The following is a 71,842-nucleotide window of genomic DNA, read 5'->3' on the forward strand; positions in this document are numbered from 1 at the left end:
CTTATTCATTTTGTCAGGATATAGAGCATCAGTCATACTGAGAGGTCTAGGGGCGGTTGTTTTTTTTTCTTCGGAGTTGTGTTTGCGTGTTAGGTACATGCAAACATGTTAGGTTTGCATGGTTTTTTTTCTCCTCTAGAAGTGGTGTTTCTTCACAAAAGGACTAATCTGCAGTGTTCTGCCTGTGCTGAGAGCATGATCTTTCTGAGTATAGGCATATGTTTACAGTGAGTTTTCAAAGACTGATTTCTTGGAGAGGGTTGAGCTTTCTTGAAACCTACTGAATGGGTTTTGCTAGCTGGTAGTGAGCAAATGAGGATTTGCTGTTCACATTGGCACATGTATTTTAACATGGCTGCTGATGCATGCAAATATAACCATCTATATACAGTTCTTCTATCATTATGTGGCTAAAAGATGAAAGGCCTGCCTCAGGGCACTGACAAATAACCTCTGGCAAATTGTGCGTGTGGCTTAAAGAAGTTACGTCCCAAAGGCTCGTGCTCCCTTAAGGAGTCAGCAGACAGAAGGATGGACTAATGCTTCAGATATGTGAGTGTGGAAGCCACTCTTTTACTTTAAACTGCCATAAAAGATACCTCTTAAATTTGGGGGGGCAGGGGGAAACCTGACCTTTCCAGTGAGGTGTTTGATGGTTGGGATTTTTTTGCGCCAAATCTGCTGTTGCAGTGCTAGCTTATGGATGAGGGTAGTGACCAAAGCAATAAGATTCATGAGGGATCATTTGTTTATGCCCAGAGGCAAACTCTCTGTGTTGGTCACGTAGCAGAACCACGTTACATGGGATTGTATTTAAACATGCAAATACCAAGGCATGTTTTTAACATGTTTCCATCAGAGCAAACAGCATGGCAAGTAACTTATTAAATCACTGCAGCAATTTACTGTTGTTCGTCTAATAAACATGCAAAGACTGGGGTTCCTGCCAATTTAACAGCCGGCTGCTGAATCCTGTCCTCTCCATTGCACGGGCTCTCGTGCGCCTTGGAGCTCTGACTGAACTATTTCAATTTACTAACACATCAGAAAACTTATTTTTTTGGAGAACTACTGTTTTGGTTTTCTGCCTGATGAGTGTGCTGAGATAGCTTTGCAAAAGGTCAGATGAGTGTTAGAGGGGGCGAAAGGGAGAAGTTGAGAGCCACAGTTAGGTTGGCTTAGACCGCCATGGACCCGCTGCCTAAATAACTTACACCTTGTAATTTCCCTAATTTGCTGGTAAAAACCTCATTGTCTGTCTGTCCCATTGAATGCTCTATAACATACATGCCATACAATGTTTACCTAAAATCTGGCTATGTCTGAATTTTTTTCTCTGTAGAACAAAAGATTGTAGATAGTTTTCTCCCTAAAGGCCTACAACACTCTGATAGCCTCTCAGATGGAGGATCCAGAACAGAACACATGATACAAGGTGAAAATTATATTGTGGACTTATAAAACTATGTTATAATTATTAATATTGTTAAAACACTGATGATGAGGTGGGGGGAAAGAAGGGATGAGCATGTTGAAAGGCATATGTGCCTGCAATAGAAACTGCTTAATGGACAGTTGCTCCAAAGCAATAAATTCTTAAGGTGCCTCCAGAATACATCCAGACAGTCGATCTTAAAAACACTTAAACACCCACTGTATACACTTTTACTGATGGTGAACAAGGACTATTTTGATTCCACGATCAAAGGACAGTGTTTTCTTTCCTCATTCTTGACTCCTGTATTGTTTCCTTCTTTTCTCACTCTTCTTTTTGTTTATTTTAAACTTATTTTTTCTCTTTAGATCTTTTTAAAGACATGGTTGTCTTATTTTCTCTGTGTATTTGACCTCAGTGGCTCTCTTGTTTGGCTTGAGGGGAAGGGAATTGCTTTATACAGTTGCATCATCTCTGCTTTCTTTTGCTCTTTGATTTCAACAGCAGATTTTGTTCTCAGATCTGAGCTTCAGTAGGGGATGTTCTGTATTGTCACATTTGCCAAGAATACGTACGTAGATGCCACAGAAGCACTAATACTAAACTGCATGACCAACTTCCATATCCAATAAGAGTACGAGAAAGTATTTTTTTCCGGCTATCAAAAAGAGCAGCTAGGCTTCTGTGAATGAGATGTGCTTTTATCTCAGACTCCGTGTTGGAGTACCTACCTACACTCTAGTAAGTCCCTCCCTTCCCAGTAACGCAAACTGCATACCAGTTGCCATTGTTATATTTGGCTAATGACTGCCTCATCGCAATGCTTCACTCGCAATGATTAAATACAGGCAATTCTCTATAATAATTTGTCATCAACATCTGTCTCTTTAAAACGATTCCTTATATCGCTGTAAGATACAAGCTGTTCTCCAGTCACTTCTGCTCAGTTCCGCCGTGCTTACGCGGCTCTTTGGCAGCGCTCTGCCGCTTCGCTCCCACCAGGGGCCCTGCAAGTTCCCGTCGCGGCCGTACCCTCCTCCTCGGCCGGGGGCGGCTGCCGGGAGGCCGGCGCCAGGGGCGGCAAAGCGCCCGCCGCAGCCACCTCCCGCCTTTGCTGCTGCTCCTCTGCCTCGGTGCCCGGGCGGCCCCGGGCCCGGCCGGCGGCGGCGCCCCCGCCCCGCGGCGGCAACTACATCTCCCAGCGGGCCGCGGGCCCGCCCGGCACCGTGCCCTGTCCCGGTGCGGCGGCGGCCCCGCGGCGGGTGGCGGCGGTGCCCCGCTCTGCCCTTCCCTCGGGGGCAGCAGGTGAGGCGGGGCCGCCCCCGAGGGGCGCCGGCGGGGAGGGCTCCCTCCGCGGGAGCTGTAACCGGGGCAGCGCAGGAGGCGGCGGCCGGGGTCGCTCCGCGCGGCCGAGGGGCGAGGCGGGGCGGGGCTGCGCCGCGCGGCCGTTGCCCGGCGGCCTTTGGCCGCCGCGCGGCCGTTGCCCGGCGGCCGTTAGCTGCCTGCGGAGGCGGGGGGGGGAAGGGGGGAGGGAGCGGCCCCCGGAGCGCCCAGCGCTTCGGCGCTGAGGGCGGCGACCGAGCAGTGGTTTTAAACTTGCGCGGCCGCGGGGGGAAGCTCGGCGGCGCGGCCATCCAAGTGTAACGCGGGGAGGAGAGGAGAGGGAGCGAAGCGAGCTCGGTTGCCCTGAGCCTTCCGTTACGAGAAGAGCAGGTGCTGCCTGTGGTGTCCGGCTGCTCCGGGGAGGGGTGCGGGGCTGCTCCCGGCTGTCCCGCAGCAGAGCCGGCAGAAAGCAGAGGCGGGGAGGGGAGCGTTGAAAGTGGGCTGCCTGCCTCTCTCAAATACCGCTATTTATTCCCCTCTGCCAGCTAGCAGGGTCAAGGTTTTTATTAACAATGGGTGTTTTTAGAGCCTGAATAATAGCAGCGGGTCGGGGGGGGGGGGTGGGCGCTGCTCTGGGAGGCGCGAACAGGAGTTTCCCGACCGGCTTTTCTAGGGGGCGGTAGCTGGGACGTTCCCAAAGAGCTTGCTCTAGCCGCGCTTGTCTGTCCGGCTCAAGGTTCCCGATAAGCTGTCCTGCTGCTGACGGTGCGGATTGAAAACAGCAATTTTAGTTGGTGATCGTTTGGAATCTGGCCAGGGTTCTTAGTCTAGTCAGAATAAATGGCTTTACTCATTGGCAGATAAGTGATTGTCGGCTTTTTTGTTTGTTTGTTCAGTTGTGGTTTTTTTTAAAACTCTTCTCTAAAGGGGGATTTGAAATTCAACTTTTTTGTCTTATGGGTCATTTGCCAAACCTGAAAATTGTTTGAATGGGAACCGTATATGTAGTGCCCTTTGCTGAACGAGCACTTTAGGGATGAGAGAAGAAACCCTTTTAAGTCTAATAACCATATTTTGTTGCATAACTGAGCAGTCTGCACAGGCTAAGAGCAAATGACGCACTCAGTCCTGAAGTTTGGCTCAGTTTGTCAGAAATTGGTTTGAATTTTGACTTTGCTGTTGCCCTGCAATTAAAACACATCCTAATCAAGTGTGTTGCCTAACTTTCCAGTTCCACTGAAATAAGCTCTTCTTTCCTCCCTTATTTTCATAGTGTGGCTTTTTCTAAAATAAGAAAACCTAGTTGTTGTAGTTGAACCTGTGAGATAGGATCAGTCTTAGAAGCCACTGTCCAAAATTTGTTTATATGGCAGAAGTTTGGCATTAATATTTTGACTGTCAATATTCTTTTTGAGATGCCGTGCTTCCCCTCTGAAACAGATATTGCTCCTATCTGAAGTAAGCTAAAACCGAGACTTGAGTGCCCAGATTGCAAATGCTTACTGAAAATCGATGGAAGATAGGCACCAAAAGCAATTAGGCAGCTTTGAAAATCAATCCACGGTAGGTGAGGTTGTCCAAGGACAAGGGTTAGATCTTTGTCAGAGCAGAGCTCTACGTGGGGAAGAGCCTGGCACAATGTGAGGCTCGTGACTCTTTATTCTACGCTTTTCCAGTCTGAAGTTGTATATGAAAACCTGTGTGTATGCATTTGCTTAAACCATTTGCATAAACAGAGGCAACTGTGATGTTGAAGTAAATCATTGAAAATTGTCAGAGCACAGCTGCTAAGCTACAATTCCACATGCAATTTATTTGTAAGAAGCACCCAAAATAAATTTTGGATTATTAGATTTTTTAAAGGCTTTTTTTTTTCCTGTGATCTACTACATTTCTTTTACTTGGTCATTCTGTAGGGTAATATCTTTTCAGTCTGTTTGTATATCTAGTAAGTATTTCAGCAAAGCTTTCAGACACATCTAGTATTTTTAGACATAGTACCGCAATGTTTTGGTATGGTAAGCACTCTGAAACAAATTCAGACTTCTCAGTAAAATATACATGGCCAATTTGTTCTAATTAGTTACAACGGGTAAATAAAAAGGTTTGGGGTAATAATTCCCAAATGGTAGTACTCCCAGAAAATCTTGTTTCTTCGGTAATTGTTTGTCAAATAATTTGTAGGTGAAGTAGCAAAGCAGGAAATGGGGGTGGGAGGTGAAGTATAGCTTACAGCTGTAGGCAACATGAATTGATTGTCTTGCATATTCCCATACACTTTTCTTGTATTATAGTTGGAATATTCAAATTCGGTGGCCAGACGTGTAGAGGTAAAGCCTTACTTTTGTGGTAGAGTACGCACTGGTGTGTTGAGCCTGCAAGAGTATTTTGGTCACACACCACAGAAGTCCAGAACAAGGGCGGTCTTTTTTAACATGCAAGTTCCAGATGTGGCGAATAGAGCTCTAGTTACTGTATGAGTCCCTAAAGAAAAGTCATTTGGAAAATAGAGCATCTTTTTTCTCTCTGAAGAGCTTTGGTCTGCTTATAATTAATGCTGAGAATACTTTTTCCCTTCTGAATAATACTACTGAAAAAGTCCTGGATTCTTCCTCTGAACACATTATCTTTAATTAAAAGCATCCTTGTATGTATAAATGGGTATTTATGTAACTAGTGATGCAGTAAATTAACAAAAATCTACTTTCTAAAATAGCATTTGCTTTAATGTCTTGGCCATGCTAGACATGGCAGGATGGCTAGCTAACAGTAAGATGTGAATAGTTTTTACTTTTTTTTTAGTGCAGCCTTATCAGTGTATCTCTATTCAAGCACATTGTTCAGTTATTGATTGAATGCCCCCTGACTGGTAGGGCAGGGAGTATTTTTGTGGGAATCGTTCTAGCCAAGCTTTGCTAGCTGCTCTTTGCAGTAGTGTATGATGCTGTCTTGTAACATGTTTGTCAGGATGAGGAGATACTCTGTGATCATGTTTATTGAGGGATCCTACTGGGGTAAATGACGGGTGCCGATAGTTATCGGGAAGTGTCGAGATCGATCCCTGCCGATAGCCGTTGATACCACTCGCTCTCGACAGGCATCTGTGGCTTTTGCTCTCGGGCCGATTTTGCTCTTGGGAGCCATGGAAGGGGATCAACATCGATCGCTCTCAATCTCGAGCGGCACTGATGCCTGTGCAATTCCAGACCTATTGATAGCCATCGATATTGAAGCCTCTCGATAGGCCCCAAAACCGCTTGTTCTCCGCAGGCATGCACTGCATTCTGCATTTCTTTTCAGAAAAGTTAACGGTCCTCCAACATTCCTGTTTTGAAGCATCTCTATTGGAGATGATTAGTTTTAACACATCAAACAACACAAGAGAAGCATAGGCTTAGCAAACTTGGGGGGGGGGGTTGTTCCCCCCCCCCCCATTCTTTCTCTAACTCAAGCAATTCTTCTCATATTTCTTGCACCTAGCAGCAGATCTTTTATTTCCCTTTGAATTTTGCAATGAAGACACAACTCTCTCTTTATCAGTTTGTTCTGTATATCCTGGCTGTCCATCACATCTGTACCCTGGATATGCTTTGCAGTCTAATAGAAGATGAATCTTTCTCTCAGTTTAAATGGTTACATATTAGGAATCATTATCAAAATAAAGCTCTGTTTGAGAACATAGTTCTCTTGCCTGCTGCATCTTTAGTGTTAATTGCTCTAATGTGGTGGATACAGGTAGCACACTTCTAGACTTCTTTAAATCCAAACAGAACTTAAGTATTTAGTTGTTATTAAGAGAAAGATGAAATAGCAAGAATTGTTCTTGTTACATGTTTACTCTGGCACATCCTTTTGGTGTTGCAGTATTTGACAGAAAATGATGACTACCATCTGTTCCCCTCCTCTCTCATCATCTAAAGTTCCTTTTCTTGTTGAGAACGAAGTCTTCATAGGAAGATAACAAGTTTCTATTTCATTCCCATAGTCACAATTATTTTTAAAAAACGCTCTTTTTTTTCTTTTAATCTCAGATACACATTTTTGTTCATGCTGCCCTTACTACTTGGAATCATGATCTTAATTTAAATTTACAGTGTGCACATCATCTTGCTGCGCTGCAAGCTGCCAGAAAGTTCTTCTGGAAATTTTTATATTCAGCATTTTCATCTACATATCTTCCTTTAACTGAAAGATTGTCGTGTGCTTTGTTTTTATGTACCTCAAAGTGCAAGGTTTCAAACTGTGTTTGCACTTTTTTTTTTCTTTTTTTTTTGCTGTGCAAAGTACTGGGTCACTATCGATTCTGCATACGTTAATAATTAAATGTTATGATGGCACAGTTTTCTCACACTGATAATACAAAAAGCCTATAAAACTTCTGGTTAAAGAAGATCTTTCCCTCTCTGATTTGATGGAAGACTCTTAAAAGAATTAGATTAAAGGAAAAACGCACTGTAAACAGAAGTATGCGTGCTCTGTCATGTACCACCATCGAGTATGGGATGAGATCAGACTGAGCAAGACATTGGCAATAATACTATCACAGGGGAGGAAGGCAACCTGGTAGCAATTAGTGCTGGAGAATTTGGTGAAGCTGAAAATAGAACCTCCATTTCCTTACGGTCGGTGGAACAATTACCTCAATCTCATTTTCTTATCTGTAATATTGAACTCTTGGTTCTTCGGCACTTTTTTTTTCCCCCTACCCATAAAATGCAGATATTGACATAGGATAAGGAGATTAAACTCATTATTGCTAGAAACTCTGGAAGGCAAAACAGAACAATGCACTAGTCATAATTTCTTTCCAGGCATTAGAAATTAAATGTTGAAGTAAAGCTCAAGATGTTTTTTGGAGCCTATTTTACTTCTTTAGTTGTGTCACTTAGTTGGCTGGACAGTGGATATGTAGCATTTTTAAAACTTTGTACTGGCATATTATCCTTGTCTCTTTTAACTGTAACTTTTGATTTGAGAGACTTCTGTCTAGGAGACCCAGCTTTCAGCCGCGTTCACTCCAAAGCTGTATGCAAGACTTCTGCCGCTTCTCTGCATGTGTGCAAAAAACTTTTCTTTTTTTTCTTGTTGGAATCTGAGGATCATAAGATAATGGCTGCTAAAATCTCTGTGTGATCCTACCCTGATGTTGTGAGCTATCAAATACATTATTATAAAAGAGTCAACAGTTCTTTCATCCTTAATTATTGTGACTGAGCTTTGCTAATTTAAGAATCCTACCATAGCTTTTCTGTCTGTAGAGTCTTAAGCAGAAATTATCGCAGATGAAGAGAGATAAATCTCCTTTCATTTGAATCATGCAAATCATTCAGTCATTAGGTCACAGTGATGTGCCACAGAGATCTTAGCTCGGATTCTGCCCTTCTGCATTTATGCACACTCTTTGAAGGAAGTGGGTTTGTGCAAGCATAATAGAGGCAAAGTAAGGAAAACGGAGGAAAATAAGACATGTTTTTAACCAGCACATAAGAATGTGTTGGGCATGGATTTGGAACAGCAAGTAATGTTGCTTAAATTTGCATTATTTTAAGTTGAGTAACTTCCTCTGTAAAAGTGTGGCATGCAATATTTTAGTTTGATTGTGAGATGTGCAGCCACTGGTTGGTCAAAGCTTAAATACGCACTCTCTGAGTGAGGCAAAATGGGTAACAGTGAACTTAGTCCCATGATACTTTTCATTTATGCTTAGCGCAGCTTGGGTCTAACTGCCTGTGAGATTTCAGTCTAGTACTGAAAAAATCACTCTACTTGAATACCATAGAAAAACTTAGATGAGAGTATATGGTGCAGGGTACTCAAATACTCCCCTGAAATAACCTGCATCAGGGATTAACTGGCATGAGCAAAACTTCTGGGTGCACCCAGAGTCTTAAATCAACAATCTGTTGATTGTTCCTGTTGTCAAGGGGGCAAAGCGGATTTATACCTGCAAGGAAGCAGTGCTTTGCTGCCCTCGGCGTTGGGCGCTCCCCAGTGCAGCCTTTGGAGTCGCATCCCAAGCCTCTCCCAGGCCTGCAGCGCTCCCTGCTACTGTGAGAGGCCCGGCCATCCCCCTGGGAGGCAGAGCTGGGTTTCTCGCTCTTCTGAGCGCTGACTGCTTTCGTTGGTTATGGTCTTTGATTTTAGGTTCCTGCTGTGCGGGCTAACTCCTGATAGTGAACAATCTAGAACAAGATCATGGAGCAGAATGATATTATCTCTTCCTCCTACTTTGGAGGTACCATTGTGTACCACCTCCCTCTGGCAGTAAAAACATAAATGGTATGTTTCTTATCGGGACAAGCCAGAAACTCTCTTGGATTTGTGTTTCCTGTCTTTGATTTACTTCCCTGTGTAGGAAGCTTTATTTTATCTGATGCCCAACTCTCCTTCTTTCCTAAAATGTTAATGGGTCATTTTGTGCACGCCTGGGAGATGTTATTTGCTGTATACAAAGCAATTTTTGCATTGCTGTGCTGTTCTGAAGCCTGTCATAATGTTCCATAAACTTTGCAAACAGGAAGCTTTTCATACACAAGTATCTTGACCTCATGGTTTTTCATGTGTTTCTCGTGTTACATAATGACAAAACATGATGCCCAGAGATGGCAGGACATAGAATGAGGTGCAGCTTCTGGGACTGTGCCGTGTCTTAGTCCCCTTTAGAGTGTCTGTTCTAAGGGACCCTGTTACAGGCGCCACGAGGTTTTGAAGACCTTCAGTGGGTTGTTTTTCCTTTCAGAGCTGTTGGGAAGAGTAACCTGCAATTGCTGCTCTCCAGACAAACCGGATCTGGAAACAAAGACACTGCAGCAGAAAGGTGCATTTCCAGTAAAACCTAATCAGAGAGTTTATGTAACAGAACAAAAATAAACTGCAACATCACTTCTAAATCGAGCCATTATTTCTCCTACAAGGTAATTATTAATCAATAAACCTCATATCTGACAGCATCAGAGTACTCTAAGTGCTCTGAGCTACCTTGCGATCTGCTAGTAAACCAACCTTAGAAAAAAAATGGTATTAACTCTAAACCATGATAATCTCTGGCATGCGTCTGAAAGCAGCATGGTCTGTTAGAGCTTCTGTTTCATCCATACACTAGCTGTTTTTCACTGATGTGGTTTAATAGCACCACTTGGAGTTGTGGGTGCTGTATATCATTTAAGCCATAGTACCTGGGTTGTATATGGTTTGAGACGTAAGAATGAGATTTCTAAATATTAGGTTGAAAGTCTTTTCACTTGCTTATTTGTCCCATAATATATTTTAAAAGGATTCTCGTGTTGCAGGGCACAGGTGAACAATCGCTAGTAGAATGAGATGGGAATTCTTCCGTTAGGTTATTTCATAGATAATTGCTCTGAAAAATACGTAGCACTGTTCTCTGGAGCATCTGTTACTGGATACTAAAGGAGACACAGCATGAGACGGGACAGGGCTTTGATGTTAATAACAGTTGCTCTGTTCCTGTGGAGCTATTCAGTCCACTGTTAATGCACAAACGGAGGAAAGCACAAATCAAAATGCCAAAAATGCTGAAATGTAAGACCACCTTTAACATGGAGTGGTAAGATACTGTAAGAAAGTTTTGAGTTTCTTGGGTTTGGGGGCTTTTCTTCTAAACAACGAACATTTCTTGAAAAGCGCTTTGCCTCCTTCAAGAGGAGCTAATTTTGGGGTACTTTATTGGGTCCATCACATTTCAACATTTTTCTTTTAAAATATGCTTTTAAAGTAGCAAAATGAAAACATTCTTCCTTGGACTATTTAGGAGAGAAGTACTGTCTATGGTATTTAATGCCTGTCTGCAAACAATATCCACCCTGGGGAACAGCAAAGTCCTGGAGCCTTATGTACTTGACCAGGGGATAAATTGAAAATTTCCTTCTAAGGTCTTGCCTTTGGTCACTTAAACAAACAATCTCGCTTTGAAGTTGTGATTTTAAAGGCAACATGCCTGCAATATTGCATCAAGAGACCTTAGAGAATAAAAACACCACTTTATTGTTTATATCTCTGAAAACTGCATGTACAGAAAATTTTTATTGCATCTGTTCCTTCTTCCACTTCTGTGATGCTATATTGCTGTACTGGGAGACATGGAACAAGTGTAAGGGGCTAATGACTTTGCTCTCATGACAGCTCTCTGTAGTGATTAGAGGAGGAGATTGTGGTGCAGATGCACAGCCACTGAGGTTGCTTTATGGTGTTCAAGTAACACTCGGCAGTTTTAAAGAATGGCCTTGAATAGCAAACATGGGAAGTCGAGTGAGTTTGCTTTAAGTGATCTCCTCCCAACAGAGGCTGGAGAGGTTGGTAGGAGCATGCTGTGCTCCAGTAGCTCATCACTAGTGAAACTGGCTCTTTGAGTTTGCTATGAACCGGTGCAAACTGAAATACAAAGTGCTGAGGCACTTTGCCCTTGCTCTTCACCCAGTGCGCTGAGCAGAAAATCTGGCATCGCTGGAGTTCTGTGCCTCTGTGGTCTTCCGTACGGAAGTAACTAGGAGTTACGCAGGCACTTACAAGGGAACTGGGGAATGCTGAATATAGAGTGCAACTTGGGATCTCTGTCTGTTAGCAGAAATAATCCAATGAATACCAGAAGCAGCTTTTTTCAAAGCAAAAATGACATTTCAGGCAAATTGATTTGTCACTGGTCCTAGTTCTCTGCAGTAGGAGATAGAACTTTTGTGAGACCTGAAGTTAATTTTAGTTAATTATCATTAACTCATCCTACAATGCATTTGGAATTAATTACAAAAATGTATATCTTTGCCTGTTTTTCATGTAATGAGTTCTTTGCACACACACTCTTGGGCAAATGCAAAATATGCCTGTTTGCACACAATCTCTCTCATGTTCTGCTCCAAAAATTCTAATTTCTCCGTCTCACCGAGCTCAGGTGGGGGAAGGAGAAATCTTTTTGTAGCTCTGGGTACTCCAGTGACTTAGGACAGTTGAGTTTCTAGCTAGACTGAAATGGGATTCTGCTCCTGGGTAAAGCAGTGCTGCGTTAGATGTCTTACCTCTGTCACCATATTGGCAGATACCGCGGTGCTGATACAGCATAGGCCGTGAGAGAGACGTCTTCTGTTTTTCTAGGTACCGCAGCCATCCTTCCTGGCCGATGGGGGCTAGCACTGACAGAAGCTTTCTTTGCTCTTGGCACAGCTGGTTGTACTGCGCCTTTGTTAACGTACTGAAGTTGGCCAAGAATTTGAATTTTTCTTATGTAGTGTTAAGATAGGTATGCTGGCAAACCTTTGTAGTCTACATGTGGCTTGAGTTGTGCTGGGATTTCAGAGAAGTTGCTGCTGCTTCTCTGTGACTCGGTAATAAAAATGCTATCTATTAAATACCATGGTAGGTATTATTTTTACATAATGTGCTTTGAGGTTTCTAAAACCTCATCCAGTTCTGCTTTGCAGTGAAATTTAAATGTGTTTTGGAGGCTCCTAGACTGCATTGGTTTATGTGCTGAGGCAAGCTGAAACTGAACAAACTCTTTTTAATTCTGGGGTAACTCTTGGCTTGAGTATGGTGGGGGTGAGAAGAGATTGTTGTTTTGTGCTCCAAAGATAGGGCTGAGAAAAACTAGCACTTCCTCAAATGGCAGCGATAATTATGGAAAGACCAGTGAAACTAATAAATGGATACAGTTCTTCCAGTATCTCTTATTCCCATTCTCTATTCTGTGATGATTAACGAATTTCAAGTTGCTTTGCCAGGCTGCAGCACTTGCATGTGTAAGCAATGTATTTGTGTAGCTTGCAGTCTTATCTCAATAGTGTCTGACTTCTCTACAAATATTTTGGTAGGTGCTTATTTAGTGGTGGGGGTTTTTTTGTTTTGTTTTTGGATGCCAGCCTTCTGAAAATTAACTGAAGAGGCTGACTAAAATATGTCTTGTCAAATAAATCATACAAGACATGGGTCAGTTTTACTCCTGTTATAACTATGTGAACTCCCATTAACTTGTGTTAGAATTCTTGCTTTGATCCGGGAATGAATTTGGTCCATCCTCTTCACTGAATATTTTATTTAGTCCTTGGAGCAATTTCAGAGCATCAGATTACTCTGCAGCAGAAAAAAACAACAAAACCTTCCAGCTCTGGAGAAAACGAAGACTGTTCTGTGTCATAAACAATGCTTGCACTACAGAAAAGTGTAGAAATACTTAATGTTTTATCAATTCCCCTAGTATATGGGTCTTGGAAATATGACATTCTTTAAAATTATGTATTGAAAAGATGACAACACTTTTTCACGAACCACCTTGCAAACATTTCTCATACTTAAAGGGATTCTTGAAAACATTAATTATTAAAGAGAATCTGAATTTTTTCTACTTGCAGCATGAACCAGTTCAAAAATACTCAAAATGGATTTATTTCTTTAGTTTTTTCTTTTTTCTTTTTCTTTTTTTTTTTTTCCTTAAGATGTCACTAAAGCACAGCAGCCCTGTGGTCAGGTTATGCTGATACACTGTGAAATCAGGTTGTTCTTCTACTCTGGCAGAATTTTGTTGCTTGAGGAAGGGCATTTAGAACCAGGAGGGCATGCATGCGGTCTTCTGTTTCCTTTTTAAAAGGGTTCAGAGGGAGAAGGAAAGGGAAGGTCTTCTTACCCTTTGCACTGCTGTTCAACATTGTGCAAACATTCCCTCCCTGCCCCACCTTCCCCAGGCTGATTGGGAGACTGGCCATGTCTGCCCTCACGCTCTTCACTTAGGTAGTGCACCAGAAGAAACTGGGCCTCTGCGAGACTTGCAGCCTTGGTATTCCTGCTGTTCACACCATGGGGAAATTGGAAGGTTGAAGAACTAACTCTGTGGATGTGGGTTTTTTCCCCCCAGATTCAATACTGACCAAATGTTGTAGCAATCTGATACCTCTAGATGCTTGTAAGATGTCCGTTTATGGCATAGGCAACAAAATGCCACCAACAACATGGGGCATGCAGCATCTGGTGATGCAAAAATATGCAATATATATCAATATTTTGCTAACACAACCTATTCTTCTAAGGTCTTATTCTGTATAAATGCCTTATTTTTTCTGCCTCCAAATCTTCTGTTATTTATTTTCTGGTAGTGTACCTAGGCTTTGCCTGGATAATAATAGATATGTGAGCCTTATTGAAAAGATGCCGTTTCAGAATTTTTAGGAAAACTAGAACTAAGGAGGAAGAAAAAGCATTAAACTAGTTCCATTCAAAGTCACCTCCTCTGCTTTTGAAGTTCAGGAGCAACCAAGGGCCACTGAGTCAGCCAACATCACCAGCAAATCAGAGACCTGTTTAATTTTCAAGCCATATGATCTCTTTACTTGCTCCAAGTTCTGTTTTTAATAAATCTGTCTCTTATGTAACACACAACCTCCCCACAGTTGAGTTGTGTAGGTTAAAATGTCCTATTTTGAATATTTTACTGAAGTATTGATGTCCTGAGAGTGATCAGTGAAACTTAAACATGTAGATCAAATCCTATCTTAAAAAGTGAGTAAACCCTTTTATTTTTTGAAGTATGTCACATGCCTCTGAACTATCTGATTAGGCTCACCAGAGTTTTGTTCTTCTCTTGCAGGCATTATGTTGCTTGACATACTCGTGACATTGATTTTGGGGACAGTCATCTACTACTTCCTTTCCAGGAAGAAAGAAGAGACATTACCCTTTAAAGAAGGATGGTGGGGCAAGGGACAAAAGCCTGACACTGAAGAAGATACAACTATTCGTCCATTTAAGGTGGAAACTACAGAGGAAGAGCTGAGCGTAAGCAAATTGCTATACTGGGGAGAGAGAAGCATGAAATGGCCAAATAAATGCAGACCTTGTTTGCAAGTAGTTTTTAAACTGAACCAATAACTACATTTGTAAAAACGAGGGATGACCAGTGTGCAGGACTTGTGGGAAGGGATTTTTCATTAGTTCAGGAGATAAGTATGAACAGGTAAATTTCACATCGTGCTGTATATCTTTGCTCTCAGTTGTTTGTCACAGGACTGCTAGTAAATAAACCTACTCTGTAAAACTTAATGGACAGGAAAACTGTATTCCAGCTTATTCAGCTCTGTGCTCCTGTTTGTGCCCCTTGCTCAGACTGGTTGTATAGACCAGAATAAGAATAGTGTCTTTATTTTATTTCTTTCAAAGGCAATTACAAATATTTTGTTTACTTGAGTGCCTTTTGTTTGCAGCTGAAGAACGTTGCAGCTCTTAAATGCTTGAATGGTAATTCTTCTCTAATTGATTATATGGTTTGGTCAACGCTAATACCATGGTAGTAAATAGGGTAAAAATACATAGGTTGCAGAATTTGTTAGATAGCAAAACTGTTGGTTGTGCATGTTTAATTCAGGGTTTGTGCAATTTGCTAGATCTGTATGGAGTAATGATTTAAACAGTACTCATGGGATTGCCCATGTTGTTCATTTATAATAGATTACTTTCTCTGTAAAGCCTGGTTTTTGTTTAATGCTTCATTTGTCCTGCTTAGTAATATAAATGGACATTGTAATAAATATGATTTCGCCTTACACTGCGGACACAAAGATAGATACTAATCTACAGCTTTTTTAAAATGCACAATACTATACTGTAGTATTGTAACATTATTGAATCATAATCCATCAGTAGTAAACTCTGTTACTAAATAAATTCTTACATAAACTAGGGATTAAAGTTATGCTAGCATACATCAAATAAAACCTTTTTTTGTTTTTAAAGATGCTGAGCATGGACAAAACAGCATGTATGTAATGACATGTTAAAAGCTTTATTTAAAACCCAGGCTTTCTGTACACACTAGTTTAACCACATTAGCAAGTGTTAAAGATAGCATGCCTTTCTTGTGTTAAATGCCAAGAAAGGTTAGCTCACGTACTAACATCTTACCTAGATTGAGACTGCCTGTGAAGTGTGAGGCACGAGCCAATGCATACACCTAACTCATCTTAGTCAGAGTAGGAGCTGTCCTTATGGCTATATTAGAAAATGCTGCTCAGGTTTAAACCCCACAGAGGTTTGAGCAGGGGGAGTTGGATCTCCAGAAGTGCCTTCCACCCCCAACTGTTCTGTGATTCTGTTTGCAGTAGGAAGGGACTCTTGGCTGTCCTTCCCTGCTGAGTGATTTTGGACTGAACTTGCAGTATCTATCTTCAGCATCACCCATAAACTGTTGAAGTGCAGTACCACGGTCACTTTAATAGCTATTCTAGAGTTGGAAACTTTCACTCCCAGTCTGATTTCACCAACTTTGGCTATGTGAAATCTATCAGTGTGTTTACCAGTGAAGACACCCAACCTGTTGGTTTGGGAAGGAAAGCAAAAGGTCTGAGCCAGATTCATGCCTTGATGGTGAGACTGGGCTCTCAGGTAGCCTGGAGAACAAAGTATCATGGAAAGGTAAAGAAACTTATGCTTTGAAGCCACTTAAGCACTTTTGGTAATCGCTCTGCAAGGTGCCATATCCTCTGTTTAGCTGGCAAGAGAAGAGTAACAATGCGATATGGAGACAAGTATCATAAACAAGCTTCTTTATAGCTGCCTGTTGGTTTTTGGGTGCTGTTAGAAGGGGATATTATCTCTGTGGTTATCAGCCTTGCAAACAGATCAGCGCTGCTGAGCAAAGACAGTGAGAGTGTTGAAGACAACTGTGAATGGAAGAGTAAGGAGGGCATCTAGAGGAGAACAAGAATTGGAATGGGTGATGGTGCATCAGCAAAATGTACAAGCATCTTTAGAGAGTGGTTTTTTTTTTTTTTCCATTGCAGTTCTTGTTTCACTTGGGAATAACTAGAAAGCATGCACAGTAAATAAAGCACAAGCTGGCAGACACAAATGCTTGTAATATCTCTTTCCTTCTTTGTTTTTCCCTTTAGGACTTATTTAGGAGACTTGACCAGGCTCGATTCACTGAGCCACTGGAGAACAGTTGCTTCCTTTATGGGACTAATTCAGTTTACCTCAGGAAGGTTATCTCCTACTGGAAAAATCAGTTCAATTGGAAGAAACAAGTCGAAGTTCTCAATAACTACCCACAATTCAAAACTAAGATTCAAGGTGTGTGGCTTTTTCTCTTAAAAATAAGCGAACAGTAATACATAATCTTGTCTACAAGAAGTCTCAGTGGTATGCATGCTGCAGCAGTGGTGAGAAACTCCCTTGTCATAACTGAAATATTTAGGAAAAGGAAGGACACTTGGAATACCCTTGTGCATGGATGGGTCATCAGCTGACATTAACAGGAGCCAAATACAGGCATTTGGAAGCAGAACTGGATCTTAAGATGTATACGTGTTCCCTGACTTGTATGTTGTCATGCAAAAATACCCACAGATGCCTCCTCTTTTCCTGTTGCTCCATGTAGTTCACCAGCTGCTGCTGTCACGGTGATGCTGCCTGTCTGGCAGCCGTGTCAGCTGGGGTGTGCTGGCTGCCTCTCTGCAGGGCCAAGGAGCTCTGCTGCGCCATTTCAAGCTCTCGTAGGCCTGGAGACAGAGTGCCTTTCACTGGAGATTGATGTGCTGCCAGGTGTGACTGGCCTGCCTTTTCATTCAAAACACCGAGAGACCTTCTGAAAGAGGTCGTTCAGCTAAGATCTGCCAGTGTTGGTGCTTGGTCAAACTGTCACCAAAATCGGGAGTAAAAAAACCTCCTTAACACCAATGTAGCATTAAGAAGCAGGCATTCTCTTTATTACAGCACCGGATGCATGGGGGATCGCTCCACCCAGCGTGCATGCCGTGTGTTGTATCAGCCAAAGTTTATATTGCTCTGTTACATACATATGCATTAAAATTCCTGGAATGATTATACATATTCATTCTATTCCCTGGAGCTAATTATCATATTTGCATAGTCATTACGCATGCAGTCTGAGTCTCCAAGGGGCTTCTGTGGGGGTCTCTGGTGGTCCCTAGTGGTTGCTGAAGAGGTGCCTCTTAGTGTCTTTCCATGAACTCTGAGCTCCTTTTCCATATATGGTCTCGGCTTGGCTCATCTCTTTGTTTGAGAAAGCTGTCTTGTTCCTTATCTTGGTTTCGACTGGTTTCTGCTGGTTTATCTGTACTCCTTCAGGATGTACCAGTCACAGTTGCGAGAATTATGTCCTTGGGTATATTCTTGTCTGAGGCCCCTGGTAACCATTCCCCCCCATCTGAGACTTCTTATCTGAGGCCTCTGGTAACCGTTCCCCCCTTTGAGACTTCTAAAGTAAGACCTCTTTGGGAGTCTCACCTAGACTGCATAATTCTGATAATACTTTAGACTTTCAGGTACACACAATTGGGTACAACATAGCGTAATTAAAGGTAAACATTGGATCATAATACAGCACAATATGCATACCACAACTATGGCTATAATTATTACAAACAATTCTTTTAACCAGGTTAGGTTTGGTAGCCATGAAGTTAACCAATTCCACCATGAGGAAGAGAACTCCTTTTGTTTTTCCCACTCCTCTACTGCTTTTTCAATTGAGTTTATCCCTTTCTGTTGGGTCTCAAATTCATCATCTATGTATGTACAGCATTCTTGTCCTATGAGAGCACATGTTCCTCCCTGACTAGCTAACAGATAATCTAGGGCCATACGATTTTGTAGAGTCACCATCCTATCTTGAGCCATTTCATACTGTTCAACACTTTGATAGTCTCGTTAGCCACCTCTTCTAGTAAATTGCTAAGTTGATTTATTTTGGTTCCATAGGACGCAACTGCACACATAGGACAGAGCATAAAGAAAAACCTTTGTCCTTCTGGTATGGCAGGTTTATTTTTTAATTTTAATTTTATCTCTCTTTTCCAATGTGGTCGTCCTGATGAAACTTGTTGTACAACTCTAAATGGGGGCATTAACAGACCTAGATAACAAGATCCGTACCATCCTCCAGGTAGCCAACGGTATGCTTTTTTTTCCCACAGATCCAATACGTACCATTAAAGTGGTCTTCCCAGATGGTTGATTTATTTGCAGTTGCCTCTGAGGTTTGATTTGAATGCCACCAGGTGACATTACCTACCACCGTACCATTTGGGTGCTGTAAGGGAAGAGTGGCATTGCGGGAAGGGGTTAGGTAATATTTGCACTTACTTTCTCCTGCCTTGAACCCATCCACTTTGTTCATTTTGTTCATCTTGTAACAAAGAAACCCGTCCTCCACATAACCTAATTTTATAGCTTCAGGTTTAGGTTTATTTTCACTATTTATCAGTAGAGATGGTTGTTTCGGCCACTTAGCCAACACCATGCTATTGTTAGTTTCAGCAGTACAGTTGGCGGCTAGGGAGTCCGCATAGGTATGGTTTGTTGCTTTTAATCATGTCTGATTATTCCAGTCATGTAAAACACAATATTCTGACCATCCTAGAGGGGTGGGTTTAAAAGGAAACCCTGTTCCCCCCAACGTTATCTGCGAACATATCCAGCAGTTTGACATGTTTAATTTCTCTGCCAATCATATCTTTGCCTCCTCGTAAAGATTTTCATGGTTCGTTCCCTGATTGACTGAGCAGTCAGTTAACATCATGGCTACCCCAATTAAAATACTAATAATCTGTTGATTAGTTCTCCTGTTTGATTAATTAATCGACTTCTAATTTTCTGATTTCTAAAAAGCAAAAAAATCTACAAATAATTCAGCAACACTCCCAGGTTACGGGTTTCAAATTATTTTCTGCATTCTTATTTGAATTTTACTTAGCTGTTGGACTATATCTGCCACAAAATGCAGGCTCCGATCAGAGGACATTCCTATCAGTACCCCGAATCTTGGTATTATTTCTTTGAGCAATATTTTAGTTACTTCCCTAGCTTTGTTGGTGCGACAGGGAAAAGCTTCCAGCCATCCCAAGAAGGTGTCAGCTAATACCAGGAGATATCTATAGCTGTTTTGTCTTGGTAATTCAGAAAAATCAATTCCCCCAATAATCTCCGGGGGAACTTCCTTGCTTAGTGGTCCCCGGGGGCAGTCTTTTCCTGTTCATAGGATTAATTTTTAAACAAACAGGGCACTTTTTGCCATTACAGACTTTACTGTTCCAGTCATTCCTACACATATAATCAAATTTTGAAGAGTAGAAATCATAGCCTCACTACCCCAGTGTGTTTCTTCGTGTTTCTTCTTTACAATTTTGGTCATTATCTGTTGTGGAACAATGACCTGTTTTGTAGGAGTTATTAACCAACCCTCTCCGTTTGGGGTTGCTTTTAGCAGTGATGCTAATTGTTGATCTGCCTCACTGTAATTAGGTTTCAGAATTGGGAGCTTCATCTGTTTTGCTGGTACCAATACAAGGATGCCTTGTTTGGCCACCTCTCTAGCGGTTTTATCAGCTAATCGATTACCCGCATTTACTGTGGTTTGTCCAAATTGATGTGCCTTGCAATGCATTATTGCCACTTCCTCAGGTTTTTGAATATTCTGTAGAAGTTGGAGAATTTCTTCCTTGTATTTAATAGGTGATCCTTGAGCTGTCAGCAATCCTCTCTCCTTCCAGATAGCCCCATGTGCATGGACTGTCCCAAATGCATGCTTTGAGTCAGTCCATATATTTACCTTTTTCCCTTCAGCTATCTTCAGGGCTTGTCTCAACGCTATCAATTCCGCCTTCTGGGCTGACGTGTTAATGGGTAGGGCCCCAGCCTCTATTACCCGTGTAGTTGTGACCACTGCGTATCCGGCCATCCGTTTCCCATCTCGTACAAAGCTGCTACCATCTGTAAACAACTCCAAATCAGGATTAGTTAACGGTTCATCTCTTAGATCCTGTCTGCTTGAATATACGTGTTCAATGGTTTGCAGGCAATCATGGTGCAAGGGTTCGGGGTCCCTTACTTCTGAGTTCAAAAACATCGCTGGGTTGATTGCTGCGGTGGTTTTGAGTTCCACATCAACCTGTTCCAACAAGATAACTTGGTATTTGAGCATACGGCTTGGAGACAGCCAATGTCCCCCCTTTTGTTCTAAGACAGAAATCACCATATGCGGAACATACACTATGATTCTTTGTCCTATTGTTAATTTTCTAGCTTCTTGGATTAAAAGAACAGTTGCAGCTACAGCACGCAAACACCCTGGCCATCCTTTACTCACGCTGTCCAATTGTTTGGAGAAATATCCCACAGCTCTTCTCCATGTTCCCAGTTTCTGAGTCAGCACGCCCAGGGCGAGATGTTGTCGTTCATGTATAAATAGCTCAAAGGGTTTAGACAAATCGGGCAGTCCCAATGCAGGTGCTGACATCAGAGCCTTTTTAAAATCTTTAAAAGCTACTTGGCATTCGGAGGTCCATAGTAGGTAGTTCTCATTTGACCCCTTCAAAATTTCATAAAGGGGTTTTACTAATAGCCCATAGTTGGGAATCCACAGTCTGCACCATCCGGCCATACCCAAGAATGCCCTCAGCTCTTGTGCAGTTTTGGGTTCTGGAGTTTGGCAGATCGCTTCTTTTCTGCTGGCTCCCAGTCTCCGTTGTCCTTGTGAAATCTCAAAACCTAAATAAATCACAGTCTCTTTCCCTACCTGAGCCTTACTTTTTGATACACGATATCCTCTTTGTCCTAGGAAATTCAACAGGCTTATGGTCATCTGTAGATGCTCTCTCCTAGTCTCCGCAGCCAACAAAATGTCATCTACATACTGCAGTATTGTTCCTTCCAGGTTTTCCCTTTTCCATGATTCCAGTTCCTTGGACAATTGGTTGCCAAATATTGTTGGACTATTTTTGAACCCCTGAGGTAACACCATCCAAGTAAGTTGTGTTTTGCGTCCAGTGGTGGGGCTTTCCCATTCAAAGGTGAATATTGCCTGACTGTCTTTGTCTAGAGGTATGCAGAAAAAGGCATCCTTGAGATCAAGTACAGTAAACCATTTATGGTTCTCCTTCAGGGATGTCAGCAAGGTATATGGGTTAGCCACTACTGGGTGAATATCTTGAACAATCTGATTCACGGCTCTTAAATCCTGAACCAACCTATATTCCTTGCCATTTTGTTTCTTTACTGGTAATATCAGGGTGTTATATTCTGATTCACAGTCTATCAATAGTCCATAATTCAAAAACTTAGTTATTAATTCTTCCAAACCTTTTCTGGCCTCCCATTTAATAGGATACTGTTTTTGTCTTACCGGTTTAGTTCCAGATTTTAGAACAACCTTCACTGGTTTTGCCAATTTAGACCAACCTGGAATTCCGCTAGCCCATACCAAGGGTATTACTGCGTCTTCTACTTCGGCAGGAATCTCTTCCTCCAGTTTTTGCATGCTCTGTAACATAAAAATTCTTGCTTCCACAGCTTTTGATTCAGGTATTAGTAGCTGCACCTCTCCATTCTTAAAGGTTATCTGTGCGTTCAACTTATTCAATAAATCCCTTCCCATCAAGGGTATCGGACATTCAGGCATATATAAAAATTGATGAGTCACCCATTGTTTTCCCAATTTAAATTTTAAGGGCTGCAAAAAGGGCCCATTCTCTCCTTTCCCTGTAGCACCAATAACGCTTACAGTTTCATGGCTAAAGTTTCCTTTGCAAGTATTAAGTACAGAGTAAGTGGCTCCTGTATCAACTAAAAATTCTACTTCAGCATTTCCCAGCCTCAGTGTAACCAGGGGTTCGGCTGGGGATGATTCCCCTGGTCCCCTTCAGGATTCATCGTTTAATGTCATTAGCTTAATGGCTTGCAGGGCTGGGTCTAAGTTCCCAGCCTGGGGACATTCCCTTTTCCAATGCCCCCTTTCTTTGCAGATTGCGCACTGATCTTTCGCAAGACGGGCTTGCACTAAAGGAGGTGATTTTCCCTTTCCCCTAACTCTTCTCATGCTTTGGTACCCGCCCCCCCCCCCCCCCCGGTGCCTTCCCTTTCTCTATAGGCTCCTCCAAGAGCCCTGGTTAAAGCAACAATCAATCATCTCCTTTCTCTTAGGTATTCCCTTCGAATCTGTCGCATCTCTTTTTCCTTTTCCCTATTATTAAAAGCTGTCCATGCCACTTCTAACATTTTCCCTAGATCTCTTGAATCTGCCCCTTCTAATTTCTGAAGTTTCTTTCTTATGTCTGGGGCTGACTGTCCCATAAAAATTGAAGTTAACTGCTGGGCTTCCTCTGGTTTTTCAGGATCCAGGTTGGTGTATTTCCTGGCAGTAGCCTTTAATCGTTCCATAAAAGCAGACGGGGATTCATTTGGCTCTTGTCTGACCTCATATAGCTTAGACCAATTAATCACTTTTGGCATGGCGTGTTTTATGCCAAACATTATCTATCTATCTCTGATATCTTGTTAAAAGTCCCCAGGGTCCCGGCTGGTTAGGATCCCACTCTGGGTCTGCAGCAGGAAAATTCTGGTCTGTTGTTCCCTGCAAACCCCCACCAGCAAGTGCTCCTTCCGCCTGTTTCCGAGCAGTGTTTAATACCATCTTCTTTTCAGTACTATTCAGCAGTGTGTTTAATATTACCTGTAAATCATTCCAATCTGGGTCCTGAGTCCTAATTATAGTTTCAAACACTCTAGCCGCTCTCTCTGGATCCTCTCCATAGCTCCCTGCTCTTTCCTTCCAGGACCTTAACTCTGTTATTGAAAAAGGTACTTTAACTGTTACTGTTCCGTTATTTCCAACTGCCTGCCGAGGGGGAGCCTGTAAAACCTCCCCCGCTTCCCCTTGTCGTCCTCTTGTTCTCCCTTCAATTGGACTAAATCCTTCTGCCCCTCCAGCCCCACCGATATCCTCAAAATCCCCCCCCAACCTCTGTCGGGGAACAACCATCAATTCCAAATCTTCTTCCTCCTCCCGTTCACACTTTAAACACCTTTTTCGAATACTGCAAGCGTAACAACACCTTTTCAAGTTTCGACCCTTTCCCTCTTTCTCTAGTGCTGGTATCATTGGATGCCGTGGAATCATTCCACAATCTTTCTGCCATTCAGGGTGGTCCCTTAATGCAAAAAACAAATCTACATTCATTGCTTCATCCCATTTCCCCTCCCTCCGGCAACACAACATTAATTGTAATATGGTATTGTAGTTCACAGTTCCATTCTTAGGCCATTTTTCCTGATTGTCTAAAGTATACACTGGCCACCAATGATTACAATATTCAATTAATTGCCTTTTTGTAAGTGTACCTCCTGAAGGACCTGCCACCTCCTTCCAATACCTTAAAATACATCCCAGAGGTGATTTCTTCAAGATCCCCCTGTCTTTCGATGCTTGGTTACCCATAACCACAAAATCCACGGAACAAAGTTCAATAACATTCCAAATGTCAAATTACCACAAATATCGAGCAATTCAGGACTCTAACCGGCCCTAGTGGGACCTTAACCCCCAATTGTGCAAAAAATGCCAACCTGGATGTCCCACTGACTTTCGTCTAGCAGAACTATAACCTTACCTTCCCCTTGAGGTACCTCTGTAGCCCAACGCTGCAGGCCTTTCGCCTGGCCTTACAGGCAGGCAACCCAACCTTTTAAAGAAGGGAATGCCTTTACTTTCCCAGGGGTCTTGTTCAGAGCTCTTCGGTCCGGGGATCGGAGGTTCTCCCCGAGAATCCCTTGGTGCCGGCTGGAGGTCCTGCGATCCCACGGATCTGTCGAGATTCAGAAGCAGAGTCCCATCTGGGGTGCCAAAACTGTCACCGAAATCGGGAGTAAAAAAACCTCCTTAACACCAATGTAGCATTAAGAAGCAGGCATTCTCTTTATTACAGCACCGGATGCATGGGGGATCGCTCCACCCAGCGTGCATGCCGTGTGTTGTATCAGCCAAAGTTTATATTGCTCTGTTACATACATATGCATTAAAATTCCTGGAATGATTATACATATTCATTCTATTCCCTGGAGCTAATTATCATATTTGCATAGTCATTACGCATGCAGTCTGAGTCTCCAAGGGGCTTCTGTGGGGGTCTCTGGTGGTCCCTAGTGGTTGCTGAAGAGGTGCCTCTTAGTGTCTTTCCATGAACTCTGAGCTCCTTTTCCATATATGGTCTCGGCTTGGCTCATCTCTTTGTTTGAGAAAGCTGTCTTGTTCCTTATCTTGGTTTCTGCTGGTTTATCTGCACTCCTTCAGGATGTACCAGTCACAGTTGTGAGAACTGTGTCCTTGGGTATATTCTTGTCTGAGGCCCCTGGTAACCGTTCCCCCCCATCTGAGACTTCTTGTCTGAGGCCTCTGGTAACAAAACCAAACTTTTGAAATACTTGAATCAGGGTTGTGCTTGGATCATTTGTGGGTATTGTTGTGGATTTGGAGCAAAGCAGACAGATATCTGATTTGATGGCAAAATTCAAGCTTGAATCTATACTATTTTTACTTGAACCCATACATGTACATTATTTGACATGGGGCAGCTGACTGTAATATATAAAATAGATTTGTGACAATAAATAAATGATTGTTATATAGCAGGTAGACATAAAGGTTTTATTTAAACATAAGCAACACAGGGCCGAACAAGATAAAATGCAGAGTCCTCCCTTAAAAAAAAAGGGGAAAAAAAAGTGTATTGTCTGAGACAGAAGAAGAGGAAAGGAGGCTGAGGACAATGCCATGTAGATAGCAACATGGAGAGAGGTTTTTGCATTAAGAATGATTACAGAGATGCGCAGGAGGCCATGATAAGACAAAGTTAAATGTGTGAAAGATTCTTAACTTCTGTCATCACTGAAAAATTTTCAGAGAATAGAGAAATTCACAGAATTGTAAATAAGGATGGGGAAATGTCAGTCAGTGAGAGAGGCTGGGATTGCTGGTGAGCTGGGGCTGATGCAAGTGAGAAGTGTTTATATACATCAAAAAGTGAGGCCTGCAGGCTCTACTGATAGAGTGAATTATTGTATCACGGAAAGCAAAGCCTTGGACAGGTCTGAGAATAAGCAGTTCGCTAGGAACCTGTAGTGTGACACTGTGGCATGTCTGTTTATAGATCATACAGATCACACAGGAAATACGACTGCAATTTTTACTTTTTACTTAAGAGTGATGAGAATGGTTCTAGATTATGGTTTCCCATTTTGGTTTACTCAAAAAGATACTGAACATTCTGGACAAAAGGTAGAAAAGAACCATAAAATCAAGCTGCTTAAATCTCTTTTAGCAAGGCTTTTTTTTCAAATTCTTGATTCAATGAGATTAGCTTATCAAAAGTTAAGATGTATGACTTGATTACAGGAGGCCTCCACAGAGAGGGAGTGCTTACTGAAGGCTTTTTGAATTCCTTTTGCTGCAAGATTAGGATCAATGGTGGAGACAGAAGCCAGACATGTTCAGATGTAAAATAAGGCATGCACAAAACAAGCAAAGTGATTAACTTCCCCAAAAGGAACGGCTCCTGGCTGTGATGGATTCTCCATCTCTCAATGCCTTCAAGTCGTAACTGTATGTCTTTCAGGAAGAAATCTTGTGGTTGGCTGAAGCTGATCTGGCTCTGTGTAGGAATATTTGGGTGAAATTTAAGGGCATGTGATATTCAGCCACTTGGACTAAATGATGTAATTGTCTCTTCTGCCTTTTAGGCTGTGTGAGTCACTGTGTTATCATTAGTAGACTGCTTCACTTCTAGGCCTTAATTTGCCAATTTATTTTAAAACAGAAGTATGCCTACCTCATTTGGCTGCTGTGATGCTTAATTGCCCATTATAAAGTACTTTAAGTTCCTTGGATAAATGGATCCACAGAAGTGCAGTGTGTTTGCATAGACACCAAAAGACTTCAGAATCTGTCTGTTCTGTGATTAGTTTCAGTGTCATGGTAAATTTGGACATGTTAATTAATTATTTTATTTTTTACAGGTATTGATATCCATTTTGTTCATGTAAAGCCTCCTCGCTTGCCTGAAGGCCGGTCTGCAAAGCCATTATTAATGGTTCATGGTTGGCCTGGCTCATTTTACGAGTTTTACAAAATTATCCCTCTTCTGACGGACCCCGCTAGCCACGGCCTCAGTGATGAACACATTTTTGAAGTCATTTGCCCATCTATCCCTGGCTATGGCTTCTCAGAAGCACCCCACAAAAAAGGTACGATGTGTGGGAAGAAGTTGAATTTTATACAGCCCTTGGTCTCACAGTGATAGAACAGCCCCTATTAGCAGAGCAATCCCTCCTGGTTCCTCTCGTTTTCCCAGTGTAGAAACGAAGAGCCTGTGTGTCCTGTGGAAAGAGGGAGGTAAGAGTGTGACTTCAGATGACACCATTAATTAGTTTCAGGAGCAACGTATAGATAATTTACAAAGGACTATAAAAAGTTAAGTGACAATTTGTGAACTGCAACTCATGACTCGGTGAATGGTATGCTGGTGAGCAGAGTAAACTTAAATTGTTACTGTTTCTTCTGGTTGTTTTGAATCTACATTCAACAGCTTTATACAAGGAGGTGAGAAGCAATAGTTGAAACAAATCAGTTCAGGTATCTACATGGCAGATTGCAGCCAGGTACCTGCTTGCTCTGTCTGTGCTCTGAAGTAGCCAAGCACAAGCTGCAGGAAATCTGAGCTCGGTAGTGTTTAAGGTGACACTGAGCTTAGTATCTAACTGTGTGTGTAGGTGAAGGATTTGTGGGGAGGGAGGAGAGGTTGGCTTTGCTTTTCTCTACTTCCACGGTTATGATTTGACAGTGTTATCCGTGTGTATTCTGGAAGTGGTCAGCATTTGGTGGAGGATTGTGTTACTAGTGGATGCTTCCAGCTATCATTAAGCTGAAACTGTGTGCTCATGGTTGACAAAACGGGAACACGTTCCCAGGGCGATGCTCAGAGCCACTGGTCACGCTCAGCTGGAGTACGACTGTGGTTAACAGGGAGACCAGCAACCCCTCAGTGGGGCAAGCGCATGGAGAACCGTTGGGGATAGGAGAACAGCGGTCTGTAATGAGCGCTGAACTTTCTCCTCCTGGTTTCTGCTCGTTCTCTAGACCTTACCTGGGTGTGACAAGGGCCTCAATAACCTGCCACTAGGAAGAGCGTGGCAAGCAGAATGGACAGAATGGACGTGTAGCTTCTTAGGAACTTGGCTATTGCCTTTACAGGGAGAATAAATGCTGCACATGCAGAAGCATAGCAGGAGTTAATGCAGGTTTTTTTTTGTTTTTTTTTTTAACAGACTTTAATTCTGTAAGCGCTGCTTCTGTCTTTTATGAATTGATGCTCAGACTGGGATTCAGTGAGTTCTACGCACAAGGTGGTGACTGGGGCTGGCTCATCTGCACCAATCTGGCCCAGATTGCTCCCAAGTGAGTACCCCTTTGGTACAGTGCTGGATGATTGGCATGCAAAGCTGTTTTATTCTTTAAATAGTAAAGCATTGCTCATGCACTTGAGAGTTCCTATCCAAGTCCTCATATGAGCACTGTGCAGTTTCTGTCTTCAGTGCTCGGTGTTAAGCAGCAATCCAGAACTGTATACTCTTCCTGGGTTTCTTCCAAAAAGACAACCAGTTGCGTAGTAGTTTTGTGATGGCCCCAGATCAGGTCTGGAGTGGGACAAGTATTTGTAGCAAAAGGAGGATTTGTGGCCTAGTGACGTGCTGATTACTGACAGTTGCCCCTTTGACTTGTTTTTCACATGAAAAGCCATACTACAAAGTACAGCTAAGGCGATGAGCAATGATCTAATTATAGGATCAGAATTTAAGTTTGTCCATTTTGTTAATAACATTTTAAATTTAACAACTTTTGAGTCAGATTTTATTTTTGTTAATTTGTGTGGGGTTTTTCTGTTTTTGTTTTTAGCCATATGAAAGGCCTTCACTTAAATTTAGCCTCAGTTACAAAAGTGGGATTCATCCATGTGCTCTCCATTCTGCTGGGACGCTATCTTCCAGGGCTCTTCGGATTCCAGGATGAAGATGTTAAGCGGATGTTTCCCTTCTTGGAAAAAGGACTCTACAGGATCTTGAAGGAGTCTGGCTATGCTCACATACAGGCTACAAAGCCTGATACTGTTGGTAAAAAACAAAAAACAAAAAAACCCAACAACAACAAAACAGAAAAAACAAGAAACCTTCAAAGCTCAGAATACTTAGTCTGTTAATTTTAATTGTACTTTTCTGTTCTAGAAACAAAATACATTGCTTAAAATGTACAGAAAATCTTTTTTTTTTCCAATTGAAATAGGAAGGTTTGAGATTTTTAAAGGTATGCTCCTCTTCTATATGCAAATCAGAAAAGAATGCATATTTGTGTGTAGTGTTTAACTCATTTCTTGCATGCAGAAATGGTAAATCTGCACATCAAAACTGAGTATGTGGTCATGTGCCTGACAATCTCTAAATGCTGGTGACCTAATTTTCAGTTTTCATAAAGAAAATAGTTTATTTAATACTTTTCCACTTCACCAGGGACTGCAATTCCATTTCAAACACAGCTACACTGAGAACAAAGTATAATTTCTTCACAGAGAATGGACCACATTTAAATGATGGAACCTAAAAGAGGCTTTTAGCTGTTTCAGCATACAAGCTACATTGTTTATAGGGATAAGTAATACCTGAAGAGTAAATCAAATTTAGTTCTCTCTCATTGTTGGACAACTGATTGAAGAATACTGGATATAGCTTAGTTTAGTGCAGCAGCAATTCACTCACTGTGGATTAATTAAGAATACAGCTAAAGAAACTTTTTTCTTAGCACAGAAATGGGTATATTCTTAAAATGTGTATGCAAAATGATAACTAAATGGATTTTAAGTAATTTGGCTTGCTTTGAGTTGTGGTCTTTGAAAATTTCTAGTCTCTTAATTCCTTGTATGCTTCAAGAAAAGATGGGGAAGCTGTAGGTGACAGATGGCTAGACCCAGTTCTGCTCCTTTTGCTGTGGCTTTCTGGCTGATTCTTGTCCCTACCAGTCATCTGTGGTTTGTCAGAGTGGACTACGCAGACTGTGAACCAGCAGTAAGCTCATGTTTTGGGAGCTGAAGCAGGAGCAGTCCTGCAATTTTGAGGATGAAGAAGAGAGGAGCATGGCAGAAGTGAGGTTTCTGCAGGGAGAAAGACACTCTGCAGAAGGGAGCATACCGTAGGTGGGAGAATCAGGGCCAGGGAGGCTGCCAGCGCCTTCCTGAGGCTTCTGCTGGAAAGAGCCACCTTGCAAGAAAAGGGATATGACAGGGGAGCCACAGGCAATCAGTTAAAGAAGTCTCCTAAGTGTGGAAGTTGTCTCTGGCTTTTGGCTGATAGTATGCTCTTGATTGCTTCAGAGTTGGCTTTTGATCAAATTGGCTTCTGTGGATCTGATTTTATACTTATTCTCTGGGAAACTTGCATGGAGTGTGGGATCATTTTCGGTTGATTGAAAAGCCTTAGAATTTGCCTGTGTTAGAAGTGCCGTTAGGATCAGTGTCAGTTTTCCTATACGTAAACTGATGCACTCTTCCTCATTTCCTTCACAGTTATGAGAACTGGTTATTGCTTGTCTAGTTCTGCAGATCTGGAAGGTGTGCTAAATATAACTTTTTGTAACATTTGGTATTTCAGTTATAAATGTTAATTATTTGATAACTGGAACTCAATTACCATGTTTAACCTGTAATTATTAATGAAATTGAGCTAGCTATACTGTTAGGCACCATAGAGGGAGGGTTGGGATTGCATGGATGGGACTTCAAATACACACTGTTCTTCAGGAAGAGCTTTTTCTAAGCCAGAACTGAGCAGCTGGGACAGTTTATGGCCCCTGTATTTGACAGCACTAGGCTGTATTAGCAAAGTTCCAAGAGCAGGTGTGGTTCTTCTGTCCAAACAAAACAAACTATAAAAAGTATATTAAGCTTTGTTCCACAGTAAGGCAGTTGGCTATTTCTAATGCGCAAGATGGACCTTTTAATAAAGCCTTGCTCTTCCTTAATGACTTTCTAATAATCCCTAAAAAGGTTTTTCCATTAGATAATGAAGCAAATTTTCATGGTCTCTTCTTACATACGTAGGCGTGTGGAGTTTGGCCCTGTAATGCTGTTAATACATGACAACTTCCACATTAATGGAAGCAAATCTTACTTGGCACACCAAGCTTAATCTTATTAGTTTACCAAAAAAAAAAAAAAGCCAGCAGAAATCCAATACCCTTACATCACTTTAAAAAACATACAGTGTGAGCTAATATGGAGCCTCTTGATTCGCAGATACTATCAGTTTATGATTCAACAATAAACGGCTCTGACTTGTTCTAATACTTTTTTTTTTCTTTTAACACAACTGCTGGCACAGCTTTATAAAAAGTTACGTACCCTGTATTAAAATGGGCAGCTTCTAAAACAGTCTGAGGTCAATAGCAGGATATTCCAATTTTAGTTAAATTGTCCTCCTCTTTTTCAGGCTGTGGTTTGAATGACTCTCCTGTAGGACTGGCTGCGTACATCTTGGAGAAGTTTTCTACATGGACTGATCTGGAATTCCGTAATTTAGAGGACGGAGGACTAGAGAGGTAAGAAAACTTCCTCTTCTGCCATTTCGATGACATGATTAAGCCCCAAGTTGTAGTTAAATAAGCGTCTGTTTTGGCTATTCCTATCTTACAAGGAGCCTGTAGCGACCACAAATGATACACTGCTGTACTGCAAAATGCAGAGAAGCAAATAGGCTTTGAAGGCTGACCTCCATTCCCACCTTGATCTCCTAGAAGAGATATGTCCTGTAACTTCTGGGGATTAAAAAAACTGACTTAGGTGGAAGAATCTCATTTGGACAGAACAATGAAGATTTGGTTTACATTAAGAAGCTGGGAAATAAAACTCATGATTCATTTTAATACTGATGCTTAATTCTCTATGTACTTGCTTTAAATTAATCACTATTACTTCATCTACCTAATGTTTGCTAATGAAGTCACTCTTAGTTTGAGGCAGAAATCTGAGACTTTGATGTCCCCTTTGAAAACTGCTGAGGTACCTGACAGAAGTTGAACAGTCATGTTAGGAAAATGTCCAATGAATATTGTTTTGAATAGCATGTTTCCACTGCATACAGCTAATAATTTGGTGTGAAACATGCATTATTTATGGAATATGTTGGTGAAGTTCCTGTGATGTCTCTATGGAAAGCTTATGGTAGCATTTGGGATTATGAATAATAAATGCCACAAGCTGTTCCATGCGCTCTTCTGCTCCTACCCACCCAGTCTAGGGACAGTATAGACAGCTATGCTGGAGCATAAGGCACTTGTTGGGGTCTGCCTTCCATGTGGAAGTTCAAATGTCACTTTCTAGTTTGTGTCTGCAAGTCTAATGTGCTTATTTGGCCACTGACACACTTACAAGAAAGGGGAAAGAAGTAGAAGTAATAATACATTTCATCTCTCAACTGTTTTCCTTATCAGTGAGTTATCTATTCAAATAATTTTGCTGTAACAATTTCTTCGTACAACCAAACCAAAGTCAAGACCTTGCCAAAGTAATATAAAATGGTGTTTAGTCTTAACTGAGCCATCTCTGGGCTGACCTTTTCAGGAAGTTTACCCTGGATGATCTTCTCACCAATATCATGATCTACTGGGTGTCAGGCTGCATAGTCTCCTCAATGCGCTTCTACAAAGAAAATTTGCAGAAGGGAATAGGCACACAGAAACATGAAAAGTAAGTAGTTTCTTCTTTAAATATTTTGCCTTACTTAATCTTATGGTGGCTGACAGGTCTTTCTGCAAGTTTCTGAATGCTGAGCAAAAGCAATGCTGCGTCACGATGTTCCTTCGCAGGACAGGGCTCTTAGGCGATGTGCAGTGTTGTGCTTGGAAAACATGTTGGAACTTGGTAAGAATTGCAGAATGTCAGTAAGGAGCACTGACTAGAACAAGACTGCTTAAGGACTTCCCACTCATGGTTTATCCAAGTAAGGAAGAGCATGTGCAAGTAGTCCAGTATTTTATTTCAGGTATTAAGTTAGGCTGTGACTGATCCATGTATTCCAAGTTTAGTTTATGTAGGTCTGTTACTTTTCTGGAGACAGATTGCCTTTTTCCGTGAAGGATTTAAGTCCTGCTTTTTGGAACTTCAGTATACTAACTCTGCATCATCGGAAAGTCAAACTGATGTTCCTGCTGTGCAGGAACACTTACAGCAGCAGCTTGGTTGCGTATACTTGTGTCAGCTGGAGTATCAGTGAAGGCTTAAACCTGCTCTGAGGTATTTGCAGCCACAGCTCACTGCTGGGTATTTATTTAGCTGTGAAATGGTGCTCCCAAGAAGCTGACTCACTCAGTTCTTAAAGCTGTTGTGGCCACACTGTAGGCAGTATCCCACTCCAATTCTGCCTACATGAGATGAGATATATGAACTTCTGCACACCTAGAGAGTCTCAAAGATCAATGTGAAGTTGGGTACCTGGTTTTCAGACTTTCATGTAGATGTGCCCAACAACTTGTGTGTCTTTTAAAGTCTGCCACTTCTGACAATGCAGCTTACGCGTATGGGATATTTAGACCTTTTGTTACTCTGTTTATAACGAGCACAGATAGGTCTGCTTTATAAGATACTTTCTCCTCAAATCCAGTTGCTTCTCTCCACCTGCCAGTGTTCAGTGGAGTGCATTCATGCCAGTTGCAAGCAAGAGCTTTTGTCCATGGGTACTACTTTACAGGGTACTTTACCCTGTAAAGTGTCACATTTCAAAATGTTTTTTTGGGCCAGTCTGGATTTACTTTTTATTGCTTTTTTTTTTTCCCTCTCTTCCTCCCCTCCAATTGTTCTGACAGGCTTAACATGTTTTAGTTGTAATCTTCACTGTAAGTCTCTCTTACCAGCCCTTGTCAAATTATATGCTTTTCCCTCAATACATGACTCTTGAGCCCTGGATGCAGCATGAGGAAATTTGATACCCACCCCCTCCTACAGCTCTCTTCTCAACTTTCATACTTCTAACTCTCATGTCTTGAATCCCTTGCAAAGCTGTCTTAAACCTGTGCAAAAATTATGACTATTTATTTGATTTATTTTTTAAGGAACTGCAGTGTTGTCTAGTGTACAAATTTTGGATCCGGAAGTCAGCTTTTAATTGCCTAAACAGTGTGCCCCTGTGTTGAAGAACATCATTTCCAAGGGACTCTCCATTGCTTGCTGAATTAAGTGTTTGAAAGATAAAAACTATTTTCTTTTCTCTCAGGCTCACAGTACAAGTACCTACTGGCATTGCCTCCTTCCCTAATGAAATCATGCACACACCCCCGGCTTGGGCCCAGAAGAAATACACCAACATAGTCTCCTTCCATTACATGCCTCGAGGTGGCCACTTTGCAGCTTTGGAGGAACCAGAACTTCTTGCTGAAGATATTCTGCAATTTGTTGGAAAAGTAGAGAAAAGCAACTTTGGAGAAAGAAAGGAGAGGAACTCCCCTTAGGAACAGCAGGGGAATAGCATGTGCTAAGGCAAGTTTACTATAATCTATGTAATTAGATCTTATTCTTGACCAGATGTGAGAAAGGACAGCAAGAAGAATGCAATATAGCTAGATAAGATACTGCCTTTGGGCTGTACTGTTAGTTTTTTTCTAGTTCAGCTAGGCTAACAATGGAGCATGAAGGGCATTTGGTTATTTTTCTCCCTCAAGCACAGACTTCTAAAATCTGTTCTATAGTACTACTGGCTCATGCTTTGAAGTTGAAAAACAGTCCTTAAGACTAAATCATGCTCAGTTTAGTTGTTACGAAAGGCTTGTCTTCACTGCAGCAGTAAGCTTGAGCTGGCGGATGGACGAGATTCCACTGAAACAACGGGGAACAACCTAGCAAGACAGCTTGAATGAGTGCATTGGTTAACAACCGGCATTAATCTACAGAGCCTATTAAACTAGCCAGCTGGCTGCCTTGCTCTTCCAGCTGGTGCTGTTACACAGCTTCCTGGCTGCGAGGAAGCTCAGCTCAGCTCCCCTGCGCTGGGCTGCTGGCACTGCAACTTGTGAGGAGCAGCGGGAGCAGCAGACGACCAGCTGAGACACGCAGGCTCCTGTAGCCCAGGCCAGAAGGAGGGGTTGGAGTAGGAGTGATTATAGCCCAAGCTACCTCTGCACTGAACTTGTGCTCGTAACAGCTAAAATCAAAGCTCTGGAAAGGCTCAAGGCACTATGGCTTTGCACTGCTTCTGCAGGGTATTGTAAACACTTCTTATAAAAGACAGAAAACTGAATTAACCTGAAATTAAAAGAAACTTGCATTAAAACTTTGAATAACACCTGTACATGTGTGTTTCTTTTAAACTTTTGAACAACTGAGATTTTACTTAGTGACAGCAGTTAGTTGTCAATTTAAAAATTACTCGATTCTCTTTTGCATGTTACAAAGGTCAGATTGAAGGCAAACTGCTCAAAGAAAATTGAATTTGAAGGGCTGTGTGTTTTTGCCAGCAACAGTCCCTAGTGTGTGTAGCTGAGCTTCAAACACTCTTAAACTATATCCAGATGACTGATTTCAGTATGGTTTTGTTCTCCAGTCACTTCTAATATACTTCCTTACCCCTGCAAGCACAGGGAAACATAATCCATCAATAACACTTGCATGGATTAGTATTATTTTACAATATTAATTGAAATGGAAGCTGTTAAATAGCAATCACTCTAGCACAGAGCCCTGCTCCATCCCACGGGGCTTTAGACTCAAGAATACAAATCAGTTTGTTTTGCAGAAGGGAAGCTGACACTGCTCCTGGGCACATTTGAATCATGGTGCTCCACTCAAAGCCACCAGATACACCATGACAGAAAATCATTAGGGCAGAGTGACTACAGACCACCACTGACCAATTTTTGAAGTAGAGATGAGAGCTCTCTACCTTGCCATGCCTCTTCTGTGTTCCTGTGCCAGCATGCTAGCAAAGTACAGAAGCTCTCAGGTCTCCCAAAATGATTTGACTGCAATGTTGTCTTAGACCTTCAAGCTGAACATGAATGCTTTAAGACAGCTGAGTGCTGACTGCCTCCAGGTTGGTAGTGAGCACTAACTCTGCATTTACTTTTAACTGCTTTCAGTCAGAATTTCTGTGTTCTCACTTGCAAAATATTTTGTGGTTTAGGCCAGTCTGTTCTGAGTAGACAGAAAGAAAATGCAGAATTATTCACTTGGTCTAAAAGACATTTTTTCTCCTGGAGAAGACCATCTCTGAACTTGTTTCAGGGTCAATATGAAGAAAGTTGTTTATTCAGGGAAAATTGGGTCACCTCTGAGAGTGGCAGCTGTTTGCAGGCACAACTGCGCTCCCTCTTGCACAAGTCCTTGATTGCTGGCCATTTGTTTTTGCCTAGCTTCTGTCCCCTGTGCATCCTCATGTTTCAGAGCTGGAGGTCATCCTCTCATCTTTAATGCACATGCAGACATCTGCTGTGGTGCTAGGGAGCAGTGCCATATACTAATATAAATGAATACTTCCCTAGGGACTCTTCAGTCACAACACAGATAAAGTAAGTGGGAAGGAAGTTTGCTATTTGATACCTGCCAAACCGATTTTCAGATGCAAGTAGAAGGCTCAAAGCATTTTCTATCCCCGTTCTGGAGCAGATCTCCTTGCAAGGGCCCAGCCTCGGTGAAAGGAAGCATGTCGGGACTGTGTTTAGCATTCTTGCATTACAGCAGCCTGTCCAGGCCCAGTCACCAGTGAGAGCTGGTGAAAGAACAACCACCCTTAGAAACTTTCTATTTTTAAACATGCCTCATAGTGCTCAGCAATTTGAGACAAGGATAATAAAGACAGTAAGTGCGCATGTCTTTGCTCCATTCTGCACACCAGGTAAGCACACTTCAGCCTCCTACACACAAGCTGTCCGCACTGTCAAGTTTTACTTAGTGCAAAAAAATAGGGGCCGAGACACTAAATACAGCATGAAAATGGGCTTGATTAGCCACTGTCTGAAGAAATCTGGACGTAAAAGTTGTAGGCTTTAGAAGCTTAAAAATGGTAAGTAAACATCTGCTATAGCAAATAGCAAAGGTTCTTCTGAATTCTGATATCATGGTTCTCAAACCTCAATCCTACAGCTATCAGCAGCTGTTTTTCATCACCTGCTCTCTACACCTATATACAAAGATTCAATGACCAGTGAATCCTATGACAATCTGTAAGAATGTAAAAGTCAGCTAGCTATGTGCCAGCCATAAGGCTGGACATCAGTTCCCCTCCTTTTTTTCCAAAGTAATCATCTGTTTTTAGTGATATGTAGCCAATCCCACTGCCTATAGTGTAGGGTTTAATACTAATGAAGTGTTTTGTAGGCTAATGATGGTATCTGCATCTCCTCCTGCAGGGATGAAGTCTCCCATGAGCCTAAGATTGGAATTTGATAATCACCTTGAGTGAATCCAGACTCACTTCTGATATATTCCAGTATTGACCAGTGGGCAATTATTTGGTACAGTACTGCTCCAGTGAACAGTGCAAAAATAAAAGCTAGTTAATCAAAAATAGTTTTAACATCTCTTTTAGCAGACAACCATGCATACCAGATTGTTACAATAGTAATAAGTAGTAAGAAAGGACTCCCCACTTTGCTATATTCTGTCTTACACAAGTGAGCCAGTTGAGTACCTGCTGTTCAGACCATAAGTTTCTACTAACAAGGCCAAATGCTCTGCTGTTAGGCTGGCTGAGCTGTTTCTTGGGAACGACGTTCTTTGGAGTAGTAACTGCGGCCTTCACGAGAACCCAGAACCTCATGACGCTTCAGTGCTCAAAGTATTTGATATTGCTCAAGAGCCATTTCTTGACCTAAGTCCCTGTAAAAAGAAATTGCTGTCCTAAAAGCCATTCCTCCTTAAGTTGCTCCAAAACAGGCTTTTCTGCTGCACTGAAAACAGAAGTAGCTGACCTTAACCATGGTTTTTAATTAGCCAGTTACAGCCCACGAAGAGTCAGGGTAAAGGTTCAAAACCACAGAGATGCCACTGAAAATAAATAGAATTTATACCTCCTCTCCCTCCGCCCCTTCCTCAACTGAAGTGCTGTGGAGAGTATCTGCTTCTGGTATGGAAAAATCACTAGTAAAAACCATCATCTTCTCATACAACTCCAGCAAAATTAACTCCCACTATACCCAAATTTGATTGCCTGATTTTCAAACTACAGCCCTTAAAGTCCTGAAAATCCAAGCCTCTAAATGCAGCCTTTGGAAACCTTATTTAACTAAAGAAGACTTTGAGTATATTTAAAAAAAGCAAGCAAACAAACAAACAAACCAAACACCCCCTCAGGCATTACTTAGATTAGGAGTTAAAAATAACATGACTAGAAAACACTTTTTACACCAGAAAAGAAATTAAACCCTCATTTAGTGAAAAGTAGAATCTCACTTAAGTCTAGCATCCCAGCTAGATCTCGATCCATAGTGGAGACTTCTCATGCCCACTGAGTCAGCAAGCACTGCTTGGAGCAGGAATCGACCCATTCAAGCCAGACAATCGGAGGTGCATTCTGTCTTACAGCAGGTGCGATATATAAAGTGCATTACATGAAGATACATTTTTTTCTGAAAGAGTTTGGAATGGAAAGGCCCTGCTGGGTGCTGTAGGAAGAGACAAGAATAAATCCATATTGATTTCAAGCTTGCTTATTTTAAAACACTGAGAAATGATGCCACTTGTTTTACTTGCTGTAATAGCACTTTAAAGAACATAACTCACACTAAACCCATCTTGCTTAGGATTAGTTTTCTTACATGGAAGAAATATCCTTGCAGTGCCAGACAGCCCTGATGGTGTTATGCCAACGCTGCTAGGAGAATTAGCCCCATTACAATTGTCAGTTGTCTTCTGGAGACTGGTATTTATAAACTGATCTGCGCTGAGTGACAGCTCTTTCCCCTTGCTAGATGTAGTCCAAACTCTAGTCTTTAAAATGCCTTCCTGACTGGATTTTAAGATGTTAAGAACGGTGCTCATGCTCTCCCTGTGTTTCAAAATTGAACGTCTGCCATTTTGAGAACAGGAGGAACAATACATGAGATTTTCCTATTTAAATGCTGAATTTCCAGCTTCTTAAATGAAAGATAATCCCCCTCTGCAGCAATGGTTCAAACCACTGCAGACGATCAATGCAGAAGCAGCACTGCACCAAGAAGGGGTGCCCAGAAACACGAGAGGACAAAACCACATCTGACCACCCAGCTTCTGGGTCAAAGACACCAAGACAAAAGACTCGGCTGTACTCGAAGACTGCCTCAGGGATGTTTCTGGAGCACAGAAGATGTGCAAGGAGGGGAGCACAGCCCGTGCTGCCTGTCCCAGCAGCTGTGAGGGGCCGGGCCTCCTGCCTGCGAAGCCCAGCGAGGGGGCTGGCGCTGGGGCAGCCCCGGCTGCCTGTCCCTCTCCGCAGCAGCAGCTGCAGCCTGCTGGGGTGGCAGGACAGAAAGCCTCGGTCCACGAGGCTCTTTGTCCTGCTCTTGCCCCACCGCCCCATGGCGCCTCGGGCAGCGCCGGGCCCTGGAGGCAGGTGAAGGCAAAGAGAAGCCGCCCCACAGCTCTGAAATTCCTCCCAGTCCCTGGCTGCCCCCGCTGGCATCCCCTCTGCATCCAAGGCAAAACTGGCTTTTGCCCGTCCTGCTGATACTGGCTGCCAGGTAAACATCCCGCCCTTGCTTCACAACACAATCCGCTTCCTATTGCCTCATTCCTCGTTCTCCGCTGCGCAACAGGCTGTGGAGGCGTTGCGCACCTGGGTATTCAGATAAGCGAAGGAAACATCTTCCTTTGCAGAGGGACCCGAAAGGCCTCGCGCAGCTAACGTTCCTCCCGTCTTCTGGACAGCAGCCCTCACTCAGTGCGGTCTCCTGAGCGAGATGCTCAGGCTGCAGCTCTGCTCCTAAGCAGTCCCATCCACTCCTGGACTACAGCCAGCCTCGCCTTGTAGGATCTCTGCTCAGAGCGCGTCTATTAACCTTTCAACTTCCTCCAAATGGATGAAGTTTAAGGAGAACTTTTTTCCCCCCCCTCAACAGTTATTAAGCTGTTTTGGAACCAAGCCTGCATCGTTGGGGTGGTTTTATATGAAAATATAGTTGTATCTCTTGAGGTCTAGGAACTCTCTTGTGCAGTCTCATGGGAACAGAAGTCCACCCCTGCATTTTTGTCTCACTGATTATTTTTTTTTCCCCCCCCTGCATCACCCCACATCTTTTGTGGCTGGTAGAGCCTTTTGCAGCGATTGGAAGACATTCTTAATGTTTCAGGGAAACCTGAGACAAAGAGGGATTAAGTAATCCGCCAAAAGATCTCACACCAGCTGAGCAGCAGAACACATTGCGGAACACAGATATGATTAATTCTCCTAACCGCATCACTTCATCTCTTTTTCCTTCTTAAGCTAAGCAGCAGAAACTATTGCTTAAATGATTCTTCCTAAATACTAATCAGTGCACAACTGATTTATTTCTCATTTTTTGCCCTTTTCTTCCCACTGCATAAGCAGATTCTGATTTCTGGTCCCTTGAGACTGGAATGATTTTTTTCTGTCTTAAGAGTAATTTGAAAACCATAGACATCAAAAATAGAGCAGAATAAGAAAAGCTTAGTCCATTCTCTAAAGCAAAAACTCTGTCATAAAAAAAATCCTATGCATGCAACTTACAAATTCTTTAAATCACTTCCTTTTCCATTTTCCTCTGTGGAGACAGCTACTAGTTTTATTTCTCTGTGTCTACAGATTAAAAAAAAAAAAATCAATATACTGCTGATTTGCCTTAGGCAATTTTTTTTTTAATAATGATTTTAGAATTCAAAGTAAGTTTTGACATGGAACATATTCACTTGAAGAAAAGCAAGTCGGTGCTTTACATTTCAGGAGAGCAGGCTGTAATAAAGCTGATCAAGCAGGAAAGCCAAATCTTCTAAAACAACTCTAAATGCATGGAAAAGATTTTCATATGGAAGGAAGAGGAACTGTTTGCAAAAATGCATTTATCTTACATTCTTTCCGCTCTCAGAAACATTTGAGAGGCAAAACAAATAGCTACCTTTTAAAACTAATCACTAACTTTCTTCACAAACCTTCGCCTTTTCTCTTTTGTCTCGCTACATAAAAATGGGAGTTCCACAACAACCAAGATACAACTCAATACAAGAGTAACAGTATAAGCCAGCAACAAATTCTGGCTCTGTTTTCAGCAATACCCTGAGAATAGTGATTGCCATTAACTATTAACCAGCACTTAATTAACTACTGAGTTTAGAAACAGACGTGAAAACTTCCCTCTCCCCTTCTGAGCTATCTACAGTCCCACCCATTCCCACTGAAATATCATGCACAGATTTAGTCCAGACAGGTCAGGGGTATCAGATCTTGAAACCACTGTCCTGTGACTTCTCAGAAAAGCTATTTTAGTTCAAGATCTAAACATAATCTTGAGTTTACAATCAAGAAGGAAGATAAGAATGTTTTAAAGGCCCTAAAATCACATATTTGTCACATCCTAGGTAGATGATAAGATGGATAAAGCTCTGGACTGCTGAGGACCACAAACTTGACATCAGTAGATGCTGCCAACCCAACTTTAGGGAGATGACAACTAAGAACCTGAGAACTTGGGTTGTTTTAGACATTTTCACAAACAAATATCAGGTACTGAACCTTTTGAATATCTGTCCTGCAGCAGGTCAGTCAAGGTCTCAGGAGGGCTATGGCAAAATGAATATAATCTCCATCTGGCAGGCAAAACTGCTATCACAGCTATCAAAAACTATCCAGCTATCCCTAGTTCTGGACATTTCCAAATCAGAACTTTAATGGAAAGAGAACTCTATCCAAAATTGAACTTGGAAACATATTTAGTTCATTAAGTCAGTGAAATCCTTACCTAATGCCACAGAACATTATTTTTCACTAACCATAAAAGTTGGTCTTGAGGTGGGAATTTCATCCATTCAGATCTGGGAAGATCAGGTACATGCTATACCAGAACTTCCTTAGGAAGGCAGGAAAAAAGCTGCTGCAGAAGAGAATCAGTCATCCTCCAGGAAAGCAACAGTGCTTGGTATCAGCCAGGAATCCAGAGTCACCGTACTGGGGATTGCAGGCTCCTGCCTGGAAGAGATTAGTAATGGAGACGCATTGAATAGGGAGAAGCAGTTTCATATACCATACCAGTTAATTCATGGGGGCCCATTCTTTGTTTCAGCAAAAGAATTAAAAGCTAATTATGGTATATGCAATAGAAAGACAGGTGATGTTGATTCACATCTTCTCCAAACAGTAAATGCTTACAGTCTGTAACCGACATCGAACAAATCAAGATAATTCAGGAACTCCATATCTGAGCGGAAGATGCACTTGCAGCTCAGATGCTATGACCTACCAATTGGATGTCAGATATAAAGCAAGAGCCAGGAGATAATGCAAGAGCTGGAAAATTAGAGGGAAGAACGTTCTATTATAATGACCCAGCAGATAATTTTCAGTGCCTCTGCCTTCAGTCATTTCCTTCCTGGTTTGATCTGGCAGACAGCTGTCCTCAGAGCAGAAAAAACAAAGTTCTCTAACTCTGAAATATCTGAAACAGGCACTTGCAGCTGTTACAGACAGGTGACAAGCAGAAACACTCCAAAAGTCCTGTCCAGATTAGACAGAGAAGGAATCTGTGGGGCCACTTGAGAAATACGGACATATGTCCTCTTAGAAAGTTATGGCCCTTGCTGCCATACAGAATTAAAAATGTACATTTCCTTACATTGTTGCAGTTTGGAGACAATAAACTGGGTCTTTTCTCTGCACTCAAAGGACTTACGTTCATTTTGGTGGCAGAAAGACATCCCTCCTCCCCAAATTTTCCTGTGCTTTTCACCTCATTTTGCAAAGAGCCCAGAGAACAAGCATCTGTGATCTTCTGATGCTCCTAGGACAACTCTACCTTCTTGAAGAGCATAAAAGTGAAATGTTTCAGACTCTGATATATGAACCATTTGTAGATTATGTGTGAGAAAGCTTTCAGTTGTGCTGTTAATATCTATGGGTAAGCAGAGCTGGGAACTGGATTTCTGTACAGAGATGGGCTAGCGCTACATTGAATCATGTAGAAACTTAGCAGGGACAGAGCTTCACTTTTGGCTCGGGACATGGCAAAAGCCCAGAGGAAGGCAAGGCAGGAATGTGTGCCTCTAATGCAAATGAGAAATTGCCACCTTTGTTTGGGTGTTGAGGATGTGGGGTAATAGGGCAGAAGGTGAACCAGGCACAGCTGCTTCTGTATGAATGCCCAGATTGGCACAGAGCTAGGCAATATCTAAACAAGCTAATTTTTTTGGAGTCTCAGCATACCATGCAGCATTTTCTTCTCTATGGAAGAAATTTAGCCTTTGCAGAACTGCACTAAATTGTACGAATATCACATGGGCTCTGTTCTTCAACTTTTAAGAGATTGTGTCCTTGGTTGTGTCGTGTGGGATCCTATCACAGGCCACTTTGTAGGGTTTACTCACATTTGAATGTCAGACTTGCCTAGGATTTACGTTCCATGGGAACGGCGCTGTTCCAAGAGGCGGCGGCTGCTAGAGCGTAAGGACTTAGCAAGACTCGAGGGGAAGGGAAGGAGGGGTGTTGTTCCAACTGAGCGATGCAAGGAAAGCAGCAGGCGCTGGATCTCAGCAGATATGGCTTCTGGGAGCTACGATCAGCAACTCCAGCTGGGCCATTTGCTTAGGCTTCCTGCCAAAAGATTTATAAAAAGCATGGTGAAGAATGTGCAATGGCTTTAAATATGAATTTCAAATACAGCGCAGCCAATATCCACATTTGTTGAGGCTTCCATCCCTCAGCTTTTCTCTAAGGCTCAGTGAGGAATGCAAGGAGTTTCTCCTGCTGATCTAATTTTATCCTCTCTGAGACATTCACCAGCATGAAAGAATGAACTAGAGACAGTGCAGTTTCTTAATTACTTCCAGCTCTGAGCCAGAGAGACCCAGAGGATACTAGGCAAGCAAGCACAACAGAGCAAAGCTGACAGACCAGGCTTTACTTTGTGTGCTGCTAGACACAGAGGTCTTGTGATAATTTACTATCAGATGATCCCAGCCTTTACCCAAACAGGGTGTGAGTACACCAGATCATGCCCTAATATTATAAATACTAACGGCTGTGAGTTTAACTCCAGCCGAGCCCAGTGGTGTACTAGAGTAGCTGCTACACGATAGGTGAAATATGCAGGTGGTTTCCACATCAGACACGTTAACTACCTCTACAATACCAGCAGTGACTATTTAGCAAGATACAACTTTCCATTACCTAATAGGTTTTCCATATTCTACTATCTGAAGCACGTTAGCATGACTAGAGGTGGGTTTATTCAAGTTCACTGAAGAGTCAGCCCTGTTACTGCTGCTGTCCATACTGAATTTATGTCAGCAATAAGGAGTTTCATTACCAAGGCTCAGCAGCCTTCCAAGCACCAAGCAGACAAGTACAAAAAGGAAATCCAATAACAGAAAGAGTTTTTGTCCTTGATGCAACATATGAACCTCACAGTGGCCACTTGTTCAAAAAAGTAAGTTATGCCACAGAACTTAAAAACCCCTCAGTGCCAGCACTGTAACCAGGTCAAGTGTGGTAGCTGAACCATTTATTTGCTTCCTCAATTAGTACACTAAGAAGTGCCCACTGCTCCTGCAGATGCCTGCACAAGATGGGGTACTGCAGCTCAGAGTGAATTACAACAGTCACATATTTCTGATCTAATTAATACAGCAGGAGGCTCTGTCTCTTCCTCCTGTTCTCACAGCCATACGAAATATTCTGACAAGTAAAAACGTAGAGTCCATTGTGTTTCTTTTTGCCTTGAGTCCCAATCTTAAATGGCAATTTGTATTCAAGGTACACACCACCTCTAATAATACCACGATTGTGGTGGTATTAGAGAACACTATTAAACAGCAACTCTAAAGTGACCGTATAAGGAAGCCTGACAATGATCCATGCCCCCACTAGACAAAACTAGTCTCCTCACTTATCTTTTCAGAGCCAGGAGTTTTGTGCACCTTCAGCTAAAAGGACGGTCTTGTCATTACGATTATCAGAGCTCTGCAGGGGCCGTCTTGTATCAGGGCAGGTCTCCTCCCTCGACGTTCTCAGCATTCATGCAGAAGGCCGGGCTCCGGAAGCTGGAGGCAATCCTACAAGACACTGAACATCTGCACACGCTTATCTGTGGCACCAATGGTCAATCTTAAGATGTTGCTGCTTCACAAACAAGCTAATGAAGTAGCTTACAAACAGACAGAGGGCTAGAGAGGGCAAAACCCTCTCCTACTCAAAGGTCAGCAAGATTCACCCCCTTGAGAAATGTAAAAGTGTTCAAATCTCTCATGGGACGTACTGTCATTCTGAGCCTTTGTGACAGTACTCTTATGAACAGTTCATGAAACTGCTGGCTGCCTCACAGCATGAGCAAAGACAGTATTTAAATACACAAGCAAGAAATCAAGACAGCCTTAAATTTCTCTGAACTCAGTGTTTTATTGCTTTGTGATTATTAGTTACACTTTGACACAATGTACTTTGAAATAAATTGGCACCTACTACATAATTTAAAAACTTAATATCTTACAGCTCGTGTAATTGGCACTTATTGAAAAACCCCAGAGATTTGTCATTTTGACCCAAGATTAAAAAGAAAGATAAAATCTTTACATCCTTTATTGCTAGCAAGTGAACATTCACTGTGGAAGGCCCTTAAAAATAGTGAACTGAAACTAACAACCTGAATGCCCTCCAGGAATATATAAAAACAGTATCAGATCAATCAGTCCCTTCTTTACATCAGTCTTTTTGGTTTGGTACTTTTAATATCCAAGTGCACAGTAACTCCCTCATGTCTTTCAAGAAAAAAAAAAAAAAGAAAAAGAAAAAAAGTGCTCACGTCTGCACTGACTACTTTATGTGACAACAGAGGAGACACTCCCCAACACCCTCCCCATCTCCCACTGTGGGGCACAGTAATTTCATCAAAAGTGACATTGGCTCAGGATTTAATACAACCCAAGTGGTTTATAAATACTCAAGGTTTGTTAAAAATTCAAGGAGAGTTATTTTGAATAAATAAATGGCAGCTGCGGCTGAGAGCTGCATTTGCTTCAGTGACCCGTTTATTATCTATATGCAGCATCAGTTATCTTCATAAGGCAAATGATGAGATGGCAGAAGTAAAGCTCCTGAGGATCCACATCTCGGTGTTCAGCATGCTTGTTTCACAATGTGCGCAGACGTCCTGCAAAACAATCAGTTCCAAGGCATCTGCTTTTTAATCTCCAGGCACAGCTGCAGACCACACAATGAATTATTTCTGTACCTCTTCTGCAGGCAGGAATGTGTAAATAAATCAGAATGCTTAGGGGGTGGTGGTGGGGAAATTAGTTCTTTTAAAGCTGGACCAAGTGCTCCACCTCGTGTTAGTCCTTGGTATTGAGGGAACCCTTCGATGACTGTTCAATAACTGCAGGTCTTGCCACATAGCTTATGTCTTCTTCTGCCTGTGAACTAGTGTTGTCCATGGTGCCATATGACTGCTGCTCTTTATGGGCCAACACCGTCCTTTCTGTAGAATGAGGATGCAAGACTCGGGGGACGAACTTCTGAAATCACAAGCGTTAACAATTTTACTAGTCTCTCAAAGTATCATGTTGGGATAACGTACCCAGATAACTTTTCCCCTCACCACTCTTCTTTTCATCCATTTCCCATTCTTCACCTTAACACCTAAGGCCTTTTGCACCATAAGGGAGGCTTCCTAGTGCAAAACTCACCTGTACATGCACAACTTGTAGCCTGTGGCACACAGACCTCTATTTCTACCCGCAGTCCTACAGCAGGTTAAGACCTGCTACACACATCACAACTCTCAGAATCACCAAGCAGCGGCAGCTGACTGCACCTGAATGCTGTCCAGAAGTCAGGTACTGCCTGGTATAAGATCCAGGCATCACAACACAGCGTACACAGCCGCTGGAAGTAACGTGTTTCAACTAGTCATAAAACTTCACCCAAAAGGTACTGCTGCAACACCACCTGGGAACAGGCAAGCAGTGCAGTTGCAGAACTCACTGGTCCCACCAACATATGGGAAGTCCCACAGTCCATTCAGACTAGTATTTTCTACACAAGGTCTTTGGTGAGCAGGGCGAGAAATTAATTTGGGGGGCAAAGATAATATTATTAATTGTGTTAACTTCTTACAGAAGATGCTGGGACGGCTCGTACATCTGTGTCGTTTCCTCTTTCTCCTTGCAAGTCTTCTATCTGCAACCAGTAACAGGTGAGGGAATGGGAGAGAGACAATATCAAGCTTAAGTCAAAACAATATATAGAACAGATTGTAAGCACCTGAAAACTCAGAGAGAGATCAGTGCTGGTGCTCTACTGTATGGTTACAATGAACTCGCCTCCCATCCTCTTCTTACATATTTCTCTTTACTTTTTTAGTTCCTGCTAACACAGACACTTCCACTGTGCCAAGCAACCTGCCTCTACCGACCAGCCTTCTTCAGCCTTACTAGAACGAACCTTTGTGGACAGACTTTGCTCCTGACAAGGCAAAAACAACCCTGTAGGAATAGTTGGTGCTACACCAAGTATATATGTGCTGAAAGGTGTTAGGTGTCCACCACTTACCTTGTAATTCAGTGGGCTCAGGTACTTGAAACAGCCAAAACAGGTATAAGCCAAGCAAATAACAATTGTGATGCTGACAACTAGGCAGGTAAACATGGTTGTGGGTGCTTTAAAGCCTAGAAAAATATCCAGAGAATACAATATAAAAGTAAATAGCAGGAAAAACAAGCAAACCCTTACTTTGTCTTCCCTATTTTCAGAAGCCTCATGTTTTTCCTTAGAGGACTGGGCAAGCCACTTCCAGCCCCGATCAGGAGAGCCTGGTAATGTGCAAAGCTCACTGACTGATAAAACAGCTGAACAAGCTGTTTTCACAACTTTCTGAGGCCAGAAAGGGCAAAAGGAAAAGGCTGCAAAATCTGAATAATAAACAAGATTCAGACACCCTTCTCCTCTTCCCTCAGTCATTTATTCTGGACTCAGTTCTAAAACACTTTCATTAATGATCTGTGAGATGGAATGGGTAGGGTCCATTTATTAAATACGATGATGGCAACAAACTGGAAAGACTGCAAACAACAAAGGAAAATCAGAGTTCAAAATGACCTTGACAAATTAGATGACTCCCTCCAATAAAAGTCAGTAAGATGAAACTGTATGTAGACAACTGTAAATAACTACAGTTTGGAAGGAAAAATGAAATGTAGGTATAGACAGATAACTGACAAGAGACAAGCCTGTAGCACTACAGAATGCAACTGATGACGACAAGCTGGAAAAATGAGTCAGTAGTGTGATGCACTCACAAAGCAGTGGAGGAAAAACACAAGCCTCTGGTACCTAGACAAAAGAGTAACTCTGGTGCCACTGGAGCCCTTAATTTGAGCAGCCCAGTCTGTTTGGGACACCACCATGAAAACATGGACAGAACTGGGAAGAATCCAACGAGAAGGAACAAGAGAGAAAAGAAACTGAAGAAACATGAACTAAGTTGAAAGTTAAGTTTTTCTTCTTTAAAGAAAAAGAGAGAGAGAAAGAGACAGACAGACAGACCGACCGACCTAGGAAAGGTCATGGTAGCAATCTCTGATATGAAAGAAGTTATAACAATGACAGTGATTTTCCAAGTCCACTGGGGAAATAATCTGAAGAAATTAATCTCATTTTGCTGCAAAGATGACTTGAATAAGATATTAAGGGGGAAAAAATATATATATCCTAGGCTTTTCCAAACTTTTTTGGCCAAAGAGACAACAGCAACCCTCAAATTTTCTTGTGGTAACCCCAGCATATGTAGTGACATAGAACAGACAAGTTTCACTATTTAGCATGGTTATATGAATCCTGCGTGGATCAGTTGGGGGGGGGGGGGGGAACCCAACAACAAAACAAGAAAAAAACCATGTCACCGTTCAAACCAAAAAGGGAAATGAAACCAACTCCCTATGTGCATTCTGGAATCTCCCTTAGCAGAAGCTGTTTTTATAGGAATAGGTTAGACCAGTATTTCCCAGTTGTTGAGGCACAGCTACATTAACATGTGGTGTGAAGCACAAGGAAAGCAACAGAGATCAGTGAAAAAAGAAGAAATCTCCCCAGAATTGGCTTCCCTTGCCCTGCCTCCTCAGCACTCTTCCCTGCCCACAGCTCTGGGGAATATGGGACTTGGGTGATCATCCCAAGAGACGGAGGCTGAACTGCATATAGTAGCATCACCTCCTCTGTTGAGAGGCAAAGCATCTGACGAATGGATAGCGTGGGAACTGAGGAAGAAAACAGTGACTGAGAAAGAAATAGATGGCACAGTGCAGCCTACCAGCTGAGATAAACACCTTCTGTAGACAGTCAAGTGCTATTTGATCTCGACTCAGAGCTGGGATAGACTAAATGATCTCAAGGTCCTTCCAGTCTTACATTTCTGTGGTGAGAAAACAGGGTATTATCACTGTACTATATAACTAGACTGAAGCACCTATAAACCGTACAAGGCAAACTATACAAATCAATGATTAAACAGTCAAGCCTTACACATCGTAAACTGATTTATTTTGCAGATAAGGAAGCAGAGCCCTCCTCCCTCTCCTTCCCTCTCCTTTGGACAAGGATCAGCAATGAAACCAACAGCAAGGAAATCAAAACCTTAAGCTCCAACCTCTCAGCCTCTCACCACTTGACTGGACTGCCTTTTGCACTGACAAAACATCCCATAAAAAATAACTCTATGCTGGCCCCAAGCCAAACACAATAATCCAATCTGCATTTTCCATTAAGTTCCATGATGAATGATGGTCTTGCTGTAGATGCAGAATGAGAAAACATTATTATAAAGATTTAACTTTTACTACACTAAGATTTCCTTTATAATTCAATTAAAGAGGCACATCAATTGCTGTGATTGGAGTTTATTTTTCTAAAACATGCTCTAGAAACTCTGCTGTTACTTTTAGAGGACACGGATTGGTTAGTCCTCCTGGTTGCAAAGATAGCTTTCAAAACAAGGGAAAAAAGTTCTCAAGCAAATAGCTAATACAGTGACATCTGATCAAGTCCTGAAGCAATAGTTCTGAGTGTCTCTTACATCCACAGGGAGTTAACTCTAAAGTTAGATGACAGTCTGCCAACAATATCTTTTTCACTACTGCTGTGCTAAAAAAACATTAAGCAAACACACTCATTTGTCATCATTGGTGTGAAAGCCAAGAAGAGGGCAAAATACAGCTAGATACCAAGAGCTGCAGGAAGGGAGACTCAACTCCTTCTAGCATCACCAACATCCCTGTTCCATGCCAAATGCTTCCTCCTACATCACAAGTAAAGAAAGCCATAAGCCATGGCCAACCTTTTCTGAAGCCATTTGTATACTACAGCAGATGCTGTTAATGTCAAGTATTTACAGAACACAGAACATCTGTACTTGTAAAATGAATTAAATACAAAACATGGGGTTTTAAATTAAAATATGGGGAGGATAGTCACTGTCTCACTGCAGTCTCTTCTGTGTAATGTTTAACAGATGATGTGGAACACAGGTCTTGGTATTATTAGCCAGCATTTTAATGTTTTCTAACTGATAGCTGTGCAACAGAGGCAGTAGCCAACTCACAGAGGCAAATTAAACTTGTGCATAGAGAATACAAATGCGTGCAGTGAAGCCAGAGACCATCTTACTAGAAGAAGCTAGTTCTGAACTGATTTTTATTTTAATTAATGGAATTTTACTGTCTGTCACTCAGTAGCCAAACTGGCCAATTCAAACCCTCAGATCGGGGGAACACATGATCTCCTATAAAGTGAAGGAATATGAAGCTCCATGTAAACAGCTTGAAGCTAATTTATCAGCCATAAGCAACATTACTTCCCATTTGCAGAAGCAAAAAGACAAGCTGTAAAGACTGCAGAGCCTATGAGACTTCCCATGTAATTCTAGATAAGCTGACAAGAGAGGTAGGAGTAGCTTCTCAGTGAAAAAAGTAATACTTACCTAGCCGCAAAAATGAGAAAAAATAGAGCCAGAAAAGGCAGAGAATTGGCGCTGCCAGGGCCTGATTCACAGCTGCAAAGTGGATCTTCTTCTCCAGCTTAGCAGGGAGATATGCATAATAAAGGTTGTGACGGTCAACCATGTGCTTCAGGAGTATATATATTAAGCCTGGAAGGAAGAAAGGGAGAGCCAAGGACCGTAAAAAGCAGCAGTTCTGCAAGGAGATCTGCATTAACCAGGTGACTTAAAACCCAGATACCAACAGCGGATACAGCCCAAATATGAATGGGGTACAGAAGCCTGCCCCAAGGTTGTTCATGTGGCGGGGGCTGAGTCCCCAGGCCAAGACCCCAGTGTATCCCCGTCCCCCTCTCCTCACGCATCTCCGCTGCGGCCATGGCACCACTCGCGCTCCCAGAGCGGACCCAGGGCTCCTCCCAGCACTGGGACATGGGGCCAGGGTGGTAGGGAGCACTTGCAATGCCCATGCTGGAAATGCAACTGGTAACTCCCTCACCACAGTACTGGTAACAGAAGAATGGTCTAACAGTGGCTTAATGTTTCCCTCTCAGCCTTCATTAAATCATACTTGAATTTCAAGTCAGCTTGTCTTATCCCAAAAAAGTCAGTTACAACTGTGACAGCTATGAATTGCCACAGCTCTGGTACACAGCAGTACATTCAGATATTTACAGTCAGCATACAGAGAAAGCTCTTATTCTACTTCTGTGGAATTAAGTTGCATTTTTCCAATGTTACCTACACAAGGTGAGGTTTATTTTAGAGTCTGTTATGTAGATACATTTAATTTGGACATACTTCTGTTGTAGTAATGGCATATTTGTGTCTCTGTCTTCCTACCAGCTTTTTGCTAGTGGATGCTTCAGGGTTTTCTAAGCTCTTGTTATTTTATTATTCACTTAGCATACTAATACCTGTTACAGATTATATGCCTTAAGAGAGGAACAGCAAGTTCATCTACATGAGGGTCAGCAAAGGAAACAGTTGAGTTTTTCTGAGTAATGTACATGCTTTGCCATCTCAATGATAATATTTTGCACCATTTCACTGTTGTATTTGGCCCAACAGCAATACATTTCAGTATTTTTTTCTTTTTGCAGAACTGATACTTTGTCTATAGCATGCAGCAGACAGTTTATAAAAAAAAATGAACATCATGCATGGCTCAATTATTCATGACCTTCTGTTTTCAGAAAGAACACTAAATATAAACAGATGTGAAGTATGTTGTTATAGAAATCTGGCCACATTTTCCCTATAATAAGGCTGTTGATTAAAAAAAATTCTGACCAATATCTAATTTAGGTAATTATGTTGTCCACAGTAGCTGAAATGATTTTTTACACATTATTCTTAAGACAGTCCAGCATCTTTGTGAATGAAAGACATAATAAAATAAGAGGTAGATCAGGTCATAGTCACTAGAAATGAACACTTGTTAATGAGTTCTAAAAAGACAAGCAGGTTTTTTTGCACACCCATATAGGGTTTAAAGACTAGCACAGCAAAAGGAAAGAAGTGGTCAGAGCTCGATATGCAGGCAACATAAGAGAGAAACGTTAAGACATCACCAATCGAATAATAGAGAATAGAAACATCCTAGAAGAAGGAAGTCTGCAGCCGCACACCCTCAGCACACCCTGAACTCCCAGTTCACTGATTATCTAAGCCAGTGGGTCTACCAGAGCACGCAGCACACCTCTTCCTGTCAGAGGACAGGAACGGTGTTCACCAAGACCCTGTCCCAACAAGCGGTCAGGACATCATTAGGTGACGTCCCTGGGGTCAGGACCATGGAGTGTGCAGCCGTCCATAGCACAGGGAGGGACACAGCCCCTTCTCTCATCCCATTCGGGACATGGAATTTTAGATCAATGGTTAGTAACACAGAAGAGCTGTGGCAGTGCCAAGGAGAGATCAGGTCATTTTCCAGTCTCTTGCTACTGGATCAACATACTTGTTTTCGTGCTTCATTTTACACACTTCAGTCGAACTCTCTGACAAGTCTTTTCCAAATGTACCTAAAGAATTTGGGGACCAAAATGTCTCAAGTGAAGTTTGGCTGCTTAAGCTGGATCTCCAGGTTGGATATCCTATGCAGCTTGCTTCTCTGAGAGCTTGAGAACTCAGATAAAAAAAAATAGTCTCCTCACCCCCAACCTATCCAAACTCCTACACTTAACTATTAAGGCCACTGATAGACAGAGCCAATACACTCAATCTTTAGAAATAAAATTGGCATTAAATGTATCATTTTCAACTTCAGTACAAGGCACTACAAAGACTAAGTATTTCACCACCTTCTGTGCTACTTTTCATGAGAAGGGAAGGAAACTAATCTTGGACCAGAGTCATAGGGATCACCAGCATCCGAACCTGACTAAGAACCCAGAATTGGGCCTTCCAAAACTCCCACATGCCCCCAGCTCACTCACATCATGCACACGCTCATCAGAAAACTTACCGAATGGGACAATGATGGGGCAGGTAATGCTATAGGCCATGATGACAGTGAACACACATAACATCCAGGCATACATTGCTCCAAATTCATATTCAAATGCTTGTTGCTATGAACAAAAACAAAACACCCCAACTCTCATTTCATCTATCAACACGTCAGGAATTAAGATAGATTCAGTAAAGCAACAATTCACCTTCTTTTATTCTCTCCCTATGAGGGACCAGTTATTTTCCTGAGAGGCATAAACAATGTAATTAGACAGATATAAGTATTATGTGTTTTGAACAGTCACACTTGCAGAAAATATGCTACTTCTTTCATAACCTCAAAGGAATTCCTCAAGGAATCTGCTTTCATCTACAAGAATCAACTACTTAAAACCATAAGGCAGAAAATAATTGTGCTTAACTCTCAGAACCTTGATCTCACTACAAACGCCATTGAATCTGTACTGTTCCCTGCGTTGCCTTTCACAGTAGCTCAAGATATCAAAGCTTTGGTGTGGTCAATATTCCCCTTTTTTGATTCCTAGCTGAACCTCTTGGGATGTGAAAACAAAATGGTTTTGTATTGTTTAATTTCAACCAGAGCAAGGGTAATATGCAACAGTTAACAGAAGTGACTGTTTAAAAGATACTATTAAAAATGGAACCCACCATTTAGATCTGTTAAAAAGAAGAATGGGGGCAGCTGTATACAGGTTTAACTTAAGGTGCCATTCTAATATCTTGAATTTCAGGCTGCAAGAAGGCACATCATCTGGAAGTGAAAGCCCAGTTCTTAAAATGGGACATAGATGGACAAGTACTTCTGCTATGTGTATGTTCAGATTAAGGTATACACTCACATGACTGCAAGTTTGCACACACCTGTGGGCTGACAGAACAAATTCTAACTATGTACAGACCCAAACTAAAAAAAAAGTTTAGAAGTGTATTATAAATTCAGAAGTCACCATAAAACTCTCACTTGGAGCTATGAAGAGAATAATGTCTGAAGTTCAGAGCTTGGATTTTTATTTGTGACCACCTCTGATGTGAATAAATACCTCACAGTTTCCTATGCTGCAAAGGAAGGGAATACGAGGCTTTTATGGCTGATCAAAATAAAGACCAAAAAAGTGACAGGAGTTGATAATTAATGCTATGAAGAATGGGGGCTCCCACTGTTTCTGATAAACACCAGTCATTTAACTGCCCCCCTGCTAAGAAGGGGCTCTAATACCTGTTTAATATTTTTCCTTTCTGCTGTGGACTTAGCCATTATCATGCGTATGGTGTAAAGGATGAGGCCAGGTAGGCGCAGCAGCTCCATCCCATTGCCAATGAAAGCAGAGGCAATCACGTAGTTCACAAAGAAGGCTCCCTGGTCAGGCAAAAAGACGCACCTACAAGGAAAGACATCAGACAGTAACTGGAAAATAGACTAGCAAGTAGAAAGGGCATACAGACAACAAATCCCTATCAGCTTTGGAAATATCTCTCCATAAAGATAAGCACTGGACATCATAAGAAGTGGCTAGAGGACTTCTCTTAAGATTATCATCTTAAGTTAAAAAACAGTACCGTACAGCTTTAAATGCTGTAAGTGTGCTATACTGTAAGGGCGTATTTTTATGATGCCATTGCCAGTGAACCTCTAAGAAGGTAGCTGAGTCACAGAGTTTGCATAAGGAATAAACTGTTCAGGAAGAAAAACAGCAAAATTTGATGGATGGCTGATAGCAGATGAGAGCATCACTTGATGTCTGCAACGACAACTTGAGACAAGATGAGATAAGACTGCAGCAGGATGATAGTCTCTCCTAGCTTCCTAGCTCAGTAACTCCTAAATATCTTCTTGTTACTGATTTTGAAATAATACCTACAAACCTAATTATGTCCTAATAATTATGCCCTATTCCTTCTGCTCAGCCATTAACTAGCCTCCATGTCCAGCTCATAATCAAGAGCTTGTAATAATCAGTATCTGCAAGTTTGCAATCTTGGGGTAAAAACATTCAAATTTCTTTAAAACAAGTCAGACTGTTTTTGAAACAGTACTTGATCTCACTGTAACCCTTAGGAGGATCTCCTGTCAATGATATGCAACAACCCTCAATACATTGTCCGGTCTTCCCTCATTTGCATTGTATCTGAACATCTTTTCTTATCTTCTACAGAACTTATAAGGTTCTGGGAACAGAACCACCTCTTTATTGAATGTTTGCACACAGTATTTAGCAGAAAAAAGTAAGGAACTTCAGAGCAAAAGTGTCTGCATTCTTCTCCCCTTATTCAGAAACTCCATGTCATCCCACAGGGTATCACCCCCAAGCAGATTTTGATAAACATTAACCAAAGTTAGTCAAGAGCAAAAAAAATTCTGAACAATCCTGCAACAAAGAGTTGGTCATACTTACTCCAGCCTGACTGTAGATTCAGATGATTCTCTGTCGAACAGCCAACGGAAAAAAAAATCAAGGCTGAAAGAATGATGATTAATGTAATTCAGTCTCCAACAACTTAGTACTGCGTAAAAATAAAATCGTTTCTCTTACAGGAGTTCAGATTAGAATGGTGGATATAGAGAGTTTAATCAAATAATCTGTATCTTTAGCCCTATCATGGTTACCAACACTCAGTCAGAAGTAGGAAAGTGATATGGAAACAAAATAGAAGCATCTGCTTCATACTAAAGTTTTAACATTTCATTTTTAATAGACAGCATATAGAAAGGAGACACATTAACCAGCGAAACAGTACAGCAGCTGTTGTACAGGTGCTAAGAAGGCAGAGAAGGAAAAGGACAGCTATAGCTAAAGCATAAGACAGTCAGAAAGCTGGATTCTCAGCCATGACAGGGAGTATGGGTAACTTTCAACCATTTTGCCACCAACCTTCCAGTATCTTAGATTCCTTTGCTACAAGAAATGCTGGACTTAACTCTTTAAAGGCTGTAAGGTCCTCAGAGAAACCATAACTTTGCAATCTAATGGTAATGACAATAATGGCACACACTGCAAGGGGGTGGTGGTAGATCAACTATACATCAACTAGTAACTAGAAACTAAAGAGAGTTGTCTCATATTATAAAAATATCCAAACATTAATATATTAAACTATGATTCATTACCTGGTCAGACCAAGGGAGGGCAGAATCAACACCATGAAGATCAAAAAAATGTAGACTTTATGCATCATAATTCTGTTTTCTCCAGATCTACCAACATAAAAAAGTTACTGTGTGAGAAACACATATGAAAGATTTCCATACCTGAAGGATTTTGCCAACAGAATGTCAGCACCTGTGAGACTTCCAGCTTCCCTACCACATCACCTTGTTATGCAATACTCACAAAGCACACACCTCTGAGGCGTTTATTAATTTTGATCAAGCAGGCCCTCAGCCTCTTCTTAGAGGCAGAAAATGTTTCTGAACATTAATACCAACTCTGGATTAGCAATACTATCGTCCTGCACCACTGGCAAGGAGATGTGGGAACAAATCACAGCTGGTCTCTGATCCAATGATACTCACATCTCTCAATTATTTGTAAACAAATAGCTCTTCAAATGTTAGGCCAAGAGGGAATGGGCGGTTCTTACGAGGGCACCAGTGCCAAGAAACCAGACCCTCAGATAAGCTACCTGACTACTAGTGCAAGTGGCACATCTTTGGGAACAACATAACGCTACTAGTGCTATGCCCCTGCTACAGTAGCAGGAACATCTGTGTACTGACACATCACTGCCACAGAAGTGCAGCGATTGCCATAAACAGTACAAATGGTGTTAAAGGCAGTATCTGCTAGGGCATTAAAACCACAGAGTTTTCATTATAGGATCACGCAGCCCTTGGGCACTGTAGGACTTACCAGTTAGCAGAACTATACCAAGGCTACAAACGGTATATGAAATCAGATCTGTGATAGCTAGAAAGTCTAGCAAACTGTTTCAACTAATACAAAAGGGCTCAAAGCTCATGTACCTAATGTAGCTGATAAAACAGTCACTGAAAAAACATACAGCTTTGCCATGATGTTTTACAAGGGAATAGCACAATAAAAAAGATTTGCCCTTAGATTAAAAAAAATAAAGAAACAATAGCTGCAGGCATTATGGAAAAGACTGAGTGAAATGAATGGTATTATACTTTTATCCGGCTGTAAGTAAGAAGTTGATGACGAAATCTGGTGTGCCAAATCAGGCTCTGCCAAGAGTTCTCCGGGTTAACAGCACGTCACTGTGCTTGATGTCTCTAGACTGCTCCGGTCATGCCTGAAAATCTTGTTTTAACAGATCTGCTGGGTCTTGGCTGTGTAGGTCTTCTCAGATCATAGTATGCAAGAGCACCAAATTGTGCACCAAGAGTTACATACAGACCACTTTTCCATACAAAACAACAAAAAGATAGATGCCCTTTTTGTAAGTAACACATCATAGCTGGTGCACTTTTGTTGAAGCAGGATACTGGAATTCTGTGGTGCTGAGCCACTAAGTGGCTCTGAAGGACAGTACTCCCCTGGGAGCGTGGGGTCTTGCACGCTGATTCTTGTTATAGGGTCTGCTTAGACATTTTTGTTTCTGATTAAAATTTAAACACAAAGGGGCAAAAAAACAAAAGCAAATCATGCGGTTAGACTACACTTGCTGTACTGATTACAAGTGACAACTCTAGAATACTGGTTATAACACTAGAACAAGATGAAAACAGGTCATTCTGTACTACGAAGGGTCTGTGGACTTAAGAGCTCCATGAAAGCTAAACATTGTCTCCATTTATTATAGTAATTCAGCTGATGAGGTAAGACCAAAGTAGAGGAAACTCTTGCTTACTTTGTCCAGTGGGACTCCAGCAGAGTTGAGTAATACACAATTGTTGGTAGCAATGCTGAGAAGGACCAGAGCAAGAGCGTTGGGAAAAACTGACTGATGATGGGATTCTAGTGGAAAAAAACGTAAAAGACAAGTGTTAAGAATATTTAATGTAGCTGTGGTGGAATAAGAGGGGCTGCAAGAATTTGCTTTTTGTAAATCATAGCAAATTGGACTGTAGAAATTATATTCAGGTGCAGATTTAAAGAGGGGTTTGTCTGGTGTGCCAGATAAAAGACAGGAGTAGGATTGGGAATTAAATTCCATGAGACTGAAGTCTCACAAGTGTTTTTTTTTTTTTTTTTTTTATGTAGTTTCCACCAGCCTGGGGAAAAAATGTAAGATGAACAGTTTGCAAGAAACTTTAGCTGTAGTTGAACTGGATCCTGCCATCCTGGTTTGGAATCCAATAAGCAAAACAAAACCATGGTATTTCACTTCAGCATTTAAAATGAATTCCTCCCTTCTCTTGATAAAGTCTGAATGCAATTTGGACCCAAGATTCTATTTTTGGCAAAGGTATTAAATTACAATATTTAAAATTATGTAAAATGGGAATATAACTTTTACTACAAATAAATATAACATTCATAATGATAGAAAGTTTCAGATCAACTTACTTCAGTCCAGTGTTAAGGAATAACAGAGGATCAAGAACCTAATTGTGGGCACACTGTTTTTTTAATCTGTAGGCTATGTAAAACACTCCTGAGAATTTCAAATGAATTTAGTTTATGATTATTGTTTCATTTTCGTACTATATACCCATCAGTTCATCAATATTTTGGTACTGATATATAGCTACATACAAACATATGGCGATACTCACATTAAGGTAACGAATAGGTTTAGTGACATTGAACTTGTCCATGGTTGAGATTATTATGGAAGGAGTAGTAAGAAAAAACAGCACAATAAAAAGCAGCAGATTAATGCAAAACCATCTAAACCACCATTTCAGCCCACGCACTGAAAGATTATTCCTGCCAAACAAAAGGACATAAAAACAAGCAGTAAACATCTTGCTGGTGAAAAAAGTATACTTTCTGTCAAGTGACAGGTGGCACTGCTTCTTCTAAATTTGGCTTTCATATTTAAGTTATATAACAAAGCACTAAAAAAACTCCAGTTGCTATTAGAAATGAAGAAAACAGTGCCACCTTTCTTGAAGGATAAGATAAATTGCACTTTCAGAAGAACATATTAGTCCTTCATAACACTTTAAAACACAATGCCCAACACTTTCACTATTTAATAATACAGAAGTACTAAACAGGAAATTAGAATGAGAAGAGATTGAAACTATATGGAAAATTTTTGTAGGGAGACAGAGGTGGAATCTACCAAGAAACTGTTAAAAAAAACAAAAAACAAAAAACAAAAAACAAAAACATCCCCTCCTCCCATCTTAAAATAGCAACCATGGATCTTAAACAGCAATACAGTTCTTAAACCTTATCTGAAGTGGTCCCCAAAAGGATTGGAATGATTTGAACCTTAGCCAAAGCCAACCATTCAGAACTGACAGAACAGGGATAGAGAGGCTCAGTATTAGCCCCCTTAACAACCACTCTCTTGGTGAGCCTACGTAAGTAGCAAACCCCTTTGCCTCCTCTTCCTCAAGGAGAAAAATCTTCAGGGATGTTTAGAAATGCTTTGTAAATGCTTCAGCCCACTGAGTCTCATGGATAACTTCCTGTATCCCTACAACAGTGCTTGAAGGAGGAGGGAGGAGGAAAGGAAGCAAACACATGCGAGAATCCTTTAATGAAAAAGGCAGATTAAACTGATCCTACTTGAAAAGCAGCTTGCAAGAGGTTCTTAATTCACATCTCAAAACACCACAGCTGGAAAAACACAGCTAAGAAATATGGTTGTTTGCTTTGTGGTTAAGATTCTGTACTTTACTCACAACTGCAGTTCTAGAGAAAATTTCTCAGTTATTAGAAACTGATGCCACAGTCACATTAAAAACTTTTCTTTTAAAAGCATTATGAAAGAAGGAAAGTTACTCTTTTTTTAAAGTATGTTAGATACAGATGAAATACAGTAAACTTGTGTGTGTTTGTGTCAGGCAATAGAAGTGTCATCAAAATTGTCATATAAACATGGATCATACTGATCCAACCTTAAGTTATTTGCAAAGCAAATTCAGTGGTTTTTAGCCTATAAACATGACAGAGGAAGCACAGGAACAGCTTGATTGAAAAAAGCATTTACCTATTTTCAGACAATCTCCTCTAAGTGGTGGGTAAAGTCTGGAAAATTTACTGCTTCAGTAACAACAAGTTGCTAACCTCAGATCTCAATAGTAGATATGCATTAACCTCAACAACAAAAAAAAAAAAAAAAAGAAAAAAAAAAGAAAGTGCTGAGGCACAGATATTAATCTCAAAAGAACCACCATCTAAATAGGAACTGCAGACAGGATAGCAAAACTGAGCCTCTGAGAGACCTCCTCAGGATCACCGAAGAACACCAGTAATGGAAATAAAGATGCACGGCTCCCAAATCCAAGCACTATGTGAAGACATAGGGTTAGAGAGAATGCACCTGAGCCCTCCTCTTCTGCCCCCATTCTAAACCCACATTACCATAAATAAACAGAAGGCAGACAGGAAGCTTACCAACAGATATTCTCAGGATATGGAGCATATGTAACCCTCCAGTTTGATATACGGAGCTCTCTACTGTAGGATGATGGCTGGGGTTCTCCTTTACACTTAATACTCTGACATTTGCAGGCATTGAAGTCCTTAAGGATACTGTAAAGGAGGAAAAAGAGGAGGAGGATTTTTCCAAGTTTTTCACCTGAAAAATGCTGCATATATCAGGAGGGAGATTGGCAATAGTGGTAACTTTTTTTTTTTTTTTTTTTTTGCTTTTAATAACCAGAGATTAAGATAATTTTTAGACAACAACATAACATCACATCATGCATGTAATGGCCATCATATAAACAGTCATTATCACATGACTTTGAGATCTGACAAAGCTTGCAAACAAGAAGTAATTGTGGTTTGAACTGCTCAATGCTTCTACCAACATGAACAGCAGCAACAACTTGTATAAAAAACAAAAAAAACCCCCCAAAAACAAAGAAAACCACACCAAAGTCTGAGAGCCCTCCATGGGAGGGGGAAAACAAACAAACAAACAAAAAAACCCCCACCCCCAACCCCAAAACACCTCTTTAGGGAATCACAGCTGTTTTGCTGTTTTCAAACCAAGGCAGACTAAAGGAGTAGTCTGCACTCTCATTTCATTACACCAATACCAGAACTAGCCAATTTAGCTTTGAGTACCAATTCTCAGACTTTTAGCATGCTGGTATCCCCACAATGAGAATATTACCTTCTTTCGCCCACTCCCAAAATAAACTCAATACTTGATTTTCTCTTCTAAATTTATTTTACCTTAATTTTATCTTCTAATTTTATCTTCTAATATCATTAGGTGATTGACAGTCAATGTATTTAAACCAAATTTAAACATGGCCGGAATAAATGCTTTCAAAGATTTCTCAAGACACACCAGCAGAAGTGTTAGGCATATACTCAGGAGTAGTACAACTGTGTGTGTTATGGTTAAAAAGAAATTCCACTCCATTTAAGCTCTGCTACACTAGCATGGAAATAGTATACATTATCTTGAATGGTTGGACTGAAACTCCTGAACATGCTTATTCCTCAGTGGTGTTTCTAACATAAAACAGAGGACCATACAGACTAAAACCAAGCAAAAAAAAAAAAAAAAAAAAAGATTTTTCCCCTTACCAGGATTCAAGTAGTGAGATGTCAAACTGTCAGCATCTTGCAGCAGCAAGAATTTAATAAAGTTAATCACACTTTGATCATTTCTTTTTTAAACATACATCTGAAGCAAGTTTTAGGGCTTCCAACCATAACACAAAGCACCATCATTAACCAAGCTTCTACAGCCACATGACTCCATGAATCTCAGTCCCAGCTTCCTGCTTCTCCCATTCTATTTCAGGGCTCTGTGGAGCAGAGACTGCTAATGGCACAAGGTAACTTTCTGATCTGATGCTAGCCTCAGCTTCAAGTGTAATCTAACGTATTTTTCCAGAGGACAGAGTCCACTGCATCAATTCCAAGCTAAACAAACCAGAGTCTTTTCAGGTTTTTGATAACTCAACTCAGAAGATGCAGGCAGGGCAACTCAGAAGACACACCTAAAGAGAGAACATCCCATCAAAACTGTACGTATAAGGGAATCTAACAGCTAGAGAAGAAACTTCAATGCTTATTTCTTCCTTGAGTTTCACAGCTTAAAAGGTCATTTCATGCTCCAGATTCTCTAAATACAGTTTTTAACATAGCAAAATTAGAAAAGGGACAGATTTCACCCCATAATCACTTCTCGATTACAGAGCAGCATGCAAAACATTCTCCAGCATCTCAAATTCCTGCAAGAAACCTTACGTCTCGGACTTTCTTGATGCCAAAGACTGGCTCTCTAACATGACTTGAAGGTCAAGACAATATTGGCAAGTTAAACCAAACAAGTTATGAAGTGTGTTATTTTTATAACAGAAATATTATCCTGCTTCCCTTTACCCTCTCTGTGTTAGTAAGAGATGCCCACAAACTGCCCACAGAGAACAACTATATGCATTTTCACTAGAAACATCCGAGTAAAAGACGATGAGCAACTTCTGATATTAGGCCTACCTATGTATCTATAACAACAGGTAAGGCAGGTATATAAAATGGAGTAAATGTGTCTGAAGTTGGAGAGGCAAATTTTGACAGTCGTATAAATAATCTGCAAGCAGAAAGTATATTAAAACAGATTGTAAGATGGTAGAGAAGGTTAAGTGACTCAAAGTAGTAACTATTACTAAAAATTAGAATATATGGTGTAACTTTTGCAACAGTCCCATATTACCAGGCAAATTTTGCTTTGACCCTCTTTATCATATCTTACCTTTCTAACAACTTGTTTGTTCACCGTGCTGCTTTTCATATACACATATAAACACACTGATTTATACACACACACAAACATATGATATAAAAAACCTGAACACATATATGCATTCATTTTACTGAATCCTGCAGAACAGGTTATTAAACTTGCTACTTATTTCCCGAAGACACAAGAAGTGGTCAATAAAAGCTTCCCCTTTACTCTGCCAAGTTGCCAATGCTTAACATCCAGAGACTACCTTGGAAACAAAGTAATTCAGCATCTACAGTTAGGTCCAGCCATTGACTCCTACTTTCAGATTACTAACCAGCATTATAACTTGCACCCACCACAAAAATTTGTCAATTAGACCATTTACACACTAGAAAATAGAGAGATCAGTAACTCAGATTCATGAACCAATTACTCTGGTTTTCTATTAACTTAGACTGATGGATTGGATCCTGCACAGAAGAGAAAGTTTCCTTAACCCAGTAACTCTCCAGGGCCATTCGGACTCTTACATCACTAATTTCCTTGTCTGAAGTACGAACGCTAAATGCAGACTTCTAAGGAAGCTTACTGGTAAGCAGAATAGACCAAATCCACAGGACGGTGAAGAAGAAGAAAGGAAGAAGAACCAACATAAGCAAACAAGTGACACAAACAAGAGATCAGCTGTACTAATACAGTTAACAAACAAGACACCATACAAAACTTACTATGTCGCCATGGATTTCTCCTGAAATGTTACAAAAGCCATTCCCAGTGGTTTATTATGAACAGTTTGTTCCTCTTTTGCGTATTCTTCTGTCAGTTTATTTGCAACTTTGGTATAATAATCTATAGCATCTTCCTGTTGGGAAATTGATGACTGTTACATCCAAGTAACAGATGGCTAGTATCTTAATTAAAATACAGCCTACACAAACCACAGTCCCTCTTCCTCCTACTACTTCCACAAATTACAAATCACATCACGATATGAAGGCAAACAAATAGGAAGTTTTTCTTTGTATTACAGCTTTTGCATTAAGATCACATTTCAAAAGTTTTGGGCAATTCCTTTTCCGTACTGTGCAAGAACATGAAAGATGAGCTACCTGCGATAAATTAATTTGCTGAAGCTCAAAAAGATGTCACACAAAAAGTATTCTTCTCTACTATTATAATGATCTACCTAGCCATAAATAAAAATGGACACAATCTCTTACCCTTTCACATCCTCTTATTTCACAACAGCAGAACTGACCACATGGCTTAGGGTTGATTTGGACTCGCTTGCCATACTTCTGATGTAGATGTTTATAGTAAGTCAGGCTTTTTTCTGCCTGTTTTCTGGACAAAAAAACCCATCCATAACACTTTCCAAGAGAAAAATAAATCAACAACAAGCTTAAGGAGAATATAATCCCCAAGAAAAAAAGTTATGTCAAGGACTAATAACATAAATTAGTCCTCAAAGATACCCACATACCTTATTTTGACTACATAATGCAACTTCTTTTCAAGCCCATAAGAGCATTAGACAGCCTAAGACTTGTAGCCAGGTTCCAGAAAAAAAACCAACAACAAAAAAAAAGTTATTCTAGTGTAGCCCAGAACACAACCTTTTTCCTGCCTGTGACTAGTATCTCTGGCCAAAGAAGCAGAGTCCCAGAGTTAGGAATTAAAGAGCTGGGTTTTCTGCTTTGCATTGCCTGATAAAAGCAAGCAAGTCAAAGCTTATCCTATGTAACATACAGGGTATCCTACCTACAAGAAATGTAGGTTAGATTTAGATTATGAACAAAGATACCTTTTTTTGAATAGATGAATAAGCCTGGCTACATCATAACATAGCTGGACCTCTAGCACGTTGCAGGTTGGGTAAGCAGCCCTGAGAAGGAAGCAATAAACGAGAACAGTGAGAACAGAAGTTACAGTGAAGATGTTTCACAAGAGCATCACTGATGCCTGACTCACATCTCAGTCAAATATTTCATTTCTGAATGAAGCATCATAGAAGTGGAGACACTTCCATAGAGACACTTGCTGAAAATTGTTTTAATATGAGATGTGCAGCATTATTCACAAATAAAGGCCATGTGGTGCCAGGAATGAAAAGTGTGAATTTACAGCCACTTTCTTAGATTCTAACTTTAATATCAGCTAACTAGCTTTATTGAAATATGATATTTTCATTCTGGTCTCTATTTTGTAAGTCCAATACTACAATATGGATTTTAAACAATGCAAAAGCCAAAGACACTTCTGCTTCGGGCAGGTAAAACTGCTGGGACAGTTTTAAATCTCCTGTTCCTAAAGATACTACTCAAGCATGGAACTTACGTGAAATGGCCTTGTACGGTCTCTTCACTTGCATTTTTGGGAAGACCAGTTACAAATAATGTGCACTTAACCTGCAAGAGAAAAAGCACTCCAAATCTGAGGAACCACACCACTAATGAAAAAACAAGAATACGAGGTAAGCAGTAACACAGCACAAGCAGCTGTGTTGGGGGGTAGGGGGAGAGGAGGAGAGGAAATTCTGATTTTAATGGGAACTGCACCAATTTGAGATAGTACCACATTTATCCTCTATGTTGGTAATAGGACAACAAAATTTCACAAATTCCACCCTACATCTCTCCACCTCCTTTTTCACAATTCACTCAGTGCAGTTTTGCTTTCAGTGAATTCCTTCATACTTAACGTCAGATTCTAGCAAGAAAGAGGCATCTTAGCATTTGCCTTTTTATTATTATCCACTTTGAAACACGCTAAATGGTTTTACACCAAATACAAAAACTTACTATATCTTCCTCCTTGTACGTGACATACTTCATGTGATGTCTCATGAAGACAACAGTCAGAATCAGGTAAACAACAGCAAAAACCGTGTGCAGCCAGAGAAGATTGTTACTGTGGGACAAAACATGAATATGAGAAACAGGAAGAATTAGTTACCTAATTGATGCAAGTAACTATCAAAACGTTAAGCAGATAAGAACATCACTTTGAACCCAGATGGACAAAAAAAGGTAGTAAGTGGTAGATGGTTATGTCCATGAAGATGCTTTGGACAGTGATCAAGGTTACCCATAACATTTTATCATAAACAAGTTACAGATCTTCAAAGACCACAGCTATTCTACAACATGGACAACTTCTAGGCAGCATTTGGCTTGCACCTTCTTATTCGTATGATCAATAGCACGCTCCACACTATTTACCAAACAGTTTTTATTGATCTTACTAATTTCTGTGATGAGCACATAACTGAACTCTCCTTGAACACAATCTTTACCCAATTTGAACACAGCCTGAATACAGGGAGTAAAGTCTGCTTCTCCAGTAGCTCCTTTCACAAAGCTCACAAAAATTCTGCTCTGTGAACAGGTTTACAGTTTGTAAAGAGCATTAATAATCACAATTAACCTAAAATAAAGGAATTTGTTTTCCAGATTAAAAAAAACCTCCAAGTACATAGGAATCATTGTAAGGCTAAGAGAAAGAAAGTGCATTGGCAAAAACGCTAACTGGACTTAAGAGCGTGTATGGGTGTTTTTTTTGTTGTTGTTTTTTTTTTTTTTTAAGATAAAGTAATACAACAGAATAATTGTACAACTTTGCAATTCAACTATGTTATAGACTTTAAGTCTCTCAGATGGGAGAGTCATGTACACACATAAATCTGATGCAAGAGAATTTAAGTCATCTGAGCTACACATTCTAGTAAAACTGCCAGCTTTATTTTGCTTTCTGAAGTATGGTTTATTTTAACGTGGAAAATTCTGAAAATAACACTGCTACATGAGCAGTTATTAGCCAAGAGAAACATGTGGTGTAAAAAAGTAAGAGCAGAGAGAGTAGAAGCCAAGTTTCTAGATTTCTTATCAGCACTGCAATTGCATAGCCTGAAGCAGAACATATCCCAGTTTCAGTTGATGAAGCATGAATAAGTAATTCCTACCCCATGAGGCATGCTGCAAGTATCAATTCATGTGTTTAGAGACTATGGCAGTAATCAGACAAAAGCATAGAAAATACTCTTCAAGATTTACTTACCCAGTTTGTAAATTTACTATAGTTGTTCTTCCAAAACTATAGGGATCTTTATCTGAGAAAAAAAACAAAAAGCATCAGCATAATTAACTGCTGCAAAATTCATATGCAACCCATGAGAAAGCCAGATTTTATTTATTTTTTTAAAAGCTTGATATGCTTCTCGTTAAAGCTGATCATGGTCACCTTTAAAAAGATTCAGAATCAAAAGTAATGCTGGTCTATACTGTATTGCATTTTAAAGTTGGAATCCTCTCCCTCTGCCCCAAGATTATATCACTTACAACCCAACAAGAGAAATAACAGATTATTTAAAAAAAAATGAATATTAGATCTCTGCAGCATATTACCTTCCTCCTTCCAGTCTTCCTTCACATCCATTAACAACCTTGTTTAGGAACCAGGACCTATTTCGTTCACATTTTTATTCCATCTTCACTGGTTTCTTATCTCAGCTGTTCACTTAAACTACTTGAATTCAACATTGCCAAAACAGTATTGGTAACCTTACTAAGGTCAAGAGTGAGAAAGTTTATACACTGCTGTCTCTCTAAATTTCCAAGTATTAAAAAAAAAAACCAAAACAAAAACAAACACACACACCGAAATGGAAAGTGAGTGAAAATTTAGTTTGTGAAGGTGGAAGAGCTATAGTGTATTTGGAAAGCTAAACCATCTTCCAGCATAAGCTGTTAAATCACATTACAAGCTGGGCCTGCCCAACAGAAAGAACCACAAATGTCGAAAAGTAACATATGGCAGGGGAGATGGGACAGGGAGAGACATCAAAGCTTCCTACTTTCTTTTCAGCTGTATCTCCTAGCACCACAAAATTTAATGCAGGAAATTAGAAGTTGTATCCTCCTGTTTCAGAAGGACAGGCATACTCTGCCATTTGAACTAGCAAAAGAATATCTACTGGAATCCAAGGGCCCGTTAACATGTCCAAGTGACATATCAAATTGTAGCTAGAGAAGGACAGTGCACACAAATACATGTGTATTACAAAATCATGTTTGATATAAAAATGCATGTAGTAACTACACCAGAAGAGCAAACAGTGCTCAGTAAGTTCTTCAAAGGCATTGGCATTTCTTTCTTTACTTTACAAAGAAGGTAAAGACAGCAATTGGGACTAAGGTTCTGTTAGGTTTGTTTCTGTAAAATTAAGGATGCTGGCTGAGAATACAGAGAGGGAAAGCAAGTTAGGTGAAATGACAAAAGGATCCTTTGAAAGGACACACACAAAAAAAAAAGCAAAAAAAAAGAAAACAGTGTTCTTAAAGAAGGCAGATTATTAATATAATCAGAGAATAGATATGAAAGATACCATAGGAGGAAAGTCAGAGATGGAAGTTCCCCAAAGAAACACTACTAAAGGCACAGGTCCAAACTATCCCACTACAGAGGAAGACTAAGAAATGTACTCAGAAAGCAAACTGGTAAGTTACAAGCTCTTTTAAGCACAGGTAGGAGTAAACAAAACTAAATCACATTATTAAGGATAACAGAAGAGAATAATCTCTAGGGACAAAAATCAGAGGTCAATATACAAAATAAGACGTAATTGTGGTATAAGAATGCAGCGGTATACTGGCAAGTACTCTGTTTGAGAGATCCTGGGAAAACTAAATTAATCACTGCTTTTTTCTACTGCTCTTCACCAAAATGTTCAACTGTGAATAACTGTAAACATGATCTTAACAAGACTGATAAATCCAGTTTATACCTGACTTATCAAAAAGAAAAAGCACAGATGAATAGATAGTCTTCAAGTGGCTAAAATCATATAACCTGTAGCTAGTGATGTCCCCCAGGGGTCAATACTGGTCCAGTATTGTTCAGCTTATTCATCAGTCACCTGGATGAAAGGACAGAGCGCACCCTCAGCAAGTTTGCTGATGATACCAAACTGGGAAGAGCGGCCAGAGGGCTGTGCTGCCATTCAGAGAGATCTGGACAGGCTGGAGAGGTGGGCGGAGAGGAACCTCATGAAGTTCAACAAAGGCAAGTGCAGGGTTCTGCACCTAGGGACGAATGACCCCATGCACCAGTACGGGCTGGGGGTTGACCTGCTGGAGAGCAGCTCTGCAGAGAAGGACCTGGGAGTCCTGGTGGACAACAAGTTGACCATGAGCCAGCAACGTGCCCTTGTGGCCAAGAAGGCCAGTGCTATCCTGGGTTGCATTAGGAAGAAAATTGCCAGCAGGTGGAAGGAGGTGATCCTCCCCCTCTACTCAGCCCTGGTGAGGCTGCATCTGGAGTCCTGTGTCCAGTTCTGGGCTCTGCAGCGCAAGAGAGACATAGAGCTACTGGAGCAAGTCCAGCGAAGGGCTACTAAGAAGATTAAAGGACTGGAGCATCTCTCCTATGAGGAAAGGCTGAGAGAGCTGGGCCTGTTCAGCCTGGAGAAGAGAAGGCTGAGGGGGGATCTTATCAATGTGTGTAAGTATCTGAAGGGAAGGTGCGAAGAGGATGGGGTCAGGCTCTTCTCAGTGGCGCCTAGCAACAGGACGAGAGGCAACGGGCACAAACTGAAACACAGACACTTCCATCTGAATATGAGGAAAAGCTTCTTTACTGTGAGGGTGACTGAGCACTGGAACAGGTTGCAGAGTCTCCTTCCTTGGAGATACTCAAAAGCCATCTGGACACAATCCTGGGCAATGATGCTCTAGGTGACCCTGCCTCAGCAGGGGGGTTGGACTAGATGATCTCCTGAGGTCCCTTCCAGCCTCAACCATTCTGTGATTACAAAGGAGAGAACAATTTGCTCTCCAATATGACAGGTCAAAAAGTAATGGGCTTAAGTTACAGCAAAAGAGATTCAGATTGGACATCAGGAAAAAATTTCTAAACTGTGAAGACAAAGTTTCCACACCTGACCTATGAAAATCAGTAACAACCTTAGAAGAATGCTTAGACAAACACCAGCCAAGAGGGCGTAGGTAAAGTTAATCCTGCTTTGAGCCTTCCAGGTCTGGTTTTCTGTGACTACAAATATGTAGTCTGCCATCTTGTTTCTGATAACAGCTTTTGCCAGACACTTAAAGAATCCTTCCTGCTACTGTCAAACAAATGGTCACACAAAATTACATGCACTGGACTTAGAGGAAAAAAAAAAAAAAAAAAAAAAGGATCTTGCAAAGTTTGTCATAACAAAAGAGATCCCCCAAACTTTTGCAATGATATAGAATAGTTGATTCTTCCAAGAATGTAAAATATTCTTACCAAGTAGATCACCTGACAGGTTGACAGGCAGTATGATACACACAGACAAAATGCTGATAGCAATCAGCAAACAAATGATGTGACGCTGGAAGGCAAGGTAATGTATGGCATCTTCACCACATCTGTCATGGATCTCATCATCACTGCATCATAGAAAAGCACACAGTCAGTCTGTGTAACTTGGGGTTTGGGTTGTTTTTTTAATACATTAATTTCTCAGCCTACCCAATGACTTCTCCACCAATTCCTATCAATGTTCAACACTATCACATTCTTTTGTAAATAAGTTGACCATTTTTCACTTTCAGAAATATATTTTCTTGCGTAATATCAACACACAAAAACATGAGGGAATTTAAGATAGAAACAAGTGATCAGAAAAACAAACATAAATACAAGTTCCTTTTATAAGCCTAGAAGCCAAAGTCATCTGCCATGACTTCCTGCTTTATGAGTGTCACAAGATGTTAAATCCGGCTCTCAAACTTTAAGATCAGACTGTGACAGTGTTCACTCATCTCCATAACGGCTCCCCATGAGGAAAATAATGACATGATCACCTTACTCTTATGACCCTCAGTTAACAGAAGATATTAACAGATTTTGGAAAGAACTACCATCATCTATCCATTGTCAGCAGGACAGACCAGTAAAATATGAATCCTTGGAAAAGGAAGGAACTGAACATAGCAAAAATGGAGAAAGACAAGATAAATCCTCACCCCCTTTTTTTGTTTCAATGTGCACAGCTAGAGGTTGATTTTTATCTCTCTTGACTTAGAGAATCATGATTTTTAAAGAATCAACATCACATGTCTAATGCTCAGTTTCTGGAAAAGGATGGGGATGGACTTTCCCTACTTATCAAATTTCATCGCAAACTAAACCACCAGTTCTCCACAGAAATCCTTGCAGGAAAACCCTGATTCCTGCCCGGAGCGCTACTAGCTTCAAACAGGGGAACACCCCACAGTACTCTTTGAAGGATATAAGCCTAGAACCTAGTTATTAGCTCAGAATCCATATAAATGCCACAGATTCGTTCTCATCCACACACTATTCCTAGGCCAGTAAATTCCTGGGCTGCTGACAGAAAGGTGATAGTATCCTGAATAAGTATTGTTATATACTCACCTTGCTTTTATATCTTTGGTCACCCCACTATCAGCCAACATACTAGGAGTACCTTCAGTTTTAACTGTTTGTATTTAATTCTATCTACTCTGGAAAAAAATTAACATCTTTGAGTGCAAAGCTTTTCTTTTTTTTAATAAAAAAATAAAAAGTGAAAAAAAGGAAAGAGCAAACCACAGCTTACTATTTCTGTTTCATATACTTACTGCATCCGAAAGGCAGCTGTCATCCAAGAACAAAATCCCTACAGATAAAGAAGCAAGTGTTAGGAGCTAAAGTACAAGAAATATTAGTCTCTAAATTGTACAATTAAGAGAAGTGTTTCTATTAACCACTTTTTCTAAATGATGATTTCAGAGCAACAAACTGCCAACTTGTTAGCTAAAACTTACAGAAAAATACTTAACACACTAAAACCCTTT

At 41.0% G+C, this 71,842-nt stretch overlaps 2 protein-coding genes across 5 annotated transcripts in view; one reads left to right on the top strand and one right to left on the bottom strand.

Moving 5' to 3' along the window:
• The first annotated feature begins 2,566 nt into the window (after positions 1-2,566).
• Positions 2,567-34,921, top strand: EPHX1 (epoxide hydrolase 1). Its single transcript, XM_067292932.1, has 9 exons — positions 2,567-2,740; positions 14,346-14,533; positions 16,642-16,822; positions 26,558-26,785; positions 27,866-27,995; positions 28,494-28,708; positions 31,073-31,181; positions 32,203-32,328; positions 33,851-34,921. Exons 2-9 carry the CDS (start codon positions 14,351-14,353, stop codon positions 34,083-34,085), a joined length of 1,407 nt encoding a protein of 468 aa, XP_067149033.1. The 5' UTR covers positions 2,567-2,740; positions 14,346-14,350; the 3' UTR covers positions 34,086-34,921.
• Positions 34,922-45,138: 10,217 nt separating this feature from the next.
• Positions 45,139-71,842, bottom strand: part of TMEM63A (transmembrane protein 63A) — a 34,121-nt gene continuing 7,417 nt past the window's right edge. For all 4 annotated transcript variants that reach the window (XM_067292935.1, XM_067292933.1, XM_067292934.1 and 1 more), the window contains 19 exons: positions 71,627-71,664; positions 70,287-70,429; positions 67,059-67,110; positions 65,804-65,912; positions 65,340-65,410; positions 64,807-64,887; positions 64,223-64,346; positions 63,731-63,864; positions 60,704-60,841; positions 58,906-59,059; positions 58,038-58,144; positions 56,335-56,421; positions 55,622-55,684; positions 54,445-54,607; positions 53,221-53,326; positions 50,736-50,903; positions 47,315-47,430; positions 46,880-46,942; positions 45,139-46,278 (listed from right to left, as the gene is read on the bottom strand). In XM_067292935.1, the coding sequence (XP_067149036.1) occupies positions 46,096-46,278; positions 46,880-46,942; positions 47,315-47,430; positions 50,736-50,903; positions 53,221-53,326; positions 54,445-54,607; positions 55,622-55,684; positions 56,335-56,421; positions 58,038-58,144; positions 58,906-59,059; positions 60,704-60,841; positions 63,731-63,864; positions 64,223-64,346; positions 64,807-64,887; positions 65,340-65,410; positions 65,804-65,912; positions 67,059-67,110; positions 70,287-70,429; positions 71,627-71,664 (2,100 nt within the window). In that variant the 3' untranslated portion in view covers positions 45,139-46,095. The remainder of the gene's footprint in view (positions 46,279-46,879; positions 46,943-47,314; positions 47,431-50,735; positions 50,904-53,220; positions 53,327-54,444; positions 54,608-55,621; positions 55,685-56,334; positions 56,422-58,037; positions 58,145-58,905; positions 59,060-60,703; positions 60,842-63,730; positions 63,865-64,222; positions 64,347-64,806; positions 64,888-65,339; positions 65,411-65,803; positions 65,913-67,058; positions 67,111-70,286; positions 70,430-71,626; positions 71,665-71,842) is intronic.

This window comes from Apteryx mantelli, chromosome 3 (assembly GCF_036417845.1).
Source record: "Apteryx mantelli isolate bAptMan1 chromosome 3, bAptMan1.hap1, whole genome shotgun sequence".
Lineage (NCBI taxonomy): Eukaryota > Metazoa > Chordata > Aves > Apterygiformes > Apterygidae > Apteryx > Apteryx mantelli.

Excerpts from the sequence above, each read along its gene's own strand:
- EPHX1 (XM_067292932.1), top strand. The coding sequence starts at position 14,351 with ATGTTGCTTGACATACTCGTGACATTGATTTTGGGGACAGTCATCTAC. Across the intron at positions 14,534-16,641 it reads CTACAGAGGAAGAGCTGAGC|GACTTATTTAGGAGACTTGA; the intron begins GTAAGCAAATTG and ends TTTTCCCTTTAG. Across the intron at positions 27,996-28,493 it reads CTGGCCCAGATTGCTCCCAA|CCATATGAAAGGCCTTCACT; the intron begins GTGAGTACCCCT and ends TTTTGTTTTTAG.